This window comes from Amblyomma mixtum, chromosome 3, assembly GCF_055824585.1.
Source record: "Amblyomma mixtum isolate Tamu chromosome 3, ASM5582458v1, whole genome shotgun sequence".
Lineage (NCBI taxonomy): Eukaryota > Metazoa > Arthropoda > Arachnida > Ixodida > Ixodidae > Amblyomma > Amblyomma mixtum.
In genome coordinates this window covers 302,251,606-302,323,694 of record NC_143014.1, presented here as the reverse complement: position 1 = coordinate 302,323,694, position 72,089 = coordinate 302,251,606, and the positions used below count along the sequence as shown (strand labels likewise).

General features: G+C 45.5%; 1 protein-coding gene and 1 pseudogene across 1 annotated transcript; both read left to right on the top strand.

Moving 5' to 3' along the window:
- Nucleotides 1-4,075: 4,075 nt before the first annotated feature.
- LOC149355419 (uncharacterized) lies at nucleotides 4,076-8,772 on the top strand. Its single transcript, XM_089576110.1, has 4 exons — nucleotides 4,076-4,100; nucleotides 4,513-4,812; nucleotides 6,091-6,237; nucleotides 8,360-8,772. The coding sequence occupies exons 1-4, from the start codon at nucleotides 4,076-4,078 to the stop codon at nucleotides 8,770-8,772; spliced, it is 885 nt and encodes a 294-aa protein (XP_089432236.1).
- Nucleotides 8,773-11,951: 3,179 nt separating this feature from the next.
- Nucleotides 11,952-59,391, top strand: LOC149355418 (uncharacterized; annotated as a pseudogene).
- The last annotated feature ends 12,698 nt before the right edge of the window (nucleotides 59,392-72,089 follow it).

Here is a 72,089-nt window from a genome sequence, read left to right as displayed (position 1 = left end):
TCCAGCAAGCTTCTCAGAATCAAATGGGCAGCAGTCAAGATTACACTGCATTCTTGAAAGGATGCAACAGTTCATCATCACTTTTCTTTGCTCCGACAAACTGCGCAGAAGTTTTCTCGTGTATAAGCACAATTAAAAATAGCAAGTCAGTGGACACAAATGGCCTCCAAATAGCGCCCGTTAAACATGTTCTTCACCTTATATGCCCAGCCATTACGCACATTTACAATTTAATATTATCTACCGCTGTATTTCCGAAAGAACTCCAAACTGCTCGAGTGATACCGGTTTTTAAAAGTGGCGACAAATCTTTGATCCAAAATTACCGCCCTATATCTATATTACCGGTATTTTCTAAAGGTATAGAGAAGTTACTACATGGCAGAGTCCTGTCATTTTTTAACAAGCATGATCTCCTCCTTGACTTTCAGCACGGTTTTCGAAAGAATCGATCCACAGAAACAGCGCTACTTACACAAAAAGAAATAATAATAGATAAATTTCAAAATAAGGAAATAGTTGCAGGTATCTACATGGATTTCACAAAAGCGTTTGATTTATTAAGTCACAAAATTCTCTTACATAAAATGGAAACCTACGGTATCCGTGGAAAAGCACTAGACTTAATGGAATCATACCTCTCCCATAGAACACAGTATGTAGACTTTAAAAGCTCCTTGTCCTCAGTACAGAATATCTGCACAGGAGTTCCCCAGGGAAGCATATTGGGCCCGCTTTTATTTTTAATTTATCTAAATGATATTGTGCATTGTGAACCTGATAGTACATTTGTATCTTACGCCGATGATACTTCAGTGTTCATTTCTGGGAAATCAGAAGATGATATTGAAGAAAAAGCAGGTAGAATAATCAATGCATTAAATACATGGGCACAAGCAAATTTTTTGAAGATTAATCCTAAAAAGACTAAAATAGTGTTGTACTTGCCGAAAGGGAAGGTATTGTTTAGGCCACTCAATGTATGTTTAAACCATGATCCTGTGGAGATAGTGGATTCTGTCAAAATCCTTGGTGTCGTGTTTTCAAAACACTTGACTTGGAATGATCATGTGGATTATATCAGATCCAAAATATCTTCAACTGTCGGAGTTTTGTCGCGCCTGCGCACCATTCTTCCTGTCAAAATTAGGCTGTTGCTGTATAACTCCTTAATTCTATCTCTCTTACAATACTGCATTATCGTTTGGGGTACCACTGGTATCACGAACATGACCAAGTTACATCTTCTCCAAAAAAGAGCTGTGAGATGCATTGCTGGTGTTCCGTATTGTTTCCCTACGAGTGACCTCTTTTTAAAATATGAAATCCTGCCAGTCTTAGCTTTACACGAACACAGACTTTTAATGAGTTTCAAAAGTGCTTCGCGGAGCAATGAAAATTATGTTGGTAATTTGGCAGAACTTGCAAAAAACACCCATATTCCACAAACCAGAAATAAAGAAATGTGGCTAGTTCCTACACCTAGAGCATATTACTCACAACAATCTATCTCGTATACGCTGCCAGTGCTATTAAATAACTTAAACAAAGAAATGTTTGACCCTTTCCAGCATTCAAATATCGGTATTAAGAGATTTTTTCTGAACAAGTTTGTGTCATGACGCTGCATGTATTTTTATGTTGGTATTTTTTGCTTTTTTTTCAAGGTGTGTTATTTTCTTTTGTGCTATAATGTATAGCGCAGAATTTATTGCCGCTTGTCTGTTGCAATGCCAGCGTGAAAAAGGGGGCAGGACCTCTGTCAAGCTTTCGAGCTTTTAGTCCTGTCTCCTTCTCTAATATAGAGAAAATAAAAGGCTGATTGATTGATTGATTGAGTAGAATGGTGGGGCTAAGAATTAACATGCAGAAAAACAAAGTAATGTTCAATAGCCTTGCAAGGGAACAGCAGTTCGCAATTGGTAGCGAGGTGCTGAAAGTAGTAAGAGAATATGTCTACTTAGGGCAGGTAGTGACCGGAGATCCGGATTATGAGAGGGAAATAACTAGAAGAATAAGAATGGGGTGGAGCGCGTATGGCAGGTTCTCTCAGATCATGAATGGTAGCTTACCAATATCCCTGAAGAGAAAAGTATATAACAGCTGTATCCTACCGGTACTCACCTATGGGGCAGAAACGTGGAGGCTAACAAAGAGGGTTCAGCTTATGTTAAGAACAACGCAGCGAGCTATGGAAAGGAAAATGATAGGTGTTAGCAGGGGACGGCAGAAAGTTAGGTGGGCGGATGAGATTAAGAAGTTTGCGGGGATACAGTGGCGGCAACTAGCAAAGGACAGGGTTAATTAGAGAGACATGGGAGAGGCCTTTGCCCTGCAGTGGGTGTAGTCAGCCAGGCTGATGATGATGATGATGATGGTGATGAAGATATTGACAAGCGCCTGTTACCGTCCGCCAGATTCTGACCATTCTTTTGTTAACGAGCTACGTATCAGTATTACTAAAGCAACCGAGTTAAGTCTTGCTGACTACATCTATCTGGTCGGAGGTTTTAAATATCCCACAATCAACTGGGATCAACTGTCATCCTCGTGTTATATTTCAACAGAATTCTGTCTGTAACTTGACGCTTGATTGCAACCTGTTTTAAGTAGTTAGCCAGCCCACCCGTGACACCAGCATATTAGATGTGATACTTACAACAGCATCAGGAAAGATAACAGACGTAACACACTTGGATGGATTCAGTGATCATCATTTACTTCAACTAAATATCAACATCCCGGTTCCGTTCATGGGTTACGTGACAAAGAAGATTGACGATTATATCAAAGCTAATTTCGCGGCTATGAACACCGAAAGTGAAACTTTTTTTTATCACACGTTTCTGCCATCATTTAAAAATTGAGGCATTGAAGAAAACTGGGTGCTGTTTAGAAATAAGGTTTCCTATTCGGTCAGCCATTATGTCACTCTAATCAGAATCACTAATGACAAGTCTAACCCCTCAAGGCTCAAGCAACTTAGGAACAGAAAAAGACGGCTGCACCAGACTCCTAAGCGGGCAGGTACCCGTTCCGCTTAGGATAGGTAGAATGACCGCCTGAAAATTTACTGCTCCGCTTAATCCGCCGCCAAAGATAAATATTTCTCACGTGATATGCCATAACTTATGAAGACTAATCCTAAAAGTTCTGGAAACAAATATGCCCTGATCGTGATCGTAATTTCATTTCTGTATATTGTAAACGCTCTGCCTTCACTACGGCGAACGCTCTGCCTTCAATATGGCGAACGCCAAGCGCATGCTCCTCACGCTTTCCCTCGTTCCATCCTCCATCACCCTCGCCCGGTCATCTGTATAAGCTGGCTGATCGGGACGAATAAACGCTCTTTCTATCCCGAGAGTCCGTTTGTGTTCCATGGAAGCACGGCACGCGCAATGCGCGAACTAGCTTTGGAACAGTGGTGACGAGCTCAAAGCGAACCCATGACGAGAGCCAACCTGGAACGACGGTCAAGGCTGAGTCGCTGGACACAACCATTTCGGCCATGGCGCGTCAGCAGCTTCCCTAATGTGACGAACGCTGTGACAACTGGAGGGCCTATCTGACGAAAGTTGAAGCCTACTTCGAAGCAACTGGCATCGAAGATTCAATAAATAAGAGGGCGTTGCTCATTTCGGCACTGAGCACACGCACAGTACAAGTACTTTCAGGGAAAGTTGCACCGAAGAAGCCTAATGCGCTGAAGTATACGAAGAAGTAATTGAAGTCCTGAGTGCGTATTTTGACCCAAAATGCCTCGAAATAACGGAGAGCTTCCGCTTTTTCAACCGGAGTCAGTTGGAAGGTGAGTCTGTTCATACATTCATTGTTGAAATTCGCCAAATAGCGGATGGCTGCAACTTCGGAAGCATGCTTGATAGAACGCTTCGCGACAAGATATGCGGCGTCAGGTCTGCTCTTCAAAAGCAGCTGCTGGCGGAAACAGACCTCACCCTGAAGGAAGCCGAAGCGATAGCGCTTAGCCCTGAGGCAGCATAAAAGGACGCTAACGCGATTTCTTCGGACTTGACAGCCGTAATGAAGATAAGCGCGCGGCGACGGACCTGCGATGAGCCGGTATTTGAGTGTGGACGGTGCGGAAGCACAAAACACAATGGAAGCGCGTGTCGCTGGATGAAAGCTCGATGCTACCGCTGCGGCAGATTCGGGCACCTTGCGAAAAGGTGTCTCAGCGACGTCAGCAAGGAACGCCAGAAAACCCATGCTCGAGGCAGGTCAAGCCAAGCTTTAACTGCAACAGAGGAAAACTTGGATGACGCGGCCGCAAGCATGCACATCTGGACCTTGGCTGCGTCTCGAAAATCTCAGTTGGAACCTCCGATTCGCCAAACGTTCACGTCGTGTGACAGCGATATACCGATGATTGTCGATACTGGTTCAGCTGTGTGTGTTGTGCCTAGGCAACTTTTGAGCAGCATAAGAAACAGTGGCCACCGTTGTCACCGTGCAACATAAAACTTTCCTGTTACCTACGGACCTTGCCAGTTCTGGGGCAGTTGGATATTCCTGTCCCGTACAACGGGGCCGTCATCGAGGGCTCATTAATTGTTATCGATTGCTCAGGACCAAACCTCTGCGGACGGGACTTGATATCTAAACTCAGCAACACAGGGTCTTCAGTCCTCAACATCGGGGCAAAGCTGGGAGCGCGTTTCGGGAAGAACTGTGCATCAACCGTGGACGATGTGATCTCGGACTGCCAAGACGTCTTCAGCACAGAATTGGGCCTGATAGACGGACCACCAGTGCATTTGCAACTTAAAGAAGGCGCCGCACCAAAATTCTGTAAGGCCCGTTCTCTTCCATTTGCTTGGCGTGACAAGGTATCCAAATAGATTGAAAGGCTTGTAACCATCGGAGTGTTGTCCCCTGTATCCCACGCAGAGTGGGCTACACCAATTTTGCCGGTACTGAAAAAGGATGGCACCGTTCGAATTTGCGTAGATTTCAAAGTACCTAACCCTAAACCCTGCATGTGAGCTGGAGCAATAGCCGCTACCTGTCACTGATGACATTTTTGCGTCTTTGAATGGCGGCGAGCAATTCAGCACGCTCGACCTGCGTGACGCCTATAATCAGGTCCCTCTCGATGACCAGTCCAAGAAACTGCGCGTTATCAATACGCACCGGGGGTTGTTGTGCTACAACCGCTTGCCTTTCGGTATAGCTTCCGCGCCTGCATTTTTTCAACGGATGTTTCAAGTTCGGTGTTCATAGCCGCGAAATTAGCTTTGTTATAATCGTGAATCTTCGTTGTCACGTAACCCATGAACGGAACCGGGATGTTGATATTTAGTAAATGATGATCACTGAATCCATCCAAGTGTGTTACGTCTGTTATCTTTCCCAGTGCTGTTGTAAGTATCAGATCTAATATGTTGGTGTCAAGGTGGGCTGGTTAACTACTTGAAACAGGTTGCAACCAAGCGTCAAGTTACAGACAGAATTCTATTGAAATATGACACGATAATGACAGTTGATCCCAGTTGATTGGGAGTTATTTAAAATCTCCGACCAGATAGATGTAGTCAGCAAGACTTAACTCAGTTGCTTTAGTAATACTGATACGTAGCTCATTAACAGAAGAACGGATGTTTTGCAAGGCATATCAGGTATCCAGGCTTACATCCGACAGAGCAGCATATCGAAGCAATCATGCAAGCTCCTTGTCCGCGAAATGTGCAGGAGCTGCGTGCATTTTTGGGCATGATTACATTTTACGCAATGTTCATGCCGAATTTATCTTCTGTTCTTGCACCCTTGTACAAGCTGCCAGAGAAGAACACACGATGGATTTAAGAAGCCGAGCAGGAGGTAGCATTTATGCAAGCCAAGCAAGGCCTTAGTGAGGCAGGGGTACTTGCCCATTTCAATCCGGCTGCAGACCTCAAGCTGGAGTGTGACGCGTCGCAACATAGGATTGGCGCCACACTTATGGCAAGGTGAACAAGCCGAACTTCCGTTCGCGAGCCTTAACGAAGGCTGAAAGGAATTATTCTCAACTCGAACGCGAAGCCCTTGCCCATGTATTTGGCGTAACAAAGTTCCTTGATTTTCTCGTAGGTCGAGAGTTCACACTTGTTTCCGACCACCAGCCTCTCCTGGGATTGCTGAGAGCAGATCGACCGACCCCATCGCTGGCAGCCGCTCGCATACAACGTTGGTCTCTGTTCCTTGGAGGTTTCCGTTACAAGCTCCAGTGCTCGCCGGGTAAGCAGCTTCTACATGCCGACGCCCGTCGACTGCCATTCCCTACGACGGAGTTGCAATCAGACGATCCCCCTGATTACGTTCTTGCTCTAGAAGGATTCGAGGACGGAACAGGGTCAGCTGATGAACTGAAGCAATTAACTGCTAATGACCCCCAACTGAAAAGGGTTGCGCAGTTGACAAAGCATGGCTGGCCGTCGACCGCAACAGGTATAGATGATGAGAGTATGATTCCATGTTCAAGAAGAACAGCGCGAAAAGACAAGGACCACAGGAAGATACACAAAGACAAGCGCTGACTTTCAACTAAAGATTTATTGCTCGGAACGTGGAAATAAATACATGAGGCTCTAAGCAACAAAAAGAACACATAGGGGTGATACACACTTGTCCACGCACACAAAAAATACCAAACAGATACAGCAGCATTACTTCCTTGCAGATAGAAATTCTAATTCTTTCTTTGACAACGATAAGGAGAGACTACTGATACATGCGTCATTTAGCCGGGCGATTTCAGCAGCTTCAATGATTTCTCGAGTCAGCGTATTGGGGTGTCTTAACACTTTTGTTTGTTGGAAGAATGGTTGGCACGTTTTGCTTTCGCAATCTCGGCAGTGGATGCCGAGGTGCCCTTTAACAGTATTATAAACAGTGATATTATGTTCTCTCAGGCGCTCTTTCAGGCATCTGCCCGTCTGGCCAACATACTGTTTCCCGCACGAAAGTGGAATAGAGTAAATGACACCTTCTTGGCATGCAACAAACTGATTTTCATGCTTTATGGAACACTTTTTCGGCGTGAATTCATCATTCACTTGTTTACACAGTTTCCCAAGCTTTTCGGGAGCCGAAAAAACAACTCTTACTTGAGCTCGGTTGCCTATCTTCTTTAGCTTATGGGAAAATTTATGAATGTAAGGAACAACTGTTGTCTTTTCTTTTACCTTGGCAGACTCTGTCAGATCATTCTTGTTGTTTTTGCTTAAACTTGCGAGCATCGATTCAGAAACGGACACGAGCAGTTGCTTGGGATATCCTGCCTTTACAAGCCGATCAGTTTGCTGGTTGAAACTGCCTTGTTGAGCGTGAATGCAAGATTTATTTAGAGTGTTGTAATAGCAAGACTTAGCCACGGCGCGTTTAACTAGCTTGGAATGCGACGATGCGAACGGAAGTAGAGGCTTGTTGCTTCGCGGTTCAAACGACCAGCAGGTATGAGCAGCAATAAATCTTTAGTTGAAAGTCAGCGCTTGTCTTTGTGTATCTTCCTGTGGTCCTTGTCTTTTCGCGCTGTTCTTCTTGAACATGGCATACCAACTCGCCCAAGCATCAGTCCTAACGAGTATGGTTCCATTATTCGATAAAAGACAAGGTCTGTCTTTGGCCCCCGGACTGGTGTATTGGGGTCACCGCGTAATAGTGCCGAAGGAAGCACGACGTCGTGTTTTGCACCTACTGCATGAAACACATCAGGGGTCGTCAGCTATGAAAGCAGCTGCCAGATCATCATTTTGGTTGCCAGGAATGGACCGCGACATTGAACGACTAGCAGCAACTTGTCAAAATTGTGTCCAAAACTTGTCCATGCCAGCCGCAGCACCGCCAGAGAGCTGGCCGACTGCTCGAGGACCGTGGTCCAGGATACATGTGGATTTCGCAGGGTCATTTGCGGGAAGCATGATTCTCGTTGTAGTGGATGCGCACAGCAAGTGGACTGAGGCAGTTCCTATGAAGCAAGCTACTACTACAGCTACCGTGAATTGCTTTCGCGAGGTATTCAGCAGGTTTGACATTCGAAGGACTCTGCTCTCTGACAACGGAGCTCAATTCACCAGTGATGGATTCGCTACCTTCATGAAAAAGAATAATACAACGCATCTTCGAACGGCTGTGTATCACCCACAGTCTAATGGGTTGGCTGAAAGAGCAGTCAGAACGATAAAGGATGGCCTCAAGAACGGGGGGGGGGGGGGGGGCGGAAGTTTAGATAACCACATTTCCAGATTGCTTTTTAATTACAGAAGGACACCTAACAGCTCGGGCGAGTATCCTTCAGAGGCGCTTCTTGGCTATCGCCTCCGGTCTCGTCTGGACACATGCTTCCCTCCCATCGTTAAAGATTCAGTCTCGGAGCAAGATGAATGGTCGCCACCTCTACCTGGAGCTGCAGTGTATGCACGTAACTTTGGCGCAGGTGAAAAATGGCTCCCTGGAACAGTCACGTCTACAGGAGGGTCACGAATGGTCACCGTACAGACACCAGCCGGACCGGTCAGGCGTCACGTCGACCAGGTGCGTGTTCGACACACAATTCCCCCACGGAGACGCCATCGCCGGTCTCGCATGACAAAGGAGTGGAGCGCGCGGTCCCTCGAGCAGATACCCCACCTCCAGGGGCTACACCACGGGCGAATTCGTCAGCAGCGCAAGAAGAAACAGGCTCTCGGCAGCGGCTGGAAGAAACTGCATCGGCACAGCCATCATGCTCGCCGCCGCCACTGCGACGTTCTACGCGCCAAAAGAAGCCAGTAGAGGGACTTTTTTTATTAAGGGAAGAGGAATGTTGTAAGCACTCTGCCTACACTACGGCGAACGCCAAGCGCATGCTCCTCACGCTTTCTCTCGTTCCTTCCTCCCCTCACCCTCGCCCGGTCACGCCATATAAGCTGGCTGATCGGGATGAATAAACGCTTTTTCTATCCCGAGCGTCCGTTTGTGTTCCATGGAAGAACGGCACGCACAATGCGCGTACTAGCTTTGTAACACTTTACAAATTAATAGCACTCCCATTCCAGAGAATGAGTGCCCCGCAATATTTAACACCTTTTTTTAATCCATGTTCACCCGCGAAGATCCCGCTAATATTCCCGATGTCCCTGATCTAAATTACCGCTACATGACACCCATCGAAATATGTGAAGAAGGCATCATATGTCTCATAAAAAACCTTAATGCACTGAAGAGGAATCTGAACTTGTCTTTTTGCCGCGGGAACTCGATCTACACGTTCCGAGCTTTCTTAGATACTGCGATTTACTGCCCTGTGTGGCCGATTTCCCCAATTAAATCGAATTAATGTTCGGCTCTCACCTTTTTTTTGAATTCTGCCTCGTATGATGGGCGGAGTCGACCAACGCGTGGAGCACCCTTCACCCAGTCTCGTGGCGGCTTGCCGCTCTGCCATCGGCGGAGTAATACGTAGTAGTCCGTAGTAGCAAATAGTCCGCGCGTATTTTTATTTCTTCGGGCTTATTTTGCGGCTTTATTATCTGCGAATGAAACTATTTATTCATGGAAACCTAAAAAACAAAATAAAGCGAAAGCAAAGCCTCCACGGGACTGGGTGAAAGGCGCTCCACGCGTTTGTCGACTCCGCCCACCGTACGAGGCAGAATTAAAAAAAAGGCGGGAGCCGGACGTTAATTCGTTTTAATTGGGGAAATCGGCCACACAGGGCAATAAGTCACTGTTTCTAAGAATGCTAGGAACGTGTGGATCGAGTTCCCGCTGCAAAAAGACATGTTCAGAATCCTCTTCAGTGCACCTTTAAGGCACCTGCTTCAGCTGGTGTTGATGGCATCAATTCTAAGATATCAAACATACCATCTCAGTGACTAGTAAAATTTTGTTTCCTATTTTCCAGCAATCTTTAACTGCAGTAATACTACCTACTAAGTGGAAGACTGCCAAAGTTATACCCATTTTTAAAAGTGGAAATAAAAGCTCCGGTGAAAATTACAGTCCAATTTCTCTTACATGCCTCTGCTGCAAAACGCTCGAGCATATAATCGCGTCATACGTCTTCAGCCATCTTGAGCAAAAACCAGCATACTAATCAGAATGAATTTAGAAAAGGTAATGCTTGCGAAACGCCGTTATTCGAGCTAACAACTGATCTGCATTTTAAAATGAACAATAACCTGCAAACTGACTGTATATTCACTGACTTCGCTATAAACTTTCGACCGCGTTCCATACTGCCGCATGATTTCAAAATTATCATCCCCTCGACTAGACTCGTTGACCTTGTCTGGGCTTCGTAACTTCCTTTCGCATCGCCAATAGTTCTTATTTGCTAACATCCTTTCATCTACTCTTTCCTCGGTCGCCTCTGGTGTGCCGCAGGACAGCGTGCTCGGTCCTTTATTGTTTCTTATTTATATAAATGGTCTACCCAATCACATAAGTGATTGTATTTGGTCTCCTTACAACAATATGGTCAGCAGGCTAGGGTCCATCCAGAACGGGGCTGCACGATTCATTTCGAGAAACTATAACCACCATTTCAGCATCACTCAGATCAAAACTGATCTTTCAATACAGTCTTTAGCCACAAGTCGTGACATTGCTCGCTTAACACTATTCCACATGTATGTTAACCTCAATAGATCATGTCCTCTTCACCTTGATGTTCCATCTCGCACGTCTAAAAGATTGTACAATCACCTTAGCTTCACTTGGGTATACGGCGACACATTAGCTTTTAATCCATCGACACTTCCTGGAGCGATCAGATCATGGAACGATTTACCAGGTAACATCGCTCCTCTGTCTCATCCAGATACGACGCATCACCAACTAACCGCACATTTTAGTTAAGCCATCACTTAACATACCTTCAGTCGTATCTTTTAAAGTTGTTTTGATTTGTTGCAGTGGTTGAGTGTCATATTGTGCAATTCTTGTACTTACATGTTTCTTTCATGTTTTGTACTGCCGCCGCGGTGGCTCAGCGGCTATGGTGCTCGGCTGCTGACCCAAAAGACGCCGGTTCGATCCCGGCCGCGGCGGCTAGAATTTCTTTGGAGGAGAAATTCTTGAGGCCCGTGTACTGTGCGATGTCAGTGCACGTTAAAGAACCCCAGGTGGTCGAAATTTCCGGAGCCCTTCACTACGGCGTCTCTCATAGCCTTATACCCCTGTCACACGGCCAGTTTCAATGGCCATCGAGTCGAGGGCCATCGAGATTTTCGATCGCCATCGAACTCGAGGGAGTTGTGGAGCTGCTACACGGCAAATCTCAATGGCCATTGAAATCGTTCTCGCGTCTTACGCCAAGCTCGTGTGGCGCCACAATCGCTACGTTCGGTTTCGCGCAAATAACAAAAATATATTGACGAAACTTAACTAAATGTTGAAATACACTTTTTTGCAGTCATAAGGCGCGTTCACACTTGTTCAAAAATCCGGCAAGCGAAGCAGATTCGCCTCGCTTGCCGAAAACTAGGACCTGTTCTCATCTGTTGACGCCCGGGCGAGTTGGAACGGCCGCGCCGCTGCTGCTTCTCGCTGTGCGCACCACGTCGCCGCTCGCGGCGTACACAGATACAGTGAGAAAAGAGCATAAATTTATGCTGTCTACGTACCACGAGCGTATGCACGCTTACGTACGCTAAACGCAGGCGCATTCCCACATTTAGTTCAGCGTATGCTAGCAAAGACGCAAAAATTGGGGGCGTGGAACCGGCGCGACGATGGAAGTGCCACTCACGCATTTTTTGCTGCTTGTGCAGGTTATCACCGATGTGGCTACGAAACAGCATGCCACCCAGCTTAGCATGAAAGGAATGTGCACGGCATCGACAGTCTACAGTACAGCGTCCCAAGGCAATGACAATGACACCTACGAACATTGGGACCAAGATGATGAAAACCGCCTACAAAAGGAGGACATCCCCAGTGCTTTACCGGGGCGTGGAACCGGCGCGACGATGGAAGTGCCACTCACGCATTTTTTGCTGCTTGTGCAGGTTAGTGAACTACCGTACTGCTCGCAGTTCACAGTGTTTTTACTGCCGGTTCCACCCCAAGCCCTCTACAAGTGTATTAGATCTCACTCAAATCCTACGCGCCGTGCGCGATTTAGATTCTTATTGTTGCGGCGTTTCTCTTTTTATTTTTTTCTTGCTCATTGTATGTGGAGATGTTGAGCTAAATCCAGGGCCAAACTCAGAAGTTACGTTGCAGATGATTCTGGATGGCCAAAATGAAATTAAAACAAAACTTGAAATTATCGAGACCAATCAGATAGAACAAAGCTCAGTGTTACAAGCTCTAACCGACAGGATTAATTCTTTGGAATCACGGGTTGCTTCGATTGCCAAAGTTGAGACGGAAATGCAAGCATGTAAAACGACCAGTGAAGCCAACCAAAAAACCTTGAAATTCTTGTTATCGAAAGTTGACGAGCTTGAAAACCGCGGCAGGCGTAACAACCTAGTTTTTTACAGCATAGAAGATAAGAACCCGCACGAAACTTGGTCCGATTCAGAAGACGCTATAAAGAAAGTGTGCGAAACAAATCTCGGTTTTTCGCTCTCAACAGTGGAAAGGGTTCACAGGATTGGAAAATTCAAGCAGGGGAAAAAACGGCCGATTATAGCTCATTTTTCTTCGTTTAAGGAAAAAGACAGGGTTATGCAAAACGCAAAAAGCTTCAAAGGCACAGGAATGAGCGTGTCCGAGGATTATTCGGAGACATTAAGACGCAAAAGACGGCATCTTTGGGAATTCGCAAAAGGCAGAGCAGACAGCACTGATAAGGTCAAACTCAAGCTTGACATGCTGCTTATCAATGACACCAAATACATCTACGATGACGCCACTAACGAAGTTGTACCCTTTGAATGACGACATGACGGTACACTCGCGAGGCTTTCGTGTCTGGTGGTGAATTGTCGTAGCGTCAAAAATAAGATTGATGAATTCAGTAGCCTTCTCCATACTGTCAAGCCATCGGTAGTTATTGGAACTGAATCATGGTTGGCGAGCGATATCGGCGATGGTGAGGTATTTCCAGAATCGTATGCATGCTACCGGAAAGATCGCAATAGCCATGGAGGGGGTGTGTTCATCCTGGTCGACAAAAAAATTCAGTCATCCCAGATAAACATCGATTGCGGATCATGTGAAGCAGTATGGTGTCAGTTGAGGCTCCATAATGGTAAAACCTTATCTATCTGTTCATTTTACCGGCCACCCGGAAGTGCATTTCATCCCCTTATAACACTGACTTCTTTGACTGAATTAGTTACAACTGATTTTTTAGTTATTGGCGGTGACTTCAACTTGCCTAACGTGAACTGGTACCAGCAAGCTAGCATTCCAGCAACCGGGGGGCTCAATGAGGCTCTGGTAAATTTAATGAACCTATTTTCCTTAAACCAAAATGTTCTCAAACCAACTCGAGGGGAGCATATCTTAGACCTATTATTCACAAACGAACCTGAACTAGTTGAGTCAACAATAGTAGTGCCGGGAATTAGCGATCATGAGGCTGTCATATGTGAATTAAATTTAGAAATCGTGAAGGAATATTCTAAAAGTCGTCGTGTCTACAATTATGAAAGGGCCAACATAACGGAAATTAATTTAGCACTAGATAGTTATTATGTTGTGTTTGAAACTATCGCTGAAACTAACGACGTTGCAGAGCTCTGGTCATGCTTTAAAAGAAAAGTTTTCGAGCTCCGTGACCGCTTTGTTCCTTCCTGGATATTAACTCCAAAAAAAAGAGAAGCAAACCATGGTTCAATGTGTCATTAAAAAGGTTGTTAAAACGAAAGCAGAGAGCTTATAGAGCAGTAAGACAGAATCAATCTACTAATGGATTCCATAAGCTTAAATTACTAACAAATGAGGTAAAATCTGCACTGAAACAGGCGAAGAAAACGTTCTTTGATTCATTTCATATTAAGAGCAGCCAAAATCCTAAAGAACTTTGGAAATATATAAAAAGAAACAAAAAGGATAACTTATCTATTCCACCTCTTCTGGAAGCTGGAACAGAAGTCAGTGATGCTGCAGATAAAGCTGAGTGTTTCAATGCATATTTTGCCTCAGTGTTTTCCAAGAAAGCGATAACCACCAGCGGTTCAGCCTCGCCCGTCACGATTACAGCCTCATCCTCAGAAAATCCTTTTTTTTAGCTTGAATGGCATCAAGATGCTACTGGACAGGTTGAGCACTGCTAAGGCTCCCGGCCCGGATGGTTTGCCAAATGCGCTTCTTCGGGGGTGCTCAAGTTCAATAGCTCCATTCTTGAAAATAATATTTGAAAAATCACTGGCAGATAGTTCCCTTCCGGACGATTGGAAAGTCGCTTCAGTAGTTCCGATATACAAATCCGGCCCTCGAAACAAAGTGTCAAACTACCGTCCTATTTCACTTACCTCAGTTCCCTGCAAACTTATCGAACATATTCTGTATTCAAGTATTATAAAACATCTTGAAACCCATGGCTTGTTAAACCCCTACCAGCACGGTTTTAGGAAAGAATTGTCGTGCGTCACGCAGCTGACCGAATTCGCCCATGACATTGCCAAAGCCTTAGATGCCAGCACCACTGTCGACTGTATCTTTTTAGACTTTCGTAAAGCTTTTGACACCGTTCCACATGATTTGCTTATACAGAAATTGTACTCTTATAATATTGATTGTCGCATAATTGCCTGGGTAAGTGAATATCTGCACGCGAGACGTCAATTTGTAATGGTTCATGGAGCTGAATCTGATGTTGTTGATGTAACATCAGGCGTCCCTCAGGGTTCCGTCTTGGGGCCTCTTCTTTTCTTACTGTACATCAATGATATCACTGAAAATATAGCGTCACACATGAGGATGTTTGCAGACGATTGTGTTCTGTATAAAATTATAACATGTAATGCTGACCGTGATGTCCTTCAAAACGACCTTGACACTGTTCATAAGTGGTGCGAAAAATGGAAAATGAATCTAAACTTGGACAAAACAGTGTGCATGGCGTTTTCGAGGAAACGCACAAAGCTAGTACCCACATATACCATAAATAATGCAAATCTGAAAATAGTTGAAGAATTTAAGTATTTAGGTGTATATTTCACGTCATCGCTCTGCTGGCATCGGCACGTTGGTTATATAGTTGGAAAGGCCTGCAAATCCTTAGGATTTCTCCGCCGAAACACTCGTTCCTTCCCGCAAGCTAACAAAGACCTCCTTTACAAAACTTATGTGCGGTCAGTGTTGGAGTATGCTAGCACGGTGTGGGATCCTCCTACCATAGGTGACAAAGAAAAACTTGAGAAAGTTCAGTCCTTGGCGGCTCGATACGTACTTGGTAAGTCATGTAAACGCAACTTCAGTGCAACAATAGCAAAAAAAGTCCTCGTTTGGGAATCGCTAGAACAGCGGAGAACTAAGCAGAGACTCAAACTCTTCCATAACATATATTACTCCCACATTGGCATTCCACGCGAAACATACATTTTCAAACCATATTACGTCTCCGCACGCCTTGACCATGATCAAAAAGTACGTGAATACAAGTGCAGGACGGCAGCATACAGCGACTCTTTTTTTCCGAAAACCATTCGTCAATGGAACCGTTTGCCGGCCGTTGTTACTTCCATCTCATCAAATGAATCCTTTTATACCGCTTTGAACAGTGTCACGTCATTTCATAGATAGACGGTGCGTCGTTATCTATGCGCTGCTTCTTCGTTTCGTGCGTTCCACTGTGTATACCTGTGTCTTCCTGTCAATGCGCAGTATACCTGCGTGAAATACACGTTTGAAGTTTTCTTTTTTATGTCTACTGCGTTGGTGCTTTCTCCTAAAATGCACGTTTATTGGGTGAACAACACAGTTGACTTTCTTGTACCCCAAATTCTGTACATAGATGCGCATTGCGTCAATTTTGTTCTTTGCTTACTTTGTGAATGCTTGGGCTGCTGTTTCTCTTTCTTTTTGTATTTACCTGCATTTATGTGCTGTGTTACTGTATCAACCCCCCCACTGTAATGCCAAATGGCGCTGTGGGTAAAAGATAAATAAATAAATAAATAAACTCAGCCTCTAGTGGCGCCATCTGGTTGTCAAAACGGGAACCATTACTGTCAACAAACCGACTCTCTTAGGCCTAGCAGCGCCAGAATCGTCACTCTAAATAAAAAATAAAGCAAACTTATCACTTATACGTTTTCTTGTAGGCAAGATGAGACGAAGCGAAAGACCGGTGCCCCATTTATGACCAGTGAACGGACAGAAAAAGGCAGCAACAACGAGAATTCAGTCCGAAGCGAGGGGCCCGGCTTTGAGGGGCGCCGCCATGTTTGTTGTCGTTCGAAGCAATGCTAGCAACCTTGGGCAACGCTCGAAGGCCCTCGAAATCTCGATAGAGTTCCGGGCTGCTCCGTCGACTCGATAGACTATTGAGTCGATGGCCATTCAAACTGGCCGTGTAGCAGCGCTCGATCGCCTTCGAGTCGATAGACTATCGGTTCGAGGGCCTTCGAAATGCCCGTGTGACAGGGGTATTAGTCGCTTTGGGACGTTAAACCCCATAAACCAAACCAAACCATGTTTTGTACCTTTTTTAATATGCTTGTCGTATTTTGTTGAGCATATCATGTATTGTACTCTATCACGTCTTGTTTGATTAGGCGCTGATAACATGAGCTACGAGCATTTAATACTACTTTGTTGTAGTCCTTTAAAGGGTCAGTCTACTGAATTTTATCGACCATATTTTCTTTGCGGCAATCGATAGCTCTTTACTCAAATTACCCTTTAGCCAGCTGTGGTGCCAAGAAGTGCGGTAGAACATTTCAAAATGGAATTTATTGATGTGGGAACACATCTGTATGAGATGGTAGTCTCATCTGGCAACCATCTGGATTTCCGCCGCACGGCGACAAACATGGCGGCTCGAAGCCGGACCTCTCGCTTCGGACTGAATTCTCGTTGTTGCTGCCTTTTTCAGTGCGTTCACTGGCCATAAATGGGGCGCCGGTCTTTCGCTTCGTCTCATCTTGCCTATAAGAAAACACATAAGAGATAAATTTGCTTTACTTTAATAATTAGAGTGACGATTCTGCCACTCCTAGGCTTAAGTGGAGAGTCGGTTTGTTTACAACAATGGTTCCCGTCCTGACAACCAGATGGCGCCACTATAGGCTGAGTTTATTTTTGCGTCTCTGCTAGCATACGCTGAACTAAAAGTGGAAATGTGCCTACGTTTTGCGTACGTGTAACTATAAATATTCATGTGACTCACAGAAAAAGCGAGCGGTACGCCTTCTACAGTTTACTAGAACAAAACGTGCGTTTTTCTGACATTGGGGCATACAAACGGTACGTAGTATATTCACTTATGCTTCTACAAAAAAAGACTACCACCCTCTTGAACAAAATGAACGTTTGGGGTCGCCACCATGCATTTTTACGCGACTTTTAACGCCGAAATAAAATATAAAATCCTGCCTAAACCGGGAGCAGTTCCCTCGTTATTGATGTTATAGGGTGCCATCTACCAGAATATTCCATTATTTATACACTCATCTCGGTGAGTAGACTGACCCTTTAACATTCTTTGGGTATCTGTTCTTCTTATTTCTCTGTTGTTGCGTTTATTACTCTGTTCTGTTTTCATGTGTTCATGTAGTTCTGCTATTTACAACATTTTCTTTTCACGCCTTTCGGCTTATTTTGTTAGAAAGTGCTAAAAATGCGACGCCCCCCTTACACAATGTCCTACGGGCCTGTAAGGTATTTCAAATAAATATTCACATGCAAAAAACAAAACGGGGTCAGGGCATCTATTCATGAAGCTCAACTCCCCTTCCTTTTTTTTCGGCATGTCGTCAGTTCTCACGCTACGCCTCCTGCAGCTAAGCCTCCTGCAAATTTTGATCTTTTAAAGTTGCCTTCATGCGCGGTTATTTACTACAGCATTTGATGTGGATAATTTCCCGTATGAGAACTAATGACTCCTTTTAGAGCTAATGCTGTAATAGGTTTCTTATAAGCCATTTAGCGGGTATAACGGCAGCCCTAACGCGTCACGCGTAACGTTACGCGGGCTGCTTTTACATTTTCTCACTTGCGGTTCAAGTGTCAACTACACAGCGAACCTTTGCTTTCCCCAAATCCAAGTAGTGTTAAGATTACAAATAAGATTCCAGTATAGCCTTATTCGAACTCTAGACACCCCGCTGGATTTGAGGAAAGGAAAGCCGCATAACTGGCTCACTTCGCCGGTGGACACTTCAACCGTGCCGTGAGAGAGAAACAGGAACGCCGGCTAAACGCTTGCTTCCAACTAGCGTTCTTGTTTTCCTCTCGCGGCGCAGTTGAGGTGTCCACCGGCAAAGCGAAACATTTATGCGCTTTTCCCGTCCTCAAATCCAGCGGAGGATCTAGACCACTTCTAGCAGCGTGGTAAAAACTGCGAGTAAATCTGGACCGGAAACTAGACTAATTTGCTTCGAACAACCGGGCCCTGGAAAGTGCCGGGAAGGACTGAAAGGGGCAGTCCATGATACACAACAACGTTCTGAATCAGGAATACATCTCTGGTAGTGCACAGCGCTTTCTAGTCCCGTCCTGCACTACGCCCGCAAGCAACGGCATTACAGTACCGGCCGCGGCAGCCGCGTTTCAACCTTCCCGTCTTTATTTTTTTGTTGTAGCGTGAGCTACACTGGCCGAGGTTGAGCAGTTTCGCGTGGCTCCTGGAGAGCCGGGCTGCGCATGCGCTAGGAGCAGTGACGTTGCACGGCGCACAGCTGGCGTGCCTCGCCGCGCGCGCTCGCCTTCCTTTCCTTAAAATGATCGGAGTGTGAAACGTTGACAACGTCAACGCCAATGAACACAATGAACGCCGACGGCCTATGGCTTCAGCACTGCGTTTCTGGCACAACCTTGTCAATGCCTGCAGCCCACATCTCTCTCCCTCATCATTCCACGTACCTATAAGCACGATTCAGGCGTCCACTGACCAAGGGAGCCAGTTATGTGCACTTCCGTTCCTTAAAATGATCGGAGTGTAAAACGTTGTCAACGCCAACGCCAATGAACACAACGAACGCCGACGGCCTATGGCTTCAGCGCCGCGTTTCTGGCACAACCGTGTCTATGCCAACGCATGCAGCGCACACCTGTCACTACCGCCACTTAGCTTAAAGCACGGTTGAGGTGTCCACTGTTCCAAGCCCTTACAAAATTGACTTTTGAGCTTCAGTTGACGCCTTGTTGAGCTCCTGTTGAATCAACTGGAAACCAACATGAACTCAATGTATGTTGAGCCTACTCAACACCTGCTACACGGAATTTTTGTTGAGCGTAGTCTAGAGATTCACTGTTGAGCAATTTCTGTTGAATTTAAGCTGAATCATCTCAAGGCAGCCGTTTCTAAGCCTAAATGAAATCATTTCGACATGCATCGTGTAAACAGAACCTGAGCACATTACACATATTAAGAACGCATGCAGCACCCTTTAAAACTCTCATAAACCGCTCAAAGTCATTTTCTCGCATAGAAAAAAGTGCAATATGCTCATTCAGGCATACCTACTTTGGAGGATTCATATGTGCTCTCATAAAAAAGGGCGTTTAATTAATGCTTTATTTAAGTTGTTTATGAATGAATCAAGGTCGTCAAATAATAGAACGTTGCATTTGAACTTGATTACTTCTACTACACATAAAATAAATAAATATCAATAGTAATAACTGACATAACTTTGCTGATCGGCAGGCCACAACCTGCGCAGGTCCGGACACCCCTGAGTAGGACTATATAAGGGCGAAGCCGAGGTTGCACTTAAGATCGTAAGATGAACTCTGTCAGTTCTTCCTGTAGTCTCGTGTGCAGTACTGTCCCATGCTCTTTATCTGATGGATGTGTAGGTAGGGTGTATGTATATATGTTTATATACATACGTGTTTGTGCGTATGTGTGGAGCACTACGTCACAGGGGATGGCGGCTTCACGTTAACGAGAAATTACAGCAATAAATATGAATATACCGCCGAAAATTGCATTGGTAGTCGGTCCATCTGGCGCAATACGAATGTATTCCCAGGATTTTTTTCTTTTTTACCCCAGCCAAGAATCAGAATGGCGTGTTGATTCACTCCCGTAATTCCAACACGAATTCAACATGAACGCAAACCAGAAATTTCATTGAGAATGCTCAACTCTAGCACAGTGGCCACTTTTCCAATGAGTTTCAACTCGGCCTCAATAATTCACCAACACTAGCCCATCCTAGTCACAACAAAAATTCAACATGGCGTGTTGAGTCTGCTCATGAGAACTTCAACACTGTCTCAAGAAGCATTTTTGTAAGGGAGAGGGCAGTTATGAGCTTTCCTTCTGGTTAAGGTGTCCACCGAGATGTGGACTCCTCGCCCTCACCTCACGCTACGTATATCCTGGCATAGCAGAGCTAAGCCACTGCCATTTTTTTGTAACTGCGTGGTTTAGGCGTCCACCGCGTCCACCGCAAAACTATCGATAGTTGAGTCACCATCGAACTATCCATGGTAAAAGAACTATCGATACCATTATCGATATTACTTTTGATAGTTAGCACGTACATTCGATAGTATTATCGATAACCCTATGAACTGTACTTTCGGTAGTACTACCGATTCTATAAAATCAACTGCGCGTGCTCACTGCAGCCCAAACTTAGTTTTCCGAGTACGTGGTATGGAAGTGGTGGCCCGAGCAACTGTGACACGACTCTCCCTTTTTCGCAGCCTACGCGTCACTGAGCTCTGCAGACGTTCTCTGCGTAGCGTTCGTTACTGGATGAAGTGGTAGTGTCGCTAACGTCCTAGTTGTTCTGTAGCGTCCAACTACGCAGAAAAACGTTCCTTTACGTCACTGAAGGCCTATGTGAACGTAAATTCGCGATTAACAAATAGTCAACACGGCGCACGTTGTCAAAACAAGCGCATTGCAAAAGCGTTGCTCTCGGTTGCTCAAGGCAATCGTCGCTCTTGTCACAGACAACGATGAAAGGATGACTCTTGCAGCTCGACTGTTAGGTGTCGAGCACCTAATATGCTTCGCTCACGTGCTGTACCTCACTGCTCAGGATGGGCTAAAAGCAGTGATGAACTAGCAGCCGTACAGGTAAAGGACAGGGATATTGTACGCTACGTAAGGTCCAGCTACCTCGCTACCACCAAGCTCCGAGAAGAGCAAAAGCGTGTCGGCAAGGTTTCGCCGCTAACGCTCAACCAGAAGACACCGACACGGTGGAAAAGCATCTTGTACATGCTAAAAAGTATCTTGGAAATCGGAGAAGCTATAAGTTTAACGCTACCAAAGTTACCCAGGGCACCGTTAGCAGCAGAGGATGTAATGATCATTGAGGATAATACTAGGAACCTTTCGAGGAGGCCATGAAATCACTCTCTGGAGATGAGCGCACTACCATTCATTTGGTCGCTCCTGTGGTCTCCGGTATCGAACGAGAGCTGGAAGAGCGCATCGGGCCTGCGATAAAAAACGAAGCATGTCCAACATTCTTGGACAAAAATATTTAATATTGGAAAACTGTAACATACTGATATGGAAATATTGAACACAGTGGTCCGTTTTCCTGATATGTAGCAAAATATTTCTTTTGTAGTCTTTCCACCTCTCGCATCGGGCAGTGAAGACTGCCGTACACAACCAATGGGGAATGCGGTTGAATATAGCGAAAAAATTAATAACAAAAAATCAAGCCTGCCGACGGGAGACCTGCGGATATATTGCTTGTTAAAGTGGAATCTTACAGTATAATAAAAAAACTGCGTTCATAAACCCTTTCCCTTTCAAAAATGCTTTTGTCCCGAATTGTAAGGTATGATGGTAAAGAAGTGTTTCTAGAATGCGTCTCCTCCTTGCATAAGAGGATGGACACTTATGAAGAAAGACAGTTAACATCCCTTCGAACACTGGTGGATCCACGGCTAAAGAAGGGAGCGTTTTCGATTAAAACAAACGCAGGCAGCGCCAGTGCTTGTCCGGTCGGTGAACTAAGCCGGCAGTTGTTGGAAAGCCCGGCTAGATCCAGCAGCAGAACCACCCGTAGAGCAGGTGGTTTCAACCGAAGCTGCTGCAAGAAGCCGAATTGTGCGGTTTCTTGAGAGACGGCAACAGGAGCCCTCAACCGCAACCTCAAACGTAGAGCTCATGGTCAGCCAGTACCTGGAGTTACAGCCACAGGAAAGGAATAGCCATCGATTGGAATCCTGGAGGTCTTGACAGTGCCGCTCTCCGAAGTGGCGAGGAAGTACTTGTGAGTTCCAGCAACGTCGGTACCAGCGGAGCGCGTATTCTCATCGGCTGGACACATCATTTCAGATAGGAGAGCAGGCTGAAGGGCAAGAAAGTTGACATGCTTGTGTTCCTTCACCAGAATGCTTGGCTGACGCACGATAATTAAGTTGACCTGATCAGCTACAGCGAACAAAAAGCCGTTACAAGTCTGCATATATATATATGAGAGAAGCCAACAGCCACGGAAACCAAGAGGCAAAGGGGATTTTTTTTAATTCATTTATTTTATTTTGTGGTGTTGATCAATTTAGAATATTAATGAATATGTTATCGCTTAAAGGTAATTGATTAGAAAAGCAGAAGAAAAAACAACCACATGCCGCCGGTGGGATCCGAACCCACGACCTCCGAATTACGCGTCCGGTGCTCTGAGCTACGGCGACGGCTGTCAAATCTTCTGCTTTCGGGGGTATTTATGTTTACAAATAACCTAACCTTGAGAGTGTTCATCAGCGCCACCCACGTTCGTAAGCGGCGGACGTAGAACGTCCTGAATTACCGCTGGTGTGACGTAGAACGTCATCGAACGGCGAGGGTGGAAGCTGTGTGAGAACCCTCTTATGCTTCCTATGGCGTCAAGGCTGCCAGAACCGAGGCCCTCGCTAAGCAATTAAGCAAACAAGGGAAGGGGATGAGGGGCTCGTTATAAATATGAGAGAAGCCAACAGCCACAGAAACCAAGGGGCAAAGGGGATTTTTTTTTAATTCATTTATTTTATTTTGTGGTGTTGATCAATTTAGAATATTAATGAATATGTTATCGCTTAAAGGTAATTGATTAGAAAAGCAGAAGAAAAAACAACCACATGCCGCCATCGGAGGTCGTGGGTTCGGATCCCACCGGCGGCATGTGGTTATTTTTCTTCTGCTTTTCTAATCATTTAGCTTTAAGCGATAACATATTCATTAATATTCTAAATTGATCAACACCACAAAATAAAATAAATGAATTAAAAAAAAATCCCCTTTGCCCCTTGGTTTCTGTGGCTGTTGGCTTCTCTCATATTTATAACGAGAGCCCCTCATCCCCTTCCCTATATATATATATATATATATATATATATATATATATATATATTTATATATATATATTAAAAAAATCAACAACTAAATTTGTTAGTATGGTGTAACTGTTTACTTTTGAGTATGAATGTATTCATGAACATATTCCGGGTCTTTTACTGCGGAATTAAATGCTTCATTCGTCCAGAAGATGGAGAGCTCCCGATCTATCGGCCGCTAATGCCAGTCAGCTTTCGCTGATTAATGCTCAGCCAGTAAGGTTAGGTCCACTAATCTTTTTTTTTTCTCATAACCACATGCACACGTACTATCGGCAGCAAAAATGAACGCAGTGCGTGTACTAGAAAAAAAAATTGTAGTAGGACTTTCTTCCGACCAAGTCGCCTTGGATAATTAAGACCAGTGGAGCATATATACATGTCTTCGCGTACCGTCGTCAATTTCAGGCGATCGGCTTACGTGACTGCGCCGAAATAAATTTTTTCTGCTCACCCGCATCCCGTAAATATTTGCGGCCAGCAGTACCTTCCTGCACAATTAATTTTTTGACCATCCATTCTCAACTAACAAACTGTCCAGAGCACGCATGTGATGCGGCCGATAGGTTAAAACCGTTTTTTGTCGATGTTTTTCGTCTAAACACGCCCCTCGAGCGTCTGTGAAGCGGTGAAACTGAAACATCTTGTGCCTACACACATGCACTTAGCATGGTTCTAGAGACCATTTTTTCCGCTTCCGAAAGTTGTTACTACAGCCGACAGTAACATAGTTGTAGCTGGATGACCTTGAGTCTCGACTCGTATATGTGCAAAACGCTTTGCAACTATATACTTCGTCGCGCAAAAGAGTGTGTGGCACACAGGTATTTTTGCGCACCATGCCTTGGTGCCCCTGCCGCCGGCAAGTATACCAGAGAGGAGCGGCGCTGCGCTCGCCGCGAAAGTGGTGCGTAGTTGTAGCCGCCATCGACACGGGAAATCGAGAACAAAAATATTGTAAGGGCGATTAGGATTCCCCCTAATGGGAAATTTCGGCGCTGCTCTGTCGGTGTCTCAGGCTCTGCAGGCTCACTGTTTTGCTTGGCTGGGTCGTCGGCACGTCTGGCGAGGATATTAGATGGATATTAGTAGAGGACGACGACGATGTGCAATGCACAGCGCGAGGGGGTGTTGCAGTTTAAGGCGTGATCGACTGTGGCGATAGCCCAGTGCTCTCGTGCAGTGGCCAGCGAAGCTGATCCGTTCGCGCCGCCACGGGTTTTGAATCCTAATCAGGGCTGTGTTTATAGTTATTTATTTATTTACGCTTTGGCTCGGTTACACCGACGACGGCGACGTAGCTCAACTCATGTACTGGCGCTTATGAGCTGCGCTCTAAAATACGCCTCTTGCCTCAGCATATCGATATTAGCATTACAACGAACCGGGGTCGCCACCTTCTGTGCATGGAATAATAACGATAAAAAAACGCCTCCACTGCACTTAAGATAGAGGAAAAAAGACAAAAAAGGATGATAAGTCGATGCTTTAGTCTTTTCGAGGGTATTTATTTGTGTTATAGTAAGATATAACTCAAGAAGGGTACAAGAGCGAGTTGGGGTAGTTGGTTCGGCATGGCGAATATAGAGCGCTAGACGCCAGACAAAGGACCAAAACAATGAAAGGCACGCACTGGTTCACTGTTTCTGTCCCTTGTCTTGTGTCTCGCGCTCTGTGTTCACCATCAAGAGAGAAGCGGCAGGTGCCGCTCTAAGGAAGCCTTCCAACCACTGCCATCTTAGGGGGAGATGAAAAGGGGGTTAACCACGGCCTAACTGAATTAACTACGGCGTCATGAAAATCTGTCGACGCTGTTGACTAGAAGGACTCCTTTGAGGGATATCTGTCGCTTTGTTCTTGAGTTGCATCCGACTACAGATGCTGACCCTCCGGTAATGTCACACAGCGCGTCACGTAGGACGTGAGAAAAGTGTTACCCTCTGAAAAAAATAAAATAGATACGTACACAAATAAAATAATGATACTAAATTCCTTCAAAGGCATTGAGGGACTCAGATAATTCTGCCAAATAAATACTGGTTGCCACGAGCCTATCCTTCACAATGGCGACATTTGCCAAGGGCCACTGAGGACAACAGCATCCAACTCTTGTTCTTAATAACACAGGCTCTATGGTTCTTTGCGGACATATTGTTGTTTATCCGGCAGCAGGAGACGCATTTACTGCTGAGAACTTTGCCTTTAAAGTGGACCCCCCCCCCCCTCTTTTTCCAGTCGATCCAAGCTCGTGACACCCAGACCGATACAGACTCCGTGATCACCGTTTGGAAATGAATGGCGGCGGAGCCTAGCCTCAGGGTTCTGAAGAAAATAAACAAACACAAAAACTGTCTTGGCGTTCCGCAGTTCGGCCTTTCAAAGCTTATAAAAGCTCCGTTTTCAGTGAACGCAGTCTCTGCGTCGTTAGAACGTAGTAATCTATCGATACAAGCCGACTTCATGTGTCCTCAGCGGCCCTTTAGTTAACGTGTACTACATCAAGCGACCTGTCAACCTTTTTTCCGCAGCGTGTGCAACGCGTGGCACCGGCGTGTGAATAGAACACAGTGTACCTCACCGGGTTACCTTCGACTATCAGCGAGGTGCTTGCACGTAACGCCGTAATTAGACCGAATTGTTACCCAGTCTGATTTTTATTTTGTTCAAGCTTACGTTTTTTCTTTCTTTGCTGTATTACATTACATTTTGCATTTACTTTTTTGTTTTCATTTTGCTGCATTGCCTTTACTTTTTTGTCCACTCCCTTCTGTAACGCGCCACTGGGGCCCTGAAGGTATTGTAAAAAATAAATAAATAAATTAGCACTTGGCTGGAGTGCGCCTTAAGCACAACACTCAAAGTCAAGCGAAATACTTGGCGCGCTTTATAAGTCCTCGTATCCCCTTGACTAACATTTCCCCGTGACTGTGAATTCGTTTGTTTGTCGTTACGGGACGGAGACGGAGACTCAGTGCCGTGCCCAGTCCGATGCCCTGAGCAGGTGGTGGTCTTATCCAACCTCGGACCAGGACAATTTTTTTTTAAGTGCAAAGATTCCGAGAAAACTCTGGGGCTTTCCTTCGCAGTCGTATGACTGCGCTCCGGTGAATTAGTGTCTGGTAATGCGAATAATGAATGCTTTCCTAAGTGCAACCTACTCGACTTAGGGGAATTCTCCAAAATGCATTTGACTAACATAATGCAATGTTTGACTAGCATAATGTAACATAATGCCTTGTCACAGTAGGTGCCGCGGGGGAAGCGAGCTCCGTGACCGCCGGCTAGTGGGCAAGCGGGTGTTCGAACCGAAATTTGCCTCACTCTGAAACTGCTCATCGAGGTATACCATATCCATCGCAGTGAAATTTTATTTGGTTACAGGTTCGAGTGGAAAGAAAAACATTAAAAACGTTAGAGGTCACTACGGAAACCGCACTGCAGTAATGCGAAAGCACTGGCGGCTCCTCGTGGCCTCTCGCTAATTCACACTTAATGCACCTTCATTCATCTCAATTTACTCTCGACATTTCTATAATTGTGAAGTATTTATTAGAAATCGATTAACTTCACCCCCTCCCCCCTCGTTCGACCAAGTATTCATTCGGGCATTCAAATTTGGCGCCGCATTGGCTCCGCCCACACATACGGTCATGTTGTGCAACACTTGGTAGGTCACGTGGGGGCGTCACGTGGTACAACACTTCCGGCGATTCAAGTGTCGCGGCTCTCGCGCCCAACCACGCCCACTTTTTGTCGCTTTTTTGGCTCTGATTAATTAATTAATAATCCTATTGGCACCAAATTTTTTGCCCGGCATCCTCAGATTCCCCCCTTCGATTATAACCCCTTTTTAGACGATATCTCTTTATAGTTCCCCGAAACTGCTGCCGACATGTTATTTGCGGATACAAACCCGCCGACATACCCTAGTAATGCATTCGCATTAATAATCTGCCGGTACTCAGTACGAGTACCAGAACCTTAAGCCCCACCGACATCAATTTAGTAGTTGCTAAGGGGCGCGATATAAGGACTAATCAATACCTACTCGGCCATTATCACCAAAGTTTGCAAGGCTCGTGTTGTGTAAGGCGTTAGCTGACACCTGTTTTAGATTCGACATCAAGCGTAAGTTTAGTTGAGCGTCCATTCGCTCCTAAGTGCTGAATGCCTTTGCCGCCTGCACGGAGCGTAGTCTTCCACCGTGGCTGCCTGGCTTATTCGATCAGGCTTCAGATGTACTGTGAGGACAGAATCAAACGAGAACGCCAGATCACAATTGTTCACTCTTCTGTGTACAACAACTGCCAGCGACTATATAGCGTCATTTGTCTTTATAGGAAGGATTCGCTATTCATCAACCGGCTACCCATCCATGTCGACGCTAAGCACTCGAGCAATAATGCACAGCCACGTTCGCATCTGAATACGGCCCGTTAGAACAACGCTGTGCGCCACTTCCTTGCGTGAGACCCGCCTTGCAGCGTTTGTCCCCACTGCCTGGCTTTGAAAGACGATTGACTTCTTTTGCGTCAACAATCGTGACAAGTTGTTACTGCCTTTATGCTAATTAGGCGTAACTCAAAAGCAACTACGTTACTGATTTTTCTTTTTATCCGACGGATCGTGCGCCCATGCTCTGGAAAGCACTTAATGCCTTGAACTAGATACAGATAGACTCTATTTGGAGGTTCTATTACTCTCTCCAAAACTATCATGCTCTCCTTTGTTATTTATTCCTTCTGTTGACTCTAACCCCCGTAATCACGAACCAATGTTCACCAATTACTTTCGAGGTCCTTACCTTTGCGGCTCCTTTCCGAGTTTCAGAAACCAACCTTACCCTTAAACTGCACCTTTAGCCGCCCTTTAGACCTCGGAAAGGGCGCGTTCGCAAAGGTAGCCCCTGGCCTACCTTAGCAGCTCCTTTCGTCAATTCAACATGACAACCGGGTACGACGACCGCGCTTTTCCCGATTAATCAAGTTCACGGAGTTAATGGAATAAATCGAGCGAAGCCGGAGCGGCGGGTGCTGAGGAATCGCCAGTACCCGATAGAGCTGTTCGGCGAGTTTCTCGCGAGATACGGTTTTCCAAGCCTGCCGTGCTGGAACTATTGTCTATGCTGCCGTTGCACCGGTAGCCTGACGGACGAGGTTGCCCCGTGCCGCCGCTGCTGCGACTGCTTGCCGCCCTTCGCTTTTACGGTGCGACGACCTTCCAAGTTCAAGTTGTCACCAGCTACCTAGTCAGTGTATCCCAGCCCACGGTTTCCCGGGTGTATCCACTGTATCTGCCGTCATCACAGCAACATTGTTTCCGGCACTGGTCAAGTTTCCGTAAGCCGAAGATATGCGCAAATTAAAGCAGGAGACACACGTGTGAAAATTTAGCTGGCGCGCACGCCGCTCGCGAACTGCCGCCTCATTGCAAGCAGGGACACACCGAGCGGCAAGCATAGACGCGCCGCTCGACTCAAGCTCCGCCCATGGCCGGTGTCACGTTTTGCCACCGTGCAGCAGTGCCTGAGCGCTGCTCGGCTTGTTGTACTTCAAGTTCGCACCAGAAGAGACAAAACGGCCATGCTATCAGAAAGGCTACCTGCTATACTCGAGCAGCGACAAAGCATGCCTGCACAAGTAGCGAGCTTTCGGCTACGGCACCGCCCGCGGGTGCGCCGGGCGACAAATTGCGCCTGGCTGCCCTGGTCGTCGCTAGGCCTATAACCTGTTTCGCATCGATACCGCAGCGGACGGCGCTTCGGAAGTCGCCTGCGCTGTAATAAAAGGCCACTGTTGATATTGCTTTACTGTTGAAAGCACCATCCCACAATAAACTAAATGTGTGGTCAATGTGCGCGACGCCTTTGGCAGTGTAGTTGGTGGACGCCAGACGAGCCGGACCTCAACGTCGGGCCAGATGCAGCTGCGAGGCGGTTCTCGCAACAAATTCGCTCGTGGTTGCAGTTGTCATTTTTACCAGCAACTCAGTATTGGCCAGTGGCCCAGAAAAATGATATATTTTTACATTTTCCTATCCCAGGGTTTCCTATTTACGTCAACAACAATCTTCAGCTCATTTTTATGGCGCCGGCGCACGGGATTCAGGCTGGCCGGCCGGACTGCTGGCTTGGTGTACTTCACGTGAGCACCAGAAAAGACAAAACAGCCATGCTATCAGAAAGGCTGCCTGCTACATTCGAGCAACGACAGCATGCCTGAGCAAGAGCCTAGCTTTTGGCAGCGACCCCGTCCGCGGGCGCGCTGAGCGACGACGAACTGCGCTGCAGCTCACTGGCTGCCCTGGTCGTAGCTAAGCCTAGCTGGTTTCACATCGCTGCCACAGCTGAGGGCCCTTCGGAAATGAGAGCGCTGTAATAAAATTACTACTCAAGTCACCCCTTTACTGTGAACCCATCCCGTAATAAAATAAAGCTATATATGCTCGATTTTTGCGACGCCTTCAGCAGCGTATCTAGCAGAAGCCAGGCGGACCGGAACAGGCAGCAGAAGCAAAGCGGCTATGGGATGAAATTTCCTTGCATCGCAGTTGTCACTTCTACCAGAAACTCGGTATTGGCCACCGATCCTCAGTATCGGTACATTTTTGACGTTCCGCACAAAACAACAACAAAAAACGCACTGTCATACAACACATTACGAATCACACAAAAGTAAACAAAAATGACGTCAAAGCAACAAAGCTGCTTATAGCGACGGCTGCCTATCATTGTGGCTAGACCAAGAAAAAACTTGCGTGAACATTAGAGCCAGGCTAGTTAATCTTGTCTGTCGAATGATTATGACAGCTCCACTTTATGTTTAACTGCTTTCTATATAGTATAGAAACAAGTTATCAGTACATGCGCTGATCGCTTTCCGTAAGGCACCCGAAAGGTGGATTTCTGAAACACGGCTTGACCTTTCCCTTACCTTTCACTGTCAGCAACGTTACGTAAAGTCGCCTTTCGAGTTAAAGTAAGGTAAAGGTAAGGCCAGTTTGTGAATACGGGGGTAAGTCTGTAAACAAAAAGGTTAGAGTTTAGGTAAATGAAAGGCAGTAGAAGGAACTTCGCGGACATAACTTTATATGCTGTAAGTGCAATGGTATACTTGCCAAATAAAAAACGCAGCGCAGCATTGAACCAAGGACGAAGAAAAGGACACCTATGCTGTGCTCCATGCTGGAAAGGAATGCCCTAAAATTCAAAAGGCGCCAAAGACAACTGGAGTACGAAGAGGTCATGAAGTATGGAAGCACGGCAACTGTCTCACACAGGGTGAAGAGTTTAACTGCGCTCAGTTAATGAAATATGGATAACTGAGGGAGTGAAAAGGGGGCAGCGGTAGAGAAGTGCCGCTACATAGAACGCGTGGTCTACGGCGGGAATGAATGAGTCCAACCCACTTGCTCCTGGTCTGTGGCATTGCAGTGGAGAAGAGGAAGAATAACTTTATTGCGATCATTCAGTATGATGCGTCGATTCTGCGTCAGTGGTGCTATCGGCCACAAAAATTTCGGGGATGCGGGTGTGCGGGGAAAAAATATTTCGAAGCAGTCACGCAAATGTCTGAGGGTGTGTGGGAACGTACGAGCACTCTCTATCAGCTGGCAACATTACTAGGTGGCTGGGTCTATTGGCAGCAGCACAATATTTTATTTCCGAGAACAAACATCCGCTAAACTTTTGTGGCCGATAGTACATTTCGCTTTCACTTCGACCATCTTCCCACTTGCGGAGTGGTAGGGTGTGGTAGGTGGGTGGGCGATGAGCTCCCTCATGGACTTTTTGCGGGTGGAGGTACCCGGAAGGTGGACGGTGGGTGAAAGGATGAAATGGCTGGGTGCTACGTGGGTTTCTGGTCAGTGGAGGCTTCTGCAGGGTGTAGATGGGTGGTGGGTGCCGCTTCTGGAGGGTAGAGGTGGGTGGTAGTGGTGCGGCTTCACGCGCCGGTCAAGCACTTTTTGGAAAACGTCGATATTATTCCTAACGCACTATAAAATTTAACGGAAATTAAGGCAGTCACTGCCGGTAGGCCCCCTTAGTCCAGGAGTCCTCTGGCCGCTCCCTCCAGCATGGCCCGCTCCATCAGTCGTAGCTAAAGCAGCTGGTTAGCGGGCTGCGTAGAAAGCAGAGCGGCCTCCCAAGTAGGAGGAGGTAAGCAATGCTGCAATGGTGGCTAGATGGTTTTCCATCTTTAAGATGTTGGCGCGCCGTATTTAAACACAAGGGCTTACGAGAAATAACAGGGAGACGAGACAGGTAACGTGCGCGAAGGTTCAACTGTTCGTTAGTAGTGAAGCTCTCCTTACGCGTACATATATATGCACATAACAAAAACAAATATACAAAATGAACGAAAAACCCAACAAGATGGGAAGTGCAATTCATGAAACCGACACCCGTGTATCACAGCTTCCCATCGCGCTGCTTGTCAACAATTCAGTCTCACTCTGCGTCAGCAATAACGATGGATCACTTACGCATTCCGTGGCACCGGCTCGTGCCATTGCATATGCTTCGAAGATTAATCTTTCATTCCAGTCTGTGAACCGCCCGGCTCTAATGGTTTCCCCGAATCCTGGCTTGCAGTCTTTGCAATGAGCTACATGCTTGGCGAGATTGCTCGGGCGGTTGATTTTGCCGCAGTTTCTTCCGTGCTCTCCCAGTCTTATGTTTACGCATCAACGTATATTTTGCAGCAAGACGAGCAGATGTCGTATACAACACACTTATCACATTTCATGAACTTCTGTGTATGGTCCAGCGCCGGGGTAGCGCAGTGGTTGTGGCGCTTGGCTGCTGACCCGAAAGATGCGGGTTCGATCCCCAACGCGGCGGTCGAATTTCGATGGCGGCATAATGCTAGAGGTCCGGAGTCCTTCACTACGGCGTCCCTCCTAGCCTGAGTCGCTTTGGGTTGTTAAGCCCCAATAAACCAATCTGTTGATGGTCGATTCCGCATGTCATGCGGACCTTCTTCTTTCTAACCCCGACGTTAACTTTTATGCACACTGAAATTAGCTTTTGAGGCGCTGAAAAAGCGAGTGTTTCATGCTTCGCTGCAATCTCCTTAAAGGGCAACTGCACCACTTTTTCGAGATTTTCGCGATATTCAAAGATTCAAATCTTTATAGGCTGTAGGTAAAGCATGCAAAGTGTTCTTGCACTACCTTTTAAAATAGTGACGCAATCGGCGAATGAATTTTGCGCTTCTCCACAAAGCACTGGAGGAGTGCGGAAAAGTTCAGTGTGACGTCACGGAAGGTATGACTTCAAATTACCGCTGCCGTCAGCCACACCCTGCTGTGCCTCGCTGGATGTTGCCAAGCAACGCTCGGCGGGTTCTTCCTTCAGTGGCATTGTTTTTTTCCTTCAACATAAGCGTTTGTGCGTTGGAAATGTACCGATCCCAACAAACACAAAACCTCCTCAGAAACTCCAAAAAAGGATGGAATGTCCCAGTCCCAGTACAACGTTTATCAAACGTTTCCAGACCATAGAGGCACGGCATAGAAACACAAGCAAAAAGGCAGTGCTCCCACTAAAGGTCTAGAAACGTTTTTTCTGGAGTGTTAAGCAGCAACAAAAGCGAGTTAATGCATTTTCGTCCCAGAAATGTAACTGGGCATAACGTTTTGGGACCAATGATTTTCAACAAGAAATAAAAATCGACTGCTCGCGCTCTCTTTTCTCTCTCCTTCGCGCTACAAGCTGCGTGGAGAGAAGGTTTTGATCTTGCACTCGTCGTTTTGAGAGATGAAACGGCAGTTTCATTCGAACAGCCGAAGGAAGCGGTTAACCCCGCATCTCTCTCGGTGCATGCGTTTCTCGCACGTGGGCCGTCGGCGCAGGCGGCGGCGGTCTGCATTTTCATCGCGCCGCCGGCAGCGGCGGTCAACATCTTTCCCGTCTTCTAGCGTTTTCCCAGCTTGCGCCCAACTTCAAAATTGTGTGGTGGTCCCTCCAGGCCAACGTTGCTCCAGGCGTCTCCGACTATCGGCACTCCTCGCTGCGCCGCTGTCTAGCAGAATTGCGGTAATGGCCTCCCGTCGCTCGCCCGGCTTCCTCGCTGGACGGACGCCATTTTGCGCACGCTTATTCGCGCTGCTCCAGACGTTCGAGCACAAGCCCCAGCGCGCGGCAGTTCTTGCTCTCGTCACTGCGCCAACTGGGCTGTCGTGGACTCCGTAGCTACGGATTCACGGAAGTTTTTCCGCGCACCTCGGCGTGCCCACACCATTCCTTTTGGAACTGATGCCGCGGCTGCGCATCGCAAGTCCTTTGCGCAGCTCCACGGCCCTACTGATGCCGCTGTTCGAGGCGGCGTTCGTGGCAGCGGAGTTCGTGGCAATAGGTGACTCCTCGCACGCACCCTGCATTCCTCAGCGCCTCCGACGACTGCAGCACGTTGGTGGTGGCAGCGTGGCCGTCTACTACGGTCTGAGGCGGGAAGGAACTTCCGAGACCCACCACTCTCTTTCTGCGAGTGCCCATGGATTAGCCTGCTCTACCAACTTCGCCACCGCGCAGCCATCCTGCCGCAGCGGTATAGTTTGTGCAGTGTTCGCGTGGTTATATTGACTCTCTCCCACTGGATTAATCGTGCCTTGATCTCGACTCCCACGCTGGACTGTGCCGCATGCGCGGTCTGCCGCACCATGGATGCAGCGCGCCACCGCACGTACCTGAGCACGTTCACCTTCCCGCCTGGCTCCAAGCAGTCTTATCCCCACACTTAGTCACAAGAAAATAAAACTCCCAGGATCGTTACGAGGGTGTAACGCGTAGTTTGAGCGCTCGCTGTGCTGTGAGAAGGCGCAGGACAGAAGCCTGCGTTTAATTTATGGTTTCAGCTGTTGCAGCCTTGTATTTCATCCCTGGGTTTCCGTAGGCAACGTCGTCAAGGTTTGTTGGTTTATTTTAATTATTAATTTAATTTATTTATTTAAGCATACTGCAGGCCCTTTTCACATTTTTTTTTATTTTCGCCTAGTAGAACTAATATTTTTTTTCTGTTTTGATAACACGTCGCTGAAGCTTGCTCCGAGTCTCTAAGCGTGAGGGGGGTTTCAACTTGAAGAAAATCCGTGACCTGAAACTGCGTGTCTGCAGCGTACGCCCATCTCGTCTTTTCTTTTGTCACCGAAGTTGCTCTTTACATACGTTTGCTTTTGCATGTGCATATCTGCTTTTGAAGCCCTTAGAATGCTCGTTTAAGGTGCATCAACTTTCAGCCTGTATTCTGTTTTACTTGCTTCATATTGCAGATTTCTCAGGGCTGGAGAAAAAAGTGGCCATCATATGCATGGCGCCGTAGTGTTATGTACACTGTGTATTAAATGGTGCATACGTTTGCGTATGCTGTTTGTATTCATTCAGATTTGCGCCGTTGAACGTAAGTTTTTCGGCACGGACTTTCAATTCGGTCTGTATTGTTTTTCTTTGACTGAAACATGAATGCATTTTGATTGTGGTGGTGTATGGTGCGGTCGCCGGCATGCATGGACGACAGGATGCAATTCGTGCTAAGAGCACACCTAGACTGAAATTACTTCTGTATGGCGCTGCTATTTGCTCTTATATGAGCCAAATCGGGTGACTTTTGGAGTTCATATTTCCTTTGTGCGCAAAATGCTAGGACATTTCACGTAAACGGATAAGTGCAGAACGGCCGAGCCAGCACGCATTCAGACGAGTGGAAAGGTGGATTACACCACCTGTAACGTAAGTATGCACCTGAAATTTGGCACATATGTGCGCTTGGATGCCTGCAGGCTGCACGAAAAATGAGGAATAATTTTATTGAACCAGAGCCGAGAAATCGAGCATTAACCTTTTGGGGCTTTCCATGGGACGCACAACTTTTTGGACATTGCTAGTTGTGGGGACGTTTTTTAGATGTGTTCGGGAAAAATGAGCACCTCCTGGGGAGATTCCAGATGTCCCGATGGGTCATTTTTGGGAGATTTTGAGGAGGTTTTGTGTTTGTTGGGATACCTTCGATGAAGTCACCATGCGCACCCCCCCCCCCCCTTCACCCCCCCCCCCCCCCCCATTTGGCGTTGTGCGCTGCGGAGAAGCTTGAAGGTCGTCGCTATTTAATCGGCGATTACGTCAACATTTCAAATTCTAACCCAAAAGGACTTCGCATGCTTTACCTGCAAGTTTCACACATTGACCCTTTTAAACTCGTCGATTTCTAAAGCTACGCAGTTGCCCTTTAAGCCGATGCGATACCTTGTGTATATAAGGTACAACAACAGGCCTCGCCTTGTCTTTTTCCTTCGCCGTCTCCTGTCCTGGTCCGGTTACCCTTTTGATCATCTTGTCTGCAACTGAGCCAATCAGGTTGTCTGGAGAACCGCTTGCGACCAGCCTGTCAACTTCCAGTTGTAAACCTTTTCCCATCTCACGAGCACACGATTTTTTAACAAACTGCGAAGTCATGAGTATGCCACACTTCTTTTTACAAAATTTGATTGGCATGTGTCATATCGCATTATAGGCTTTTCACCTTTGGTCCTGTACATCCAGCAGGTATGGTCAGGGTACATGTGTATTTCAATCTCAAGGAAAATGATACGGGATTTTTTTCGGCACTACATGCTCAAAGTGAATGGCAGGAGCGTGGAAAGGGTGTAGGAGTTCCCGAAGCTAATGATAGAGGGTGGATGAGGTGGCTTTGCAGGCGGTGCAGTGGGGTGGAAGAGATGGGCGAAATGAAGCAGAGGGGCTCGGTGGCTGTGCTCCTGCACCAGTCACTAATCCTCTGATCTTGGTCGGTTTGGTTGGTTTATGGGGTTTAACGTCCCAAAGCGACTCAGGCTATGAGAGACGCCGTAGTGGAGGGCTCCGGAAATTTCGACCACCTGGGGTTCTTTTACGGGCACTGACATCGCACAGTACACGAGCCTCTAGAATTTCTCCTCCAAAGAAATTCAGCCGCCGCGGCCGGGATCGAACCAGCGTCTTTCGGGCCAGCAGCCGAGCGCCGTAACCACTCAGCCACCGCGGCGGGTCCTCTGATCTTCGTCATGCAGGTCGGTGACAAGTATTCTCTATTTGCAAAAAAAAACTAGCAATTATTTCTTAGTGCAGCTGCCGAGCCCGCAGCGCTTTGTTTTCCTTGTAGCTGACTGCAGTAATGTTTTGCGTAATTTGCTGCTCTTGGCAGGTGATGTAGAATCCAACCCAGGCCCTAACACTATCGAGGATGTGGTCGCTGAACTAAAAAATCTATCTGCCGGTCAAACAACGCTCATTTCCGAAATACAGGGACTCAAAACCCTGATAAATTCCACTGAAGTTGCCATAACTGGCTTGACTAAGCGAATTACCGATCTGGAGGCCCATTTCCAAGCTCTTTCGGATCTTCAAACCGATTTTGAAGCAATCAAATCTGAGAGTGCTGGGATGGCCCGACAGATTGACATTCTAGATGCTCGAATAGAGGATGCAGGAAACCGCTCACGTCGCAATAATTTTATATTCTATGACATTTCCGATACTAACGCATCCAAAAATTTTGCAGGCTCCGAGGAAATAGTCATCAACCATTGCCTTCAGAACTTGAGTGTAACAATTGACCCTGAGAACATCGAAGGTGCCCATCGCCTTGGCCGTTACAAATCTAACCACACTCGTCCAATCATCGTCAAGTTTACTGCATCTAAAATTAAAGATGCCATATTATCGAATGGTCATAAGTTGAAGGAAACTAACTTCAGCGTCGGCGAGGACTTTTCCCTCAAAGTCCGAAATGCGCGAAAGCACTTAGTCGCGTTCGCAAAAGAAAAGACAACAAAATTTGCTTTGAATTTTAAGACATTGCATATTGGTCCCAGGCGCTACGTGTTCGATGAAACCACGAAAATAGTCAAGGAAAGAGTAACTCGTCCCTCCCAATCAGATTAGCAATCACCTCATCATGAATTGTCTAGAAACCGTACCACGAACGCTTCTTTAGCCTCTCGCTCTCCGCTATATACACTAACATCCGTAGTTTTATTCCTAAGCGTGAACTTATTTCTAGCCTTGTTTGGTCATCAAATAGCAATCTACTTATACTAACTGAGACTTAACTGAGACTTAGCTGAGCGGTGACATAACAGATAACGAAGTACTGACTGATCCACCTAACTTTCAGGTTTTTCGAAAAGACCGTGAAGATTCACGAGGAGGGGGTGTACTCATTGCTGTCAGCCAAGATTTATCATATTCCCTAAAACAAGATTCATCTGACCTCGAAATGTTGTGGCTAATCTTAAACGCACCACCTAACACAGTTTTACTCGGCGTTTGTTACAGGCCGCCACACAGTAGTCACGATCTTTCCCGTCAGCTTAATAACGTACTAAGTCAACTGTCCACAAAGCATCCTAATTCACAAATCTTCCTCTTCGGCGATTTTAATTTTCCGAATATTGACTGGCGTAACCAGCCCACACCTATAGCTAACAACGGAGAAACAAGGGAATTCTTAGAATTTTGCAACAACCTCAATCTTACTCAGGTAATACTTGAACCTACCCGCGTAACACAAAACTGTGCAAATATTTTAGATCCCTTATTAACCAATCACCCGGACAGCGTACAGCCCGTTCCATACTGTTAAAGACCAGGTAGCATGGTCGGGCCGGAGAGGGAATGAGGGAGGTCGGAGACTAGGCTGCGGGAAAGAGAAGGAGAAAAACTTTATACAACTAAATTACATTATGGACAAAGGAGCTCGATGGCGAGACGCTCAATGCTCAAACGCTGCATGAGAGACCACTCGGCCGTACTCGCTGCCGAGTTTTTAGTGTTTTCTTTCCCTAGGTTCCCTAGATGGGGGCCGGGCCTGCCGAGGAAGGAAGTTCACTGTGGCACCAATCACATACTCTCTCCTTAGAGAACACGCCCTCGTCACGTGTTGGGAGAGGGAGAAAGATGCCGTCCACGTCGCGCAGACGCTGGAATGTCCACGGGGCGGCGTTCCCGCGCATTTCATGCGTTCGCCCGCGGTGTAGGTACAGAGGCTAGAAGGTTTTCCTAGTGTCCTGAACGGCCGCCGTTTCAAGGGGCCCCTGTGAAACCGGTTTGGATGCACAGCGTAGGTGGCGCTGCAGCTGCCAGGCGTGCGGCTTTTGGCGCGCTATGCAAGCCGCGCCGTTCGCCCAGCCAGTTGGCAAGTGCGCGCGGGCGATTTGTGGCATTGAAGGTGATGCCACACATCACGCAATCACATGTGCATCCAAACGCATTCGAAAGAATGCGAGTAAACCTTGCATTTCAGCTGTTCAGTCAGGAGGTACTAAAGGGTATTTTCTTTTACCGGGACCATTTGCAAAGCGACAACTGTAGAAGAACTGCAGATTGGGCTAGTTGGTGTAGATTCATAGTGATGGTTCAACAGCGCAAACACACACAGACCAAGAAGGAGAGCAGACACACAGCGCTGACAACGTCAGAAACATCGAACCGAAAGAACGGTTTGTAAAACTAATGGAAAGACTAATTTTTATAATGTCATCTAGAATACCATCAAAAGGCCTTCGTGCTGATTCAAGAAGTGCACAGTTTTTGAATGAGTTCATTGTTTTTCTCAAGGAATGGGAGGAACATGCTGCACAGTATGGTGGCGGCTTTTTAAGTGCAGGAACTGCCCTTGGGCTGCGTGTAACGCTGCAAAGCACACTGTCGCTTGTAAAATACCTGACCACGTCGCTGCAATACAAGTACTTGTTGACTGCAAACCTAAGCCAAGACAGGATGGAGAATGTATTTGGGATTGTGCACCAGTGCTTCGGTTGCAATGATCATCCAACTGTGGGGCAGTTTTTGATAATTATCAACAACCTTTCTTTCTACAGCCTCGCAAAGCCTCCAAAAGGAGCAAACGTACCTGCAGAAGTCGTGACTGCCCTCTTGCAACCATCTGATGTTCCCAAAGAAAAAAATGAACGAATAACTGAACTTGTCGATAATTTACTGGATGGCGAAAACTTGCCTTCTGCTGCAGAGCTGCTCGAGGAGCACAGCAGCCTGAGCGATCATCAGGGCTGTGTAGACAAAAAAAGTGACAGCAGACTAATTTTTTATGCAGCTGGGTATGTTGTAAGAAAAATCCTTAAAAGATTTCCTTGCCCCGAATGTGCAACTTGTTTCAGCACTTCGCCTTTGCAAGCCGAGTCAAACAACAATGCCTCACTTACTCGAAATTTTGACCATGGAGGCTTAATTTATCCATCAAGGCCAATTGAACAGCTCACAGCTAAGCTTGAGGACGCATTTACGGTGTTTTTTAGCGGCAATGAGCTACACGCAGATAGCATAGTCAGCTTTCTGCATTTTCTTCAGGGACGTGAGCTTCAAGGTGGGGGCTGCACGGAGCATGGACGTCGAATTACGACAGAAGTGGTCAAGTTTTACGCCTTGACTAGGATGCATTTCCTTGTAAAGTCGGTAAACAAAGAGCGTGGAGCGCAGCGAGAAAAGAAAAAGTTGCTGAAAATGAGGCGCTGTCAGTAGCCTCGCACAGGGCACTTCGCACAAAAACAGGCATTAGAACATTGTTGTCATGGGACCTTGTGTAATAAAGACGTTCCACCCTGCAATTTGTGCCGCTTCCTTTTCTCATTTCGTTATCATGTACGAAATGCGTTTTTACGCTTCTTTACGGCGCAGTAGGTGAGGCCCGACGTGACGCTTGCATTTGCTCCTGCCGCGGCACACTGTCGGTGTTACAGCTAGTCCGTGTCGAATCTAAATGAGAAGAGAACCTATGCCAGTGTTTGCACCGTCTTTAACACTTTAACGCCTTGTCAAAGCAGTGATAGCGACCCACACACGATCAACCGACTGAACCAGCGAGCACTCCCCATAGGGGCTTCTTGCGCCCGCCCGCGCGCCAGCGGGCGGCAGCGCCATCTGCCTTGAGCATAGCAAGTTATTTCAGCAGCGCCGGCCCGGTCGCGACACTAGGAAAACCTTCTAGCCTCTGTAGTGTAGGGGAGACGCTCGCTGAAAACTTCTTCTGGCAGACGAACGCTGCTTCCGTGGGTAACCCAGGGGTTGACCCAACGTGCCTTTCGGGGCTAGTCGGCGTTCCGCTGCAGCCGCACCGTTTTTTCCCACATGACGAAGGCGAAACGTAACAATACCTACCTGAAATAAACGATCACAAAGTAATTCACGCTAACCTTGCCCTTACGCCAAACCGGCGCCGCAAATGCCATAAAACCATCCGTCTTTATGACAAAGGGAATTATAACGCCATAAATAATGAACTTAATGCGTTCCTTCAAGTCTTCTCGTTTTCATTCCCGCAGTGTTCAAGAAAAGTGGTTACTGCTCAGAGCCAAACTAGAAAGTCTAACCAACAGATTCATCCCCCAAATTAGTTTTCGCTCTAATTCACAAAAGCCATGGTTTACTAAAACACTGAAACGTTTGGAGAACAAAAAGAAGCGCCTTTACCATTCAGCCAAGTCTCAGGGGACGCATAGCACATCGGTAAAATATCACTAAGCTGAAAAATTATATATCGCCGTTATTTCTAATGCCAAGCATACCTTTTTTCACTCGGACTTGCCGAATATGCTCACATGAAGCTAATCGTGTCCTGTCTTACTTACGACGTAATTTGCCAGTAGCTTCTGCATCTATTAAAACTCTCACCTACATAAAGGCCGGGATACATGGAGCGTTTTCTTCGGCGTTTTTCGCCCGACGGCGCGCATTTGACGCCCGGCCTAAAAAAAAACGCCCGCCGCCGCCGATCTGGACCCGCCAGATATTTGACGCGCGTCGTCGGACGCTACCGGAAGCGGCCAGCAGGGACAGCCAATCATGGCTCACTGGCGTGTCGACACTTCCGTCTTCCTCGCCGGCGCATCCCTTTCGCGCGCGCGCTTCTGTATGCTTGGTCAGCTCGGCACTTTTTTAAGCATGGCTCTGTCAACAAAGTCAGCTCGTGTCGAATTCAACGACCGGCTGATCTGCGAGCTGCAGAAGCGTCCCATTTTGTGGGACAGTTCGAGGAGTGACTATAAAGACAGCAAGAGAAAGACCGAGGCGTGGGCCGAAGTCGTCAGAGAGCTTGGATGCGACCCAGGTATGTTTACATTGCTACGAGTGTACCTTTCAAAGCAGGGCACCCTTCCTGCGCCATCTGCGCCTGCTTGAAAGAAAGCTGGCAAATGGTGTTGCTGGTCGTGGTCAATGAGCTTCAACCGCGCCGCTGAGCTCGCAGCATGCACGGCGGTGCCCGTCTCCCGAGCTGCTCGTCGCGTATTCCCTCGCCCGAAAGCACATCGTAGTGGCCTCTAGAATTCTTCCACAGTGCAAGAACGAACAGCGGCGTGCCGTTTCGTGACAGTGCAAAGATTACTTGTTTGGACAACTGCTTTCATAGAGATGCAGCTTTTTACACATACACCAGGGCGCATAGACATACGAGAGACTGAAGTTCGAGCATCGCGGTTCAAAGTGAGCATGCAGGCGCGCAGTATGTCATTTGTGCCACAGCACAGCGGTTGACCGCTCTAGACTGGCTGCTCATTTTTGTAGAGTTGGAATGGCCGCTTGGAGTTCAGGGTAACATTCACGGAAACAGTTTTTTATAGCTCAGTAGTCGATTAGGAGTAATCAGCTGTTTCTAGCTACTCGAAGAACGGGTTGTAACCACCTTTTATAACTTTTAGAACCTTGGCGAACACTGGTGCTAGCGAGGAATTCGGTCGCGCTGCCGAAAAGCCGCGCGAACGAGGACGTCCGGAAATGCTATCCTGAGCGGCCTGCATTTTACTAGCGCTATATTCCGCGCTTCGCATTTCTTTTGCGATTGCGAACAACGAAGCGCGACGCTTAGCTGCTTCTCGTGTGGTTTTAAACTCCGAGCTGGTGCATAAAGACGAGAACAGCTTTTATAAGTTGTTTTTTGATGAAAATTAACAGCGTACAAATTGCAACTGGCAACGGATTCTGGAAGCCACACTGGCTCATTCCATGGAGTCCATGTTTTGCGCTGGTAAAAATGGAAAGGAGAATAACATAATAGTTATCAATTACTTTTGGGGTGCTGAACTGACCACAGAAATCTGTTACACTTTAGATGAATTGCAATTTCAGGCCTCGCAACCATACCACGGTGAGTCAATAGTCAAATTAGTGGCACGCTAGTGAGGCAACTACTGCTGAAAGTGATACCAGAAATGCTCATGTTGACCTTTGTACAATTGCTGGCACAACTGGCTTGTGCACTGTAGTAGTGGACATTGTAGCGAAGAAAGTTGAATCCAGTTGGTCTCTTATAACAAGCACTCTGCAACTGGCACGGCAAATTTAGTCCCTGTACCTCTTCTCCACTACAAGCACAGTCTCTAGAGCAGAGTACCTGCCAAAAAATGTCACTGCCTTTGTGTGGCAGGGCAGCGTTCCAGCGCTTTAGACTGGCATGCTGACAGCTGTGCTAGATAGGATATGTGGTGGTGAACAGAGTTCAATGCTGTGAAACTCTACTTGCAGGCTCTAATGTCCAGGCACGGTGGAAGAGCCTGCGGGACACTTTTGCAAAAAAACACCGTGCCTGGAAAGATGGTGCACCGAGTGGGTCAGGTGCGAGCGATGGCAGACAGGTGCGGTGGCCATATTTCCACCTGCTAATGTTTTTGAAGGACCAGGTGGATGTTGGCAGGTATGTTATCATTGGTCAATGCTCATCTTTCAAAATCATTTATTTTTCTTTTGGAGCCAAGAAGAGGTTTAACATGTGTGGGGCAGGGGTCAAAGCACATGGCAAGTGAGACCGGCAGACAATGCAGGAGCAGGTAAAATATGCAAATTTACAGTAGTAGTTCCAGTACCAGCAAGGCGAAAATGTCAGTCACTTTCAGGTTGCACAATGAAGCTACTTGGGTACCTCATTTTAGGCACAATGAGATCAGAAAAGTTGGGGTGAATAAGTGTTTGCAGAACTGTTGGGATGACAAGGCCACACAAAAGCTGGTACAGCACAACTTGTGTAACTATTTACACTCCCACAACAGTCCTGTGTTTCCAAACATTCAAAAGAAGTGTTTATGAAGATGACATGTGAAAAGCAAAGCAGTGTGTGCTAACCAGCCTGACAATTTTTTTTTTCAGCACAAACTACAACAGCCAGAGCCCAGCTGAAGAAACGGTTGAAACATTATTTAATTTAATTTATAGCGACACAGAAGGTGAAGGTAAGAATCTGCATTCCAGTTGCAAAAGTGTGTACTATCGGCCAACACCAGAACTAGCCAACAGTGAAGCCTCACACATATGCAAAATGTAGTTCTGCTTTTCATAAGTACCAGCAACAACCATTACAAAAGTGCACAGTAATGCAGTACTGACTTCTGAACTCTGTGTTAGCCACAGCAATGTGGCCTCAATTCTGAAATACATGCATGCATTATGAAGAAACATTGCACAGCAAGTTTTCGGAGAGCTATATTGCTCTCCTGAACTGCATTTATACCATAATGTAAAAAAAGTTCACAGTGCCTCAGCTTTGCTTTTATTTTTCTCTAGACACACTGGTAGAGCCCCACAAGAGGATGCCCATCCAGTAAAAAGCTGTCAAGTGCAGACCACTTCAAATGGCGTCCTGCAGACCTCAACCACTGTGGCAGCCCCTCATGCTGTGAAACCACCACAGAAAAGAGGAAGAAAGGAGGCCCAGAGGTCGCGGTGGGAGGAGGACATGGGCAGGGTGGATGCACTCATTGCGGACGATAAAGATCAGGCCTCCGTGTATGGCCAGTTAGTAGCACATAAGCTACGAGCATGCCCAAAGAATCTAAGGAAGACGATGGAACTCGAGCTGCTTGCTTTTGTAAGCAAATATACATTTGATGACCCAAAATAAAAGTACATTTCCAGCAGCACCCTGTCGAATTGAATACACAGTGTTGGGGGCAAAATAAACCCCTGCCAAAAAGGTGCAAGGAGAACCAGCAGCTAAAGCACAGTCAATGCACTGCTCAGAAATGACAGGAACCAAGATTCCTTGCATGAGCAGACAGTGGACCACAGACAGTGGGCATGTCTAAAGTATGCTATGGAGGCTAACTCTTATATTCATCACAAAATAGACATTTCATGACACACAATAACAACAAATACATAGCACTGTCTTGTTGCTAAATGCTATGAGTCACAGGTAGACAGGATGAAAGGTAGTAAAGCGCAATTGCAATTCACAACTTTGTTTTTCCTGTCTGCTACAGTACACCAGCTATCCTTTTCTAAGCTCGATTGATAATCTGCAAACGCGCTCTTCAATGCAAACGGCATTGACGGTGCCGAAAAAAAAGAGTGCATATTTTTGTCAACTGCGGCACAAGCACGTGCGCAATGCTTTGCAGTTTACTAGCACCTGTGAAGGCAAAGGGGAATAAGTTTAAAGAACTCATGGTAACTCTAAGCAGCCACTTTTAAGCCCCGCTCATCCCTGTCGTCATGAAAGGAATGGCAAGGCGTATGGTTTGATGGCTAGGAATAGTTGCTGAAAGAAAAAAGTGCACTTGACAATGCGAACAGTGTTTGCACAACTCTCCAATGTTAACAAAGACAGAACCAGTGTCATGGCCTAAGCCAAGTGAATGCTGGGAGTGTGCACCTAGATTATGCCACACCATTTGGTGGGAAAATGCTTCTTATACTTGTGGACACTAAATCAGAGACACAGAGATGCTCCCTAAAGACCCGGACTGTGGTGTGCACAGCCAGACGCTGGTCGATGCAGCAATGTAACTAGTATGAATTAAAACCCTTGTTATGTTAAAGAAATGCACTACAGTCGAAGCATCGCAGCACTCAAGGCAGCCACAGAACAAGTCGCGAGAATGGTCAACAGAGTCAGCGAATAGGAAGTGCAGCCTGAAGGAAAAAGACATGCTAAGTCTTGTGGATAGCCTAGTAGTCAGCAGGGTACAATACAGCCTGTTGTATCAGGAACTCGAAAGACCAAGGTAAAGCAGGAAGAGGCCGTAACACACAGTGTGGACAAAAATGTGCTCAAAATACCACAAAACACCCCCAATGATAAATAAATGGCCCTGAATGTGCACAATACTTTTAAGCAGTTACAAAAACACTATTAGCAGTGCAGAGGCAACGGGTGATGCAAACGAGTACAGGAAGGGCTCTCCTAACCAAACTTGGGATGGGGACAGGAGAAGGCGAAAACTATATGAGGAACCTGAAAGATGAACACACGTGTCTGCTCAGGGTCATGACTGCGCCCAAGCACATAGACCCGAAGCTCCACAAAGAGAGGAGAACGGCACGAGCAGAGGAACTACAGAGGTTGCATGGGAAAAGCAAAGGCACCGCACACATGGATGCAGCGAGTACCCAAAAGGGGCCTAAGCAGTTGCAGCAGTAGTGAAATACCAAATGAAAGTGCCAAGTGCAACCATCAAGGGAGCCAGCATAGCCAAAGCAAAGGAAGTTGCCTCGCAATGGCCATAGTTGACGGCATCAGAAGGGACACACCCCTGACGGTACTAACGGACTCCAAGCAAGCATGCTGAACTACCTCAATGGTAGGGTAGGCAGGCAAGCGGGAAGAAATACAGAAATCAGAGAATCAAAATTGAAAACCAGCCATGTGCTGGTATGGATGCCGGGACATGCAGAGGTCAGAGGCAACCAAAGTGCTTAAGACACTGCATGAGGATACGCAGCAAGCCGCAACATCTGAAAGACCCGAAGGGCAACCTGAACCCAATGCCGGAAAAATACACAACAGACATTCTGGATTATTACAAAGGGACCAGGAAAGGTATCTGGAACTTCACAAAAAAAAAAGACTCCGAGCCGATGCGTACCTGTGCCTAAACAGACGAAGTAAAATGTGCCCAACACAATACAAGGACAAACGCCCATGGTGCGGGGGCAAACCCACACTCTACCACACCACATGGTAGTGCGCCAAAGTGCCTTTGAACTCTGTGGTGGAACTGAGTGCAGTGCAGTGGAAGCAGATGCTTGCCAGCGAGAACAAGGACCAGCTAGGCTTGGTCTTCGAACCAAGTGGGTACAAAGCAGTGGACTACGGGTACACCCACGAAGCAATCAAGAAGCATCTGACAGGGATCTTTGGTTGCGACTTACAAGAAGTCCAGTACAGTTGACCCTATCTCTCCCGTGTTGTCAAAAATCACAGGAATTACACAGAGCAGACATGGAAAGGGAAATGAGCGGCTTGCCATGAAATACATATAAAGGAAGCGACGTGTCACCGGCACACAAGAAAAGTGTTGGGGATTTTGTTTTTAATCAGTCGTGTTGAGCAATAAGGGCCTCCGCAGTGACTCAGCGGTTTGGTGCTCGGCAGCTGACCCGAAAGAAGCGGGTTCGATTCCAGCCACAGCGGAAATGCAAGGCACCCGTGTACTGTGGGATGTCAGAGCACGTTAAAGAACCCCAGGTGGTCGAAATTATCCAGAGCCCTCCAATATAGCATCCCTCATAGCCTGAGTCGCTTTGGGATGTTAAACAGCATAAATCATGTTGAGCGTAAGCAATTAATAGTGCAAAAATTCTTTTACTCAACAATATTTCATTAGCAAGTTGCAGAAAAGACAGCCACATGCTGCAAACTGGTTTGGATCACATTGGCGCCATGTGGTCTTTCTTCTGATCTGTAATCAATTACCTTTCAGGTAAAAAAAATATTATGCAGGTACATCTTGAATGATTTACACCACAAATTAAAGAAAAACATTTCCCTATGCTCTGCTTGGTGTCGGTGGCTGTTGGCTTCCTTTATATGTATAAATCACAGCGCATTTTAAGTTCTGTACACACTAGGGTGCTGGAAGTCCAGTGTGTGCCCATTGCCATGGTACAGCCCCTTCACTCATGCAATACTGTGCAAACAGGTTTCTTGCCTGTGCAGCACCTGCCCTGAAATTCCGTGACTGTGTAGACTCCAGGTTAAGTAGACCTCCTGACTCAGCATCAGCCCCCCATTGGCCTGGGGAAATGTTGCCGAAGCTGTCCTCGCTATCTGCATAGCCAGGTGGGCAGTAAGGTGTGTCCTTAGCAGCCGAAAGAAAGTTATGCAAAGCACAACAAGCCAGGACGGCATATGATGCATTTTTCGGCAGGAGATTGATTGGGCCAAATAGGATCCTCCAGAGTGCTGCCAGAATGCCGAAGGCATTTTCCACGATGCGCCTGCAACAAACACACTTAGTAAATCTATGATAATTCTGTTACCCTACAATAAAATGGCACACTTTGGTTATTTTGTACAAGTAAAAGTATCATATATGGGAATGTGCTCTGGACAAGTAATTAGTACTACATATCACGAAACAAACTGTACAGGCCAGGTGCAGTATATGTGATCTGGTAAAGAGGTTTATCTATACTGGTCTGCTTTGTTTTAGAAGTTTCTTCTCCTCCTTGCCCTTCATGTGCAGCATAAAATAGTAAACAGGATAAATACCACTCTCGAGGAGCAGTATGAAATAAAGAGCACTTGTGTAGTCTGTTCTTTCAGTAACCAATTTTTTTTTTCTTTTCTAATAAGAGAGGAAGGCACGCCTAACTTATACCTTGCTCTGCTCAGCCTGTAGTTGAAGACTCTCTGGGTCGGCTGCACGTTTTTTCCAGGGTACGGACGTAGAAAGTCTTCCCTCAGCTGAAAAGCTTTGTCGCCCACAAACACGTGTGGCGCAACTCTCTGGCTTTTGGGGAGCCGTGCTGCAGGCAGCACGTTTGTAACACCGCTGCTGAGCTTCTTGCCAAACGTCGACGACTTAAAGATGCCCCCATCACTGTGGCGTCCTGGAGCCCCAACATCTACCACGAGGAATCTATACTTTGCATCTACAACTGCCATTAATACGATGGAAAATGTGCCCTAAAACAGAAAAACACAACACATTCATGAGCAACCCTTGTACATGTATGAAGCTTGGAGCAGTTATTCTAATGCAAAACTGTGCTCAATACCTTGTAGTTGTAAAAGCTGCTGCCAGAATGTGGTGGGACTGTAATTTGCACGTTTCCCATCAACTGCGCCAATGCAGTTGGGGTAATTCCATCGTGTGCCAAACTCCCGTGCTGTGTTCTCCCAGTGCTCAGGTCCTGGATCCTAGAAAGCAGAAATAAAAAGGCTCATTATGGTGAAGGAATAGTTTTGCATGCGAGTGAAATGCGAAAACTGATTGTGCTTTTTATATTACTTCACCTCAGCCCTTATATATAGTTTATATTACTGCACTTTTGGGTTTTTAATATGTATCAAACATACATGCTACCCAATAAGAGGTGAGCAATACCCACAGGCATGTAGAGCGGCTCCAAATTCTTCCAGAGCTCGGCAAGTGCCATGTATCACGAGCCTGCATGTTGATGGTGCTACCCAAAACACCATGGCCACTTGCTTTATGGCCATCCCTGAGGAGAGGCACCTGTATACAATAAAAAAAAAACGATGATAACTTGTGTGAAAACATTAGTATCGTCACAAGTGTTGCAGTACCTGAGGGTGATCGCCAGCCTTTCTTCTGAGGAAACAGGCTCTCTACACAGATGATGGCGCTCCAAGTCCTCCCGGACAATCTTGAGAAGAACATCAAATTGTTCTGGTTACATCCGGTAGTACTGGAAAAACATTCGCGGGTCTTTCCTCATGACTTTGTACTGCAATAATGACAGCAAAACAAACATAAATCTGTTAAGTGCATACCACTCTTTATGACCATGACACAATTGCTCTCCTATCCTGTCATTGCATCCACGTCAAGGTAGAGCACTTTTAACCAATCGGGGAACAACCAGCGAACAATGCAGTGGTCACTACACCTTGCAGCGTTTCTTTGAGATGTACACAGCCAGTCCCTCCCAGTCTCCAATCAGAAACTTTTTCACAATTCCCGTCACGTGTCGCGCGGTGTCGGCATTGGTATGCAGGAGGCTCATGCTCGCTGTTTATAGCAGGGCATGTTCAGATAAGAACGGTAATCGAGGCCCCATGACCATTTTTTGTTTTCAATGAAATTTTTATATATGATGGGCAAATGTGTCCACACTAAGGAATGAACCTTAGTTTTGCAAGAAGCGTCGTAGTTTTTTCGGAAAAAAAATCGCACGTCACAAGAGGTGGAGAATGTCGTTTTTGGCACTTCGCAAAGTTGCAAGTTTGAAGCCTCATTCCATGCACAAAAAATTTTTTTCGCGCATCAGCATTTTTTCAAAACCTCTTTCAACTTGTAAAATCCGCGAAAATAAAAATTGTTTTTTTTTTCTCTTTCAACCTTCCGAGTAAAAAAATTGCAAACTTCGCTTCTGGAGTTATGCGGTGCAAAAAAGGCACTTTGCAGGGCAGCCTTAGGGCAAGATGCCTAAAGATCTTCCCATTGAATATTTTTCTCAATATTTTTAAGCTGTTTTTACTCACCTCAGGCAAGTTCTGTTGCTCTAGACTTGGCAGATAGTTTTCAGTACGGTCTGAAAATTGGCCGAAGTTGAAAAACGCCAAAAAAGTGACAACTTTGACTTGGGTTTAAAAAAAAAAACATCATCATTGAATTTTGTTAAAATTTTCCTGAATAATCCTCAATACATGATAATTTTAAGGCACTAGAAAAGTGTTGCATTATATTATTTTAAAATACAAAAATAAACACAAAACTGAGTTCATGCTTTTGTTATATAGAATTGCTTATTACTGCCTCTTAGAAATAGTAGCTGTCAGAAATTTGATTTAGCACTCATTGAACGTGGTTACATTTTATTTACCCCAATATCCGAACCATTCTCAATGTTTATAGAGCTTCTATTCGCTTGTTAGCGCCGCTCTTAATGCGTGAAAATGGGAATAAATTCGCTATTTTGCCTGATGTCATAAGAATTGGCTGGTGGCGGTCAAACGTTGTTTGTACTCTCTAATTTATTCGTCGTACGGTCTATTGGTATATTTAATCAATTCATGAAAGATATTAGATCATTTCTTGGTTCATAGAAAAAGTTTTGTATATAAAAGTTAATATTAATGCGTTTCTGAAGTCGGCGTTTTCGAACCTTCGTCTATTTACCTCTGTGTTCAATGGTTCTACAAGACACTATTAGGAGGAGACAAAACGTCGTCTCCTGAGGGGAACGATTTATCTGCAAGGTTTTTAATCATGGGGAGTTTTAATCGGGAGGCAATTTAAAAATGGGATGCTGCTTCATGTGCACATTGAAATTCAGAAAATCGTAACAAGACATAAACGGCGGCAGTTGATTTCGGTTTTGCGCACAGTATATTGTCCAGCCCGAAGCACTAACCAGATCACAGCGTCTTCCATTCCGAAGCAGCGGTGGAGGCCACGTAGGATGCACTGCCTTCAGTTGACTGAACCAACTTCCACAGGTGGAGCGTCTGAACTCCAGGCACTTTCTTTGCCAGTTTCCATTGTTCCTTCTTCACTTCGCGAAAGTCTGCAAGCTCCCTCTGTGGCAGCTCCAGAATGGTGATGTTCTTTAGTGTTTCTTCAATTACGTCTACGAAGCCTCAGTGGCCACCTATGAACGCCTCATTACGCCGACGCTCATGAGCAAACGTCAGGCAAAAATAACGGACTTCATGACTGCATCATGAAGTGAGCTGATGCAGTCATGAAGTCAGTTGCCTTTTGCAAAGATTTGACAATAAAGATTCTTCGTTGTTGAACTCGCGTCAATCTCGCCCGGTCGCGGTGGCTCGGTGGTTACGGCGCTGGACAGCTGATCCAGACACGGCGGCTGCGCTTCGATGGAGGCGAAATGCAAGGCGCTCGTGTATTGGTAACGTAACGCAGGTTAAACCGCATGTGGTCGTAATTTTCGGACCGCTCCGCTATGCCCTGTTCTGTGAAGTTACAGCCGACAGTCATTAAATCGCACCCCGCACCGCATGCGCTGCACAAAGCCAGCCTAACCACCTGCACTATTTTGCGCGCCCTCCTACTTGCACGTCCCATTCCCATCAGCCCCCGCGAGAGCACATGATGGATCGCAGTGTTGCTTGACGCCATTAATGGATTTCTGCACCGCTCGGTTTCGTTTTCGGTGATGCCGCATGCTTCGTGGCATGTCTTTGCAGCAACACGCGAAGCTCACTTTAATATTTCAATGGCGGCATTTATCTCCATCTCTCAGTCAACATTTCGAGATGCTCGCAATTCGCTGAGAAAACACTGTAAGGTAATGGGTAACCAAATGCATGTTACCGTGGGGAGCAGCTTGACTCTATAGAGAAAATTTCAACTGAAGCAATATTTTGAGATTTGCAATTTCGAGGCAACGAAGCTTGACTGAACTACTATTGCTGCTCTATTTGCTTGTCTTTTCTTCTAAAATCGGGTGTAATATCGTCACAACGCACATGAGTGGAATAAAACAGAATAACGAATGTTGTTTGAATGCACAATTTCATTAGTGGCACTAAAAGACAAAAACCTCAATGCAACGAAGTTCGCGATATAACGAAATTTTTCCCCAAAATGTACTGCTTCGTTATATCGAAGTTCAACTGTATTAGTGTAAACAACATGTTTCATGAGCTTAGATATGGAGCTAGTTAAGGATATTGGACACTAGTTGAGAGGATTAGAGTGGTCACCAGATTTGAATATGGGTATCCAGGTGGTAATGATTGAGAAAAGAGTGATGACAACAACTATATAAATGCTCTCAGAGATGTTTTTAAGAATCTTGATGTTAAAGCCCAAAGGATCAGAGCTAGAAGTTAGTTTACATTATTCAGGAGGGATTTAATTCCTTCATTAATAACTATTTGGGGCATAGAAACCTCAATAAATGGATCTAGGCTGGGAGCTGAAGTGATACCTTCAGAAGTACATACAGATGAAAATGCTGAAAAAAACATCTGTGCACATTCGGATGCAGGAATTGGAGTGTTAGTCAAGTCGGTAAGGATAATGTCACCAGAACTGCGGGGAATAATAATGCGCCAGAATCTTCGTGGGTTATTGGTGATGATTGTCGGTGAAACATTGCTGAAGAATTCCCTGTGGGTTTTTTTTAGTAAAACTTGGTATTCTTTATCGCTTTGCTTATACCGTATTTTCCGGTGTATAAGTCTCACCTTTGTATAAGTCGCACCCCCCTCCAAACGGCTGTTTATCCAGAAAAAAACATACATAAGTCGCACTGGTGTACAAGACGCACCTCTTCACTCGATTTCTTAGAAAATTCGTTCCGGATCTTGCAGATCGCGGCCAAAATTGTGGCAGCTGATAAACGATGTAAAATCTAGACAGTACTTTTCAAAAATGTTTATTTAGATACATACGGATGGTATGTAAAGGCACAGTCGAAAGTAAATAAAATGCGCGAGTGGAAAACTGCATCCGTCATACTGTTATCTTGTGCACCCGGCGATCGTCGCCGTCGGCTCAAATGAGTGCATGCTATTTTCAAAACACAGTACGAGGATTTTGTCCGGCGCTAGCTACGATGCGTATAAAGAGCGGTTCGCGCAATTAACTCTGGTGTGCCCCGCGACACAACGTAACAACAGCACTGTACAGCCAAACACTGAAGTCTGCTGTCACCATGCATACGCTTGCTGCTGGGCATACCCAAGGCCATGCAGTAGTTGCTGAATCTTATCTACTTGTGCGAACAGCTCTTTATACGCACCGTAGCTAGAGTCGGAAAAAGTCCTGGTACTGGTAGCGTGCGCTCATTTGAACCGCTGACCACAAGCGCCAGACGCACAAGATAAAGGTATGCTGGATGCAGTTATCCACTCGCTCGAGCAACACGCTTACTTAACTGCATCATGGCCAATGAAACGACAGATACGAAGCACGCCTCAATCAAGACCTTGTCGACCTTGCTGCAACTATCAGTGAAAAGACAATCCCATGGCAGCAATGGCGCAGCACAAGGTGGCGTGCGGTTGTGGCACATAAATTTCCTGGCCAGGGTGCCTGCCCTGCGCCCACTGATATCTTGCAATTTAATATTTGCAAGTTGTTGGATTTAACGTCCCAAAGTGACATATAGACTATAAGGGACGCGGTAGTGGTAGGCTATGGATGAGACTGCCTGGGTGTGCTGACACCGCGCAGCACGTCCTTAACAGCAAGCAAGCCCCTCTTCGGGCGCGGCCGCAGCAGCCCGCATTTATTCCATATATAAGTCGCACCGTTGTATAAGACGCACCGACAAAAATTTAAGAAAAAAAACGCGACTAATACACCTGAAAATACGGTACTTGTCAAGTGAATGAGTAGTTCTATACGCTTTGGCTTGTCTGTACAGACGTTTTTTCTTATTATTAGCTCTTAGAAGCCTGAGATCAAACCAGGGTAGACTTGGGTTGCACATTATCGATATAAGTGGAATGCACTGATTGATGAGGTTAGTAAGTGTAGTTTTGAACAACATCCAGTTCTCCTCAACAGAATGAGAGGACAGATCAGAAAAAGGTATTGCACTGAGAAGGTGTTTAAATTGGAGTTTATTTTGTGAAAGTTGGCCCTGCTGTAAGATCTTATCTTTTTTGGAACAGTTTTTCTTTCGCTGAACAGGTAGTTGGTGTGCCCGGTGATAAAGTCGTGATCGGAAAGCTTTTCATGATGAATGACATCTGAACAAATATTTGGGTCACTGGTTAGAAAGAGGTCCCGAATGTTCCTGTCGCAACGAAGAAGATTAAAACAGGATTCACTCAGCAGAACACTACTGTCTGGTTTAGCATCATGTAACCATGTTACCGTTAAGGGAGGACATGGGTCTTAGAGGATTTTTTTTTTATTTACATACCAAATGCAATGAAACTGCACAGACTTATTTAGTTTTTTCTGCTGATTTCAAATATGCAATTTGTTTATTTCTAGGTAAATTAGTTCCTGAGATATTAATATATATCATGCCATTGTCTGCTCAAAAAATAGAAAAAAAATGGGGCACCAGAAATTTAATTTTAATATGTGGGTAAATACTACAATGTGTGAGGAATGCGACGCTGGAAACAGTTTTCAGTTTTTTGTCCGTGTGGACAAATGGGCTTAATAGTTAGTTTCATGTGAGTCATGTGTTTTCTGGCGCTGTATGTCTGATTAACTCACTTGAAAACTTGGAACATCCATTCCACCGTCACTATTCTCTTGACTAGTCGCTCCAACATCGGAATGTTCTCGGATGACGCTCGGGCGTCCTCCACTGAGGTCTAACTGAAATGAGCGCCAAAAAGAGCTTACCCACAGGAAGAAGGCTATCTCGGCCGCAAAACTTGCGTGAGCACTGACTTCAGTAGCAAAAGTTAGTTTGGTGTATCTCCCACCAATATTGCATAGCATTGCCAGCATAACCCATCAACAAGCTAACAATTTAAAATTTAAAGAAGGAATATGAACTATTCATGCATCTTTCAAAATATAAACGAAGACACAAACAGGAGTAAAAGAGTAGAAGTTGTAATGGCAAAGTGGCAACAGAGAGAATTGAGGGCCATTTTATGGGAGGGACTAATTCGAGCTCATGGGCAGTGGCAGCTTGAAGAGAGCTGGCGTATTTTGCTAAGATCAACTTCACTGTCCTTAACATTAAACAAAGGCCACCGCACAATCCAGAATGTTTCTTCGCACAGCAGACCTCTGAATAAAGTCGTCTTCGATGTCACTGAGATTTATTTTGCGGGCGAGGTCTTTGTGCCCATGGAGAAGTGCTAAGTGATATAACTGAGCTTGTCCCATTGTTGACCTGAGGTAGGTTTTGACGTGACAGAGGCACGAAAATGATCTCTCAGATATGCATGATGTAACTGGAATAGTCGCAGCAATTTTGACAAGCTTAGCCACATCAGGCAAAAGACCTCGCAGCTGTTCACCGTTATTGCCAGAAAGCATCTCAACAACGTCCTGAAATGTCTTCAAGGGTATAGTGCACTGACTTGCAATATCTGTGAGCAAGGGTAAAGGTTGAGCCCTTCAGGCTGAAGATCTTGCTTGTAGTATGTATGTGCTATCACCATTTCCTGTGAAAAACTGCTCAATCTCTGCCTGTGCTGCCACATATCTGGTGGATACCTGTTGTTTAGTGAGGAATGTTGCGTGTCCACCAGGCGTAGGACCACTGACGGTACATGTTATCGAATGAAGGAAATATGTGAGGTAGACATCGGTCGTCATAAGTCTTCCTTTGGTGTTGTTGATGCCCTCAAGAAGGTAATGGCACGTACTCACTGCGGGGGATTGGCCAGGACACAGGCGGCGACTGACAGGTGCTGAAAGTGTAAAAAATGAAACAAGATTAAATAAAAATTACATAGGCAATAATAAAAATATAATAGTAACAATAACTAAATAAAAAGGAATTCAGATATGGTGATTTAAATAAACAAATCAAGCACTGTGAGATGGGTGACTGAAAGAGGGAACGGAGCTAAACATGCCGTGTTTATGAAGCTTTGGTTACAGATAAATTTTGAACATTAATGAATGATTATAATCTGTCATAATTAATCTGTAATTAATCTGCCATAATTATGACAGAAGACAAAGAGCTGTTTAACTTGCGCAAGGCCAAAACTACTGCTAAAAATTCGGCAGAATAAATGCGGGTGTAATTGGGAAGGCGGAGTGAGAATGACCAGTCAAAAGAGAGAGAAAAGGCCAAGACGGGCCTTTTCTTCACACTGTGAGGTGCCTGTCGCAATGAGCACATGAGAGTCAATGCACATCAACTAATCCTGTAATAACCTGCTGAACAAACGGAAAGGCATTAATTTTGCCTGCTTTGGAAAGATATCATCAGAGACAGTCTGAATAGATGTAGAATTGGCGCACACTGGAAGGACATCTGAAATGCAGATGCTTGAGGGGTCAAGGAGAGATTGCAGAAAACAAATCTATGGAGTATGGAAATGAGATCAGCTTTTGTTGAAAAATGACGTAGGCTGACGAAGGAAGATCAAATTTGAGGCATGAAGTGATGAATCGTACATTTTTACAAACGTTTGGAATGTTAAGAGCTGAAATCTTGAAGGCAAAGATGGAATATGTGCTTCCAGGTATAAAACAGATTTAGCCACAAATTTGGGAAGGCCCAGACAGAGGCGCAATGCCTTCCGCTCTGAGATAAGAAGGGGGCGAATTTTATACGCAGGCGCTCCAGAGAATAAGACACAGCCGAACTCTAATACTGGACGGAAATACATTCTATAAACCACCAGAAGTGAGTGTCTTCTCACGTCGGAACGAAGGTTGCTCAGCCTGCGCAGCATACCGACTGCTCGGACTCCTTTTGCAGTGATGTGCTCAATATGCGCCCATCAGGTAATTGAAGGATCATAAATTATTCCAAGGTATTTGATAGTTTACACTTGAGAAATTACATGGTGCTGATAAACAATAGAGATATTAACTGGATAAGAGAGCAGAAAAACCAATAAAGCATAGTTAGTGACATTAAGGGACAGTGGTACAGAGAGTATATGCCGACACCTTATGACTGCAGGGAATACTGCTAAGTAAGATGTTGAAAGGTATAGGGGACAGGACCGCACCTTGGGCACTCCTCTCACTTGTCGAAACCTGCTTCAGGAAACATCGTTCTGGAAGCAGGAAAATTGTCTGTCAGCCAGAAATTCAGAAACCCATGCTACAAATTATCTTGGAAGGCCTACCGCCTGTAATCTTTGCATGAGTGTCCAGTGTTCAACGCTATCATAAGCCTTAAACACACCTAGACCTTGCCTTGGTGAAGAAGCTTCTTTCCCATCCTCGTTAATGGCAGCAAATAATATTAAACCTCTCCACGTCAGACGCAAGATAGCCCGCCTATCTTTCCTTCACCAACTAATCCACGGAAAACTAGGCATCTCTCCAGCCCCCTATGTGCAGTACTCTGAAACGCGTAAAACTCGATGTCACCATAATCACACCTTAGCACCATACTTCGCGCATACTAACGCTTTTAAATTTTCTTTTTTCCTGAAAACTATTGATATGGAACGCTCTGCCTCTACAAGCGATATCGGCTGTTAATTTTGACAACGCACTTTGTGAGCTATTTTAGATTGTATATGTGCTACACTGTTGTGTGAATGTGTTTTTCTGCCCGCCCTGCCTGGACCCAAATGAGGGTCTGCAGTATTGTGAAAATAAATAAATAAAAATTCAGTTCCAGTTCACGCGCCTCTGCTTGCGTCTCGTTCCAAAACTGGCAAAATCTTCGCTTCCTAAGTTCACTGGGACTCTCTCTGACAGCACTGAACAGGACGTACTTGGATGGAATTGTTCGTTTTCTTTTATCCACACCATACTACGCACCTCATTCTCAGCTCTCTTACCCAGCAGAACATGCACAGAAACATGAACACTACACACAGAGCAACACAATACGCTTCGTCGCTAGAAGTTCTCTTCTTGAACGCCACGGAATCTGCTCCTGTCTACTTACGCCTGCGTTGTCTCAGCTGCTCATGTCACAGAGCTGCTGTCACACTTCAGTTTGCCCTGTCGCACTCCTGTGTAGCTGTTATCAGGTGGTCGCTGCGTGATCTCACAGTGAGGCCACTCCTCTCCTACCCCCCTACATTCCTCCGCAACTGCGCGAAATGGTCCACATTCGTACCACGAATGCATCTTCTAGGCTAAACAGGCTGCACTAATCAGCGAACACCGGCCAAATTCAGTTTGTGTCCCACATTGCTGATTGCAGTAGCCCCATGAACAAAAACACCCGCATGGTATAACAGCGTCAACATTTGGTCTCAGAGAGAGAGAAACAACTTTATTTGCTCGAGCTAAATACGACGTCTGCTTAGACGCCGTCGATGGGAGTGGTTCCCTCTTCATGGGACCCATATGCATCCCTGGCCGCCTTGCCCCTGGAGATCAGGACGAGCTGGTCTTCCACGGCGGGGCTGGTTAGCAAGGTCTCCCATCGCTCGGTAAGGGAGGATGAGGGATGGGGTGGGGTAGTGGGGCAGGTAAGAGGTGGGGGGATTTCCTTGATGAAGTTGCATACTCCAATGACATGTTGGAGCGTGCCTAACTCAGTCTTGCAGAAATCACATTCCTTCTGGTACCTTTCCGGGTACATCTTGTGTTGAAGGTAAGGGTGCGGGAAGGATCCTGCCTGTATCTGCCTGTAGATCGCTTGCTGTTCTCTGGTAAGCGATTTGTGAGGATCGGGGTAATGTCGCCTCTCCGTCTTGTAATAGTTCGTAATTTCCTTATAACTAATAATGGACTGTGCCTCACCTTCCTCTGCCCGGTGTTCCATCTCTCGGGCGAACTGGTGGGCAAGCTCGTTGCCCTCCAGCCCAGAGTGAGCCGGTGTCCATATCAACTTAACTTTCCTTTCAGGAAAGTCGCGTTTACTTTTGAGAATTGTTAGTGCCGCAAGAGACACCCACCCCTTTCTGTAACTGTTATACGCCTTTTGCGAGTCGGTGACAATTCTTCCCACTTTGGGCAGCGCGAGTGCAAGCACTATCGCGGCCTCTTCTGCCACCTCTGGAAAAGACGTCTCAATAGAGGCGCAGGTTACAAGCATATCCCGCGTCGTAACTGCCAGCGTGGCTTTCAATGAAAACATGGGTAACGAAGCGTCTGTGAAGAGAGTGACACCCTGTTCCTCTTCTTCTATTTTCTCTAATGTATCCGTCAAGGCCGCTATACGAGCCGCTCTGCGGCCGTCGTTACGACCCGGCCTCATGTTTCGAGGCAGCAGTTTACTCACGATTTTATGGTCTCACTTGTGCTTTCAGGATTGCCTCGAAAGTGGGAAGCACTTTCCACGACCTGCGGGTGGTCGAAACTGTTGACCTGGACAAGCCAACAACGGGATGGGTGCACATTGTAACGCAAGACTCGGCTGGCCGCCCTGTCCGCGCCTTCCATGTCCAGATTGCAGTCTTGGAGAACCACATGGATGGCCGGGACACCCACCTGCGGCAGATGAAGCTGTACTCTCCTGTTCAGTGGGCCAGCTTCAGCGTCTTGCTGGCATGAACTTCATGAGTGCAGAATGCATTGCTTTCAGCTGCATCTGCTGAGAGATCAGCGTGTCAGCATTATCTGCTCCATGCACGATAGACCTTGATAGGATTTTGTACTGATTTAAGCTACTTAAACGTTTCTGCGCCAGTGTCGTGTTTTGATACCTCATCTTCTCAATCCACCTATTCTTGTCTCTACTCTTGCTCAAGGTCAGGCATAATTGACTGCACGGAAGAACCTAAAGAAGCCGTTGCGTCGTTACTAATCGCAAAAAGGGAACAATGAATTGCTAGATGTCAGCAGTAGTTGTACACAATGGGCTATACCTCATGTCATATGACAAGCTTGGTTGCTCCAAGCATTGTTCGTCAACCTGTGTGTGGCCAGATATGCCTGATACCATGAGCGCACTGTGCAGTTTTACCAAAGAATATAAGGGAGAGCAAACCACGATGTTTGTTGTACTGAATACAGTACTATCGTACCGTGCGTGCATGTAGTAGCCATACCGAGATAGTGAAACAGACTTCGCAACAGAACCTTATCTTCAGTCATCTCTTATTACACTTAAAAACCTGACGGTAGAGAGGAGCGCCGGTTGAGCTAACACTGCTGCTCTGCCTTCGTAGTCCAAACTCTGGCTCGCGAGGCCACTGTGTAGCTTTTCTAACATATGGTGTATTTGTGCAATGTCACTCGTACTGCTGAGCGGCATACTTTTGCTTTTGCAGAGCACAAATAGTTTGGTTGCTTAACGGTCATAAATATTTTTTCTGGCCATCATCATACATTCTTTTTATGAATCTTGAGTATCTCAAAAGAGTGCTTTCTGTGCTTTAGGAGTGAATTTTCGGACACATTCAGGAGCGATTGGTACAGTATTTTGCTTTTTTGCATGGCCATAACAAGCAATCAAAATTGCTGATTGGGCGAGTTAGTGGGACATGATTCGAAATGACCAGCACAAAAACAGATGGAAAACAGCACCCGTCCTGTCGTCAGTGTTTCTTTTCTTGTCTCTGTCTGTTTTCGCGCTGGTCATTTCGAATCATAGCAAGCCAAAACAAAAATAAGATACCAGCTTAGCCAAACATAACCACACTGCATAGTTTGCCTCTCACTCCTAGAGTGGAGCCCAAACAGCTTCCCTAAAGAGTGAAAGGTCTTGAAAAGTGAGGACAGTGGTTCACCTTACTGTACAGATATAGCTTAAAGAATGACATACGTGCTCCATTCTATGGCTTGCAAGAAATCTCTGCAGTCTGGTTTTTGAAAATGGTACATGACATTTCTTCAAGTCCTAAGATGATGTGCTCATTTTCAAGACGAAGCTAGACACTGAAGCCACCTAGCACTTCTGGTCAAATCTATGGAGCAGTTCTTTGACAACAAGTCGCAGTTTATGCGACGCAGGTCAATACTTCTTATGCATTCTAACCTTCAAGAGGGAAGGCACTCTTGGACAAGAACCATTTACTTCTTGAGATATATGAGTGAAAATTTCTTGGTAGGCTCATTGAATCAGCACTTGAAGCGCTAACAAGTTTCAAGAAAATGTTTTCACGGAATTGATTTTTTTGCCCGGTGTGACTGTTTATCCCTGCTGCCTCTCGGGAATTGCTCCTCATATTTCCAAGAAGTCTTTTTCATTTCGTGCTTGAACAAATTTCTGAGGGCGAGACAGGCCCGTTTATTCAAGATATTGTGCCTGGAATTTGTGGTAAGGTAAAATTTGGCTAATTCAAGTCTTATCAGAGACACTAAATTCAGTGCTGCGCTAAAATTTTTCAGCAAGGAAATTTACAAAAGGGGCTTTTTCTTGCCCTGAGGCTCGTATCCAGGAATGAATATAACGAACTTCCCAGTGCCAACACATTTTGCGAATTCATAGCCTGAGATAAGGGACCTATCTGAACCATTTTGATATGGTCCTGTAACTTGAGAAACAGTGTGTACAGCGCCATAAAATTTAGCAGTTCTACAAATGTTGGTTCGATTAGCCTACCCAGAAAATTTCAGGCAGATATCTCAAGAAAAAAAAGTTCTTGTTCAAGGGTAGCCTCCGCCATTAAAAAAGTTAGCAGAATATTCATGGAGAAGTAATATAGAATGACAAGGTCTTAAAACTCTGTCAATAGGCAGATCTTACACCTAGAAGCCTCTTCCCATTCCTAGAGATAGACCCCACTTCAGGATTGGCAAAATTACCTCCCCAATACTGTCATTATATAAACAGAACAGTGGCTCAAAGGACAATTTCAGGATTTCGCCTCTGATGACATGCAGAAAACCAACATGCAAGCAGAAGTATTTGACTCAGCAGGATGCCTACTTGAAGGATGCACAAGACTGACACACCACTGTTGGCTTTATCTTATTCTACAACTGGTGACTGCTGAAACTTTGATACCTTGCATACATTACATGTGCTGTGTATTTTAACATTTTTAACGACTTCAAATGCATTAGTACTTTTACCAGAAAAATTATGTTACTACTTACCTTGGAAACTAGTCAGACTTTGGCGAAGTGTAGCCAGTTGGCTATGACAGATCCCATCTCTATGTTACATTTCTGGTTTTGCGTACAGCAGCTATTAGGACAAATTTGAAGTTACCATGGCGTGAAAGAGACACGGACGGAAGGAACAAGCAAGACGACCCTCGTTGTTGCTCATTCCTTCAGGTTTGGTTGGTTTGGTTCATGGGGTTTAACGTCCCAAAGCGACTCAGGCTATGAGAGACGCCGTAGTGAAGGGCTGCGGAAATTTCCATCACCTGGGGTTCTTTAACGTGCACTGACATCGCACAGTACACGGGCCTCTAGAATTTCTCCTCCAAAGAAATTCTAGCCGCCACGGCCGGGATCGAACCCGCGTCTTTTGGGTCAGCAGCCGAGCACCATAACCACTGAGCCACTGCGACGGCGCTCATTCCTTCAGGCCGTTACGAAATTTTTAATGGCTCCAATAAATAACTCGTGAAAGGAAGACAAAAGACACTAATAAAATTTGAGCCATTCTTACCAAACATGAGAGGAATAATATTCAGCCTGTCGGCTTGTTTCTTTCCCTTTCTTCCAGTCCACGAATACAAAACAGCAACTTCGTCGCTCATGAACTTCTTAAATGCATTTTTTTGCTACAGTAGCCACATCATTTCCTCCGATTTGACCAAGATCCTTTAGCTGAAAGTGAGACACAACATAAGCAATGAGAACTTGCGTTCCTTCACTACAAAATGAAAGGTACAGAAGCACCATTATTTCAGTAACTTAACACACTAGTCATTAGCTATATTATGACAAAGATAGACTAGCTTACCACTGCTGCAAAAACATGGTAATTTCTCAAGCTGGCCTCCCAAATATCTAGCTGCAACTCTATAGTGACTGGATAAATTGGCATTTCTGCACTGAGCAGGTCAACAGACTCAGCGGAGTCAGCAGAAGGCAGCAGGCACAAGCTGAGTTAATTTTGATTCCATTCTTGACAATGTTCCCACCAGAGTGCTGATCTGTGCCTTGAGGAACTCAATTTTTCTGAGAACTGCAGCAGGGACTGAGTAAACAAAGAAAAAAGCACTCCTTGTAGTGAGCTCCCCAATAAAAATGCAAAAAGTGAGTATTTCTTACTTTTGTGCCACTGCAGGTAATACTGTAGGTAATGTAATGTCCCGAAAGGGACCTTTGAGGAATAATAAATAAATAAATAAAAACACTGTAGGTAATGCTTCCCTCAACTATGCCACAATAATTGAGGTGAACTACTGTAGTGCAAAGGTTAATGTGCTTATGATGAATACTGTCAACCACTACTTCAAGAATTACCCCCTCACACTGCTTGCCCTCTGCAAGAATTCTGTAAGTAGGAAGGCCAAACAACATTGCAGTAGCTCTGAAATACAGCAGTACCCCCAAATTTTAAGCGCGCTTCCTGCCCTCCTACATATGAAATAAAAAGAACAAAAATGGGAGCACAGCCTCAATACTGATGGCAGTCGGCCACATGGCTGCCACCAAAGCACGTCATGTTTGTAGTCGGATACAACTCAAGAAAGCAGTGGCGAATGTATCTTAACGGAGGTCCTTCATTCCATGGCGTTAACTTGCTTTCATGATTAATCCCATTTAAGAGACGTCATGGCAGGCTATGTGCGATTTTATGCTCGGTGATTAACATTGATGTCATGAGGACTGGCTGATGCCATTTGATGGAGGACATTTTTTGAGGAAATTTGCCACTGCATTTTGAATTGTATTGACCTTGTGACTTCAAAACAGTTGAAAGAAAGGACATAAAAGAAAAGAAATGATTTACAGATGGGGTCAAGAATGTAAGCTTTATACTTTTATTGCCATTTCTTTGGTAGTTGAAAAGTTTGCAGTTTCAGATTAGTATGTATTACTGTGCTACTTACAGCCTTGACATTCTGCCAGAAACAAGGTTTACCTGCCATTCTTGGGGAGTTGGGGAGGGCAAAGCAGAGAAGTTGCACTGTGTGGACACTCTAGCAGCTGAGACACAATGTTACCTGAGGAGCCATGACCTGCAAATCTAGAAGCAATTATCAGGCTGAGGAGTATTGATATATGACAGGTGTTTTCAGCTTGTAACTGAAAAGAGCACACTCATATCTACTAGCTAGCAGCATGCTTTGCACGAATAAATAATCCTTCACTTCTGTGATTCATGTACTGCACCTGTTGCTGAAAAATGACACAAAGTATCAAAAAGGCCTCTTCTCCAGCCATGCTTCTGGCTGCCATACATTTCAGGATTTTTTTTGCATTGCCTACTTATGCAATTGTATCTTCAACTATCCTGTTCTAGAAGCTACTATACAGCACTGACAGGCTTACAGAAACTCTCTGGAACATCCCAAATACTTTCTGGCTATTTTCTGCTCAAGATTCTCCCAGCTTCAAAGAAACTATCTCTTAGTAAACACTGGCTACCACTTAGAAATTACCACAAGGTACTCAGTCCTAGCTGTGAACTACCTAAAATTACACCACGTATACCCAGTCTGAATGCCACCATTTGAAAGTTTGCCTTAAGGCATGCTTAAAGTCAGCCTAATCATTTTCTGACCTAAACATTACACAAGAAAAAAAACGTACCATAAAAACAACACACCCTAAAAAAAATTTCCTCCTGCTAACCTAATTAATAATGATGCTTTATCACCATCACAATCTTGCAATATGGCAATGCTATTCTCAGCTTAAGCTTCTAACTCTGGTTTCCTGCTGACTACAAGGTGACTAGACACTGCAAGGAAAATCTTTTTTAACGCGACAGCATTAAAGAACTTGTGCCACAGAATATCCAGGGTCGGCATTGTTGATCCTCAGCGAAAAATCCCCAGAAAAGCAACCTGGAAACAGGTGGGTTAACTAGGTCATGTAACCTTGTGGTGTCACCACGACCTGCCCACCGGACTGTGAGCAAACTGCGCACTGTGGCACCGGTTGCAAGAGGTTGCTTGGGAAGAGCAGCCTGGGTCGCACAAGCCCCACTGACAGCAGCAGCCACCATCATAGGGTAGTGGCACACTGATTAACCACTGCATCACTGCGACAGAGTGATATGGGGGACTCCCAGGGATCTATGAAAGCTAAGTACAGAGTGACCAATTCTGCATATAAGCGGATTGACCATTAAAAGTATTACATCATACCTTTAAGGCAGAGCCTAAGTGTCCCTTCCAATTTTTTCTTCCCTTTACAAGAGGTATAAAGCTGTGTTGAGAGTTTACACCACGCATTCTACCTTCAATCTGGTTTAAATTTTCAATGCACTTCATAGCATGCTGGGCTTTTATTACATTCTAATGATGATCATAGCTGCCAGACCTGCATCAGCTTACTTAAAATATAAAAACACAAGGTTCGAACTTGAAATTTTGTTCTCTAATAAGCTCTGAGACCGTCGCTCCTACCACTTCATCTTCTGTAAACTAATTACTCCGAAAGCCAGTCTCTCCTGTGCACTCTCCTGTGTAAACTCTCTCCTGTGCACCAGATGGGTGAGCCAGGCCTTTCATATTAATAGGTGGCCGTGGAGGTTCCGAAATAAATTCTGCACAATCATTTTGACCTTCATCACTTCTTGCACAGCTATTTTCAGTTGTGTAGTCCTGAAGGGGCTTTGGAGGCTGTCGAATTCTCTTGGTAGGCACTTCGCAGTCCGATGTGAGATCAGACCATTCCTCTGCCCTTGCTGACCTTTTCCTGGCGACTTCATAACTGTCTGAGAGAGGTCAAAATAAAACCAGCAATGATCAAAGTGTATAAAGTCTTGAAGCTGAACCTAGGCTATAAGAGATGCGATAGGCTATAAGGAGCCTTGAAGCATGAAAAAATTTGTACCGCCCACACTACGCTGACCACGCACTATTGGGCAATAAACCTGTCACATACAGGTTATGTTCATAACATAAGCCACAGTTTGAGGGTCTGTAGTTTACTGGAACTTGTCCATAAAAAAAAATTTGCAGAGGGAATGTCTAAACAAAGGTGTTGGTAGCGAGTATACATTCAAGATTACCTTCATAATGAGGTATGACCTCTTAATGCTTTTAGCTGCCGCGGACATGTTGGCATACTGTGACATTTTAGACAGTGATAATAATAGCTTTCATAAGCCACAAGTTTGCCTGCAGCTTGCAGTCTGATGTCTCAAAATAACATAGCATTTTGTTGGCACTTATAACGGTAATGATGCTGCTCTTACATATAGCTAAGATACTAGTGGAATCATTGGAAGCTGCATCTTCTCTCAATGTTCCAACTTACTGCTCTTATTATAGAAATTTCGCTCTCGCACAAGATCATTACAGGGAAAGAATATGTTGAAATACAGACACATAATAAACATTCAAAAATTCACAATTCATAAAACTTTTGTAGGCATTTTTCAAACAACAGGGAAGCATCGCAAACGATCTCATTGCAAAGGTTATTTCTAAATTTTTTTTTCAGAGAAAGTATTTAAAAAAGTATACACATCTCACTTTTGGGTGCATGTTTTCTTTTTTGTAATGAAGCGTAAGGCATTATTGTACACGGATTAGCCCATGGAATTCTGCTATTACCACTAAATTATTTATAATCACATTTCTTTCTTGTGTTGTTTCGGTTTCAACTTCAACAGCCGAATGAGGACTGTGATGACATCATGTGCTTGCACGTCAACGTAAGGCATGAAAAAACTGCAGTATAATTGCTGCTTTGTGGAAGCAGCGAGAATTGTGAAGTGCAGATATGGAAAAAAAAGAAAAACATTTGCAGACACAACTGCACTCCACCACTGGGAAAAATCTACTGCATTTCAAGAGCTAACAGAAGTACAACCCTAGGAGTTAAAAGAAAACCTAACTGGCTTTTGTTGTATTTGTTCTTGTTTGTTTATATTGGTTACGGTCATAACTATCGAAAACCAAGAACAAAGTTTCTTCCTGAAGCTAGAACCTTTTCTGCCACTACACGTGCCATAACTTGGACTCAGACTGGAAAGTATTAACACAGCGTATACTATCCACCTACATGCTTATTGCTATCGACAGCCACTAATGTGTACATGAACACGATGCCAGAGGCCATCACCAGACAGGTGATGGCAGATAAGCATTAGCAGTAAAAAGTATATCCTGTACTATACTTTATGCTACATTTTGTTCATGAAAGCTTCAATACCATTAACACAAGCATCAAAAATAATCCATCTGTATCTTTATTTCACCAGGGAAATGCCTCCCTGATAAAAACTCAGATTAGACTCAGAATTGTGAAATGCAAGTGCCACATTCAGGACTGAGAAACTGTTGTGATAATTAGCATTCCTCTTACCTGTGATAGACAGCACCCTGCCCATGAACTGCTCCCAGTCATCATTAGATTCAATTCGGTTTTTGATGGCTGTAGTAACTTTAGCTGTGCTCTTTCATAGTGGGCAGTAGACTTTCCTATTTTGAAACCATTGTTAGGGGACCACAGCTACTTCATCAGAGTGTAGAAAGTGCACCACTGAAAACATCTAGAAAGTCAAAGTTGAAATAATTAGCAAAGGGCTTATGTCCCCACAATTTGTTTTTGTACAAGAAAATACATAAAAATTAAAGGTTTTTAAATACAAAAGCATAGCAGTGAACACTTCTGACATACCGAAGCTACTAATCAGCAATCCTAGACAATTCTGGCAGGTTTTAAATCCTAAACGCAGTCATGACATTGCACTAACAACTTGCACGAATTGGTGACTTACCATGAATGCGCAGAAATAATTAATAACGCATTTGCATCTGTTTTAACTGGTGAATTTGACACGCCTTCACAGTTACCATCGCTCAACACAGAAGCCATCATGCCAGCTATCACAGTCTTTGCAGATGGCATCACTTCCATAATTGATAACATGAAGCTTTCATCATCAGGTGGTACGAACACTATTAATACAAAACTGCTGAAAAATGTAAAATAAACATGTGCAGCCTATTTATCTTTGATTTTTTCACAATCGCTTTTATTCAGGGATCATTCCAGATGACTGGAAAATGGTGAAGGTCGTTCCAGTCTACAAATCAGGTAACAGAGACTCCCCCATGAATTATTGCCCCATTTCATTAACTAGCGTACCCTGCAAAATCATCGAACATGTCATCTACTCTCAAAATATAAATTTCTCAGACTCAAACGATTTCTTCCATTCTTCATAACATGGGTTTCGTAAGGGCCTGTCTTGTGAAACCCAATTAGCGTTGTTCCTTCACGACTTGCACACCAATCTTGACCGTAACATACAGACTGATGCCACTTTTCTAGATTATGTGAAAGCTTTTGATAAAATTCCACACCGTCGTTTATTAGTAAAACTTGCACAGCTGAACTTACATCCTAACATACTACAATGGATTGAGCAGTTTCTCATAAATCGTTCTCAATCAGTCTTTGCTAACGGCCACCTGTCTAACAGCCTCCCGGTTACATAAGGCGTTCCGCAAGGATCTGTACTCGGTCCATTACTCTTTTTAATATATATTAATGACTTACCTGACCATGTTTCCTGCAGTATTCAAATGTTTGCTGACTCTGGACCAGGAAAAAAGTTTGCTGTTTTTGTTAGTGCTCATTTTACCTTTGTGTGATGCCTTATGTTTTAATTACGTTTTTTTGCTACACTTATTTGTTAAAATGTATCGCGATTACTTATATGATTGCACCCCCTCCTATGTAATACCCTCTTCTGGAGGGCCTTTAGGGGCAACTTGAATAAATAAATAAAGACTGTGTTATTTACTGCACCTAGGTTTCAGAAAAGTTCAATTTTCGGGGTAAATAATCCGTGCACACGCAAGTGACCCATTTTAGATCGCGGAGGAAAGATTGGGAATTCCAAATATTAAAAAACAAAAAATCATTGTTTTCAAAATTTTTGCCTACCCTGTTCTTTTAAGCATTTACTGCCATTTCTTGCGCGCATGTGGTACGGGTATAACATGTAATGTTATTGCAACTTGCAGAACATTTTTATAACATTCTTCTGATGTACTGTGCTACCTGGGAAACTCTCTTCCTTCCTTCCTCGATGGTGAACACCGAGAATCGGGCCCTAAGAAAGAGCCCTGCGCAGAGTAGCTAGTTTTGGGATTCATTTCAAACATCGCTAATTGCCGGCGCCACGCAATCGGACTTCAGCGAATGACTATCATCATCATGTACCAATGTGCCAGGATTAGGAGCTCACAGGTCACGGTGCGTGACCGATCCAACCAATCTACCGATGCGCGCGCTAGCGTTCTTTTGGAGTTCGTTTTGAGCCGAGTGAAGAATCAGTGCCACCTTTTAGGCTTCACTGAGGAGAACGAACAGCGGCTGATCTGGCAGCAAGACGGTCTTATCAGCGTGTCAGGTTAACCTCCTTGTAGCTACGATATATAGCGACCACAATGTGAGAGTGGATGCTTAGAACTGTGCCATGATACCTTCTATTATGCCTTGTATTCTAGGTACACGCAGCCATTCCGTTTAGCCTTGTTCCACTGTTACCATGAGCTCCGGTTATGACCGCCATTCGAGGATGGAGACAAAGGGCAGAGTCCATGAAACGGGCGCCCAAGCCGTGCGGCCGGTCTCGTACCACGAGCCAGGTAAGTTGTGAACCCAACGGGCCTTTAGAGCATGAGGTTCTGGCCGGACGGTTGTGAAAGCTGTTTCCACCCACCTTTCTTAGCGTCTGGCGTCGGTCCGCTCCGATCAGGTGGGCTTCAGATGCGTCCCTTCACCATCAAGTTTCACCGCAAGACGACGAACTAAGGGATTTGCATCTACGCCGACTACATGCGCGGCGAGAATTGCACCCCTTACAAGTAAGTTGTGTTTTTTGTTAATAGTGCCACATCATTTGTTTGTGCTCGATGGGCAGGCACGGAAAGTGTCTATCTGGAGGTCGACAGTAGATGCATGCAAGGAAAGGCGGTGCGCCGAACGTGTTACACCAACTGTTGCGTAAATCAGACAAAATCGAAAAAAAAACTATCGGCCTAACCGCACGTTTTTTCGGGCTCAAATTTCGCACAGAGCTTGCATTTCGTGGCCTATTTTGTTTTGTGCTACATTTAGGCGGTGTCCTTACCTGATTCGTTCAGAATTATTTGGAAATCCCCGCTGTCGCGAACCAAAATCCGAAAACCTCGCAGCAATGGTACCAGTCATAGAGTTTCTTACCTAGAGGGAAAGCTGGCGGCGCTGCACTTCAGCCACCATGGACGCTCAAAGCATCATGGGGCGGTGAGCTACTTGTTGCGGAACAGTCGTAGTTTTTCAGGAACACGGAGTGTCATTACTAAGATGTTTCATTCCAAAAACGCTGTCCGTGTGTGCGCAGACGACTTTCGCGCGAACGCAGTGTGCAAAAGCCATAGTAGTGAAAACGCGACGCCACACGACGCCAATAAAAGGTTTTACTCTTCCGAAATGCCATTAAAAAACCTCTTAAAGTATCTAAGCATCAAAATATTTTTTGGAAACATATTAACTTTTAAAAGTGCGCCTGTTAATTACGCAATATTAGCTTTTTTAGTGTTCATCACTTGGCCAATAGGAAAGCTAGTCATCTCTTATTTTGGGCAAACTTTGCACTTAAATGCTTTTCTGCTCGTTTGTTGCAATCATTAGACAAAATATTGAATGTTAGGACATTCGTAGTTATCTAACAGCTTTATTTTTCTATTTATTTTTTGGCCAAAAGTTGTAGTTCTGCAGTTGGTAGCTCACCGCCCCATGATGCTTTGAGCGCCCATGGTGGCTGAAGTGGCCTCGAGGGGTCTCCATGCAAACTCCCATAGAGGGGTCGCCAGCTTTCCCTCTAGGTAATAGTAAGAAACTCTATGGTACCCGTGGCGCCATCTCGCAGGGATGGATGGATGGATAGCAGCGCCCCCTTTGAAACGGTTGGTGGCAATTGCTACCATGCTCAGCTTTTCTTTTTTTATTTTTTTTGTTTACTGTGTTGGCAATTCTCATTAAGAATCGCCATCATCTTTACCTACGGTTTCCTACAATTTTAACCTTATGCCACATCTCTGCTTTTCAGCCACCAATCATCCAATCGCTCTTTGCTAACTTCCACTGCAGATTTATTTACATGACCATTCTTATCTTTAAACCTTAGGGCCTCATGAAGAGTGACTGCCCCTTCATCGACATCCGGATGGATACCATCACATTTGATTATGAGGTGTTCAATAGACGATATGCGAAATTGCTTGGCGGTCTGGCAACACCGCAAACACAACTTCCGGTTTCCATCTTGGCTCGGTCGAGCCCGTCGAGCTGGTGCATCGTTTGCTATGCGTACTTTCTTCTTGCGAGTGGAATTTCAACAGGCAAGCTTCAGCTGCTGCGTTGTTTTCACAGCTGATCTTTGACCAAATGTAGGTGCTTTCAATAAGCGCCAGCTTACTCCTACCGCGTCCTCAGCTTCGCTTGAAGTCTGGCACTGATGATCGCAATAATCGGCTCTCGAAAGTGGGTTGGAAAGTCGAACCGTGACCGTGTGCTGTTGTCGTTTTAATGCTCGCATTAAAGCACCAGTTCAAGCATCACGCATTATCATGGTTATTTTATTCCCAGGTGGACGCGAATTCATCTGGTAGGGTAGCGAGCGGTTATTTTGCGGTGAGTGCGCACGTGTGTTGACAAACTTCTGTGACAGTGCGAACTTTCGTTCGCGCCGACGCCAGGAGCTTCGTGCATTGCAGTATAATCACACAAGACCCTCGACCAGCTGCGTAATTCGATTCCTTTACTGTAATGTGCAATGCGCATCTGCGGTTTTCAACGTCACCGTTTCAGAGCCCTGCGTCGGTTGATTTTCGCCGCAATTCGTAGAAACCGCGTCCTGCTTAAGACACAGTCAGTCGACATTAACAAGAGGAAAGTAGGCATGCACATATAATTCAAAATATTGTAAGGAAAGACGCAGCTTTTTTTTTTTTTCAAATAAGCACTGAGCTACCGCGGCGGCTTGATTAGAGAAAAATGCTACAGCTGTAGGTGCATGCACGGACTCGATACGCTGGTCAAGCTGTGTGTGCAGGGGCGAAATTAGCATGTTCGGTTGCTTCCGAAACTTAATTAGCGTACTCCCAAACTTGGACAAATGGCTTTGTTGCGAAGCAAGCTGTTGGAGCTTGCCACAAGGATAATAA

Excerpts from the sequence above, each read along its gene's own strand:
- LOC149355419 (XM_089576110.1), top strand. The coding sequence starts at position 4,076 with ATGAGCCGGTATTTGAGTGTGGACG. Across the intron at positions 4,101-4,512 it reads CCGGTATTTGAGTGTGGACG|TTCTGGGGCAGTTGGATATT; the intron begins GTGCGGAAGCAC and ends GGACCTTGCCAG. Across the intron at positions 6,238-8,359 it reads CAAGCTCCAGTGCTCGCCGG|ATTCAGTCTCGGAGCAAGAT; the intron begins GTAAGCAGCTTC and ends CCATCGTTAAAG.